This window comes from Rhinatrema bivittatum, chromosome 6 (assembly GCF_901001135.1).
Source record: "Rhinatrema bivittatum chromosome 6, aRhiBiv1.1, whole genome shotgun sequence".
Lineage (NCBI taxonomy): Eukaryota > Metazoa > Chordata > Amphibia > Gymnophiona > Rhinatrematidae > Rhinatrema > Rhinatrema bivittatum.
Genome location: NC_042620.1, coordinates 339,097,532 through 339,169,620, shown reverse-complemented (window position 1 = coordinate 339,169,620; position 72,089 = coordinate 339,097,532).

The following is a 72,089-nucleotide window of genomic DNA, read 5'->3' as shown; positions in this document are numbered from 1 at the left end:
TCCCAGACCATAAACGTCAGGGCCCATGTGGGCTGTCGTCAGAATCCAATCCCTCTTCCCCCACCCACTCCACCCACCACTGGAAATACTGGAAGAAATGTTTCCAAATTAATAAGGAGCTGCTCGGCAAGTGATAACGGCATGTGTCTTTTTTTTGTTTCTTTAGCAACAGAGAGCAGGATGTCACAATGCAGGAATATTGTGGGTAGACACTAGACAGCAGTTCTAGCAAGAATAAACTCAATTTTCCTTTGGGAGTTTGAAAGACTTCAATCATTGTATATTCTACTGACATATAGTCTTACACCAGTTCTATTAAGTGAGTATTCTGGGGTTCTGATTTTTCTAAGCTTTTCTCATACAGAATGAGAGCAATGTTTTAGTAAATCATGCACAAAACTTAGTAAACCATGCTTTCTATATGGAAAAAGTAAGCATTGTGAAGATCAAAGCTTTGGAGAAAGACATTGCTAGGTTCACTAGCCTCTATAACATGCCATTTAAGGCAGGCCTTCTTTCTGGCTTCTGCAATGCCTCACTAGTAGCCCATAGCGTTACATGGGTAACCCTGCAGGATCTACGTATGGGCACACCCATTAAATTCTGGTGTACAGGGAGCTATGGGACCATTTTTACCTTTAATGTAATCCTGAATTATTTCTTCTACAGTATCTATCTCTCTCTTTCTATCTCTGATATTCTACCTTTTATAACTGATCAATCACTTCAAAGAAGATTACATTCAGGTACTGTAGGACTTGTTAGAATGAAAGGGTGTTTTAATAATAAGGAAGACAATAAGACCATTTCTGTGAGTATAATGCTATTTACCCATGTAAATGGGTAAAGGGTAAGCGATATCTATAGATCTGGGCTTTGTGATTAGTGCCTACCTTGCATGCAGGTAAAAGTATTCTTCTATGTCAGCAACATGGGTGCTTTTACCTGCATGTATTTGGAGGCATTCCCGGGGCGGGCTTTGTTTGGGAAAGGCACTTACCTGGGGAGTTTTGAATAATCAAAATTAACCATGTATTTTTATTTTGAAAAATCTGCCCACAAAAAAGCAGGTGCTAATTTGTACAGCTTATTTTCCATGGAGACAATAATCAGAGCAAAATTACCCATGCAGGTTTGCTTTGATTATTTCAAGAAACCTATGGGTACAAATTTCTCAAAACGCATAGTACTTGATAATGAGTGGTAATATAATTGGTACGTAGGCTATTTATTGCTCTTATAGCAGTGTTGTTATTGCATTTGGAGCAAATGCTAGTTCCTTAATTCGGAAGAATCAGTACTATTCAATTCACTACAATTCACTTAGGGGTAGATTTTCAAAGGTTTACGCGCGTAACCCTTTAAAACCTACCCATGCACACCCGGAGCCTATTTTGCATAGGCTCGGCGGCGCGCGCAAGCCCTGGGACGCGCGTATGTCTCGGGGCTTTGAAAAGGGGCGGTCCGGGGGCGGGGCTGAGGGGGTGGGGCAGCAGTCCGGGGGCGGGTCCCAAGTCCTCTGGCACAGCGGATGTGCCGGGGGTTGGCGCGCCGGCAGCTGGCCGGCGCACGCAAGTTACACCTGCCAGAGGCAGGCATAACTCCTGCTATAAAGGTAGGGGGTTTTAGATAGGGCAGGGGGATGGGTTAGATAGGGGAAGGGAGGGGAAGGTGGGGGGGAGCAAAAGAAAAATTCCCTCCGAGGCCGCTCTGTATGTACAATGCTATTTAAAGGGGTAAATAGCATTATACCCACAGAAATGGTCATTGTCTTCCTTATTATTAAAACACCCTTTCATTGTAACTAGTCCTACAGTACCTGAATGTAATCTACTTTGAAGTGATTGATCAGTCATAAAAGGTGGCCTTCCCCGTTCCCTCCGATTTCGGAGCGGCCTCGGAGGGAACGGGGAAAGCCATCGGGCCTCCCCTAGGGCTCGACGCGCGCAAGGTGCACAAGTGTGCACCCCCTTGCGCGCGCCGACCCTGGATTTTATAACATGCGTGCAGCAGCGTGTGCATGTTATAAAATCGGGTGTACATTTGTGTGCGTATAAGATTAAAAATCAGCCCCTTATTCTAGAAAAAATGGCAAAACGAGGAAGGGAATGTTCTCTGGGATTAACCTCGAGCAATACAGTTTTACCGCTCCTCCTTTCTCACGTTGCCACCATCCACGGAACGGTCAGTGGCTGCAGCTGGTAGCCTTTCTCCTCCAGCAGTCTATATCCTTCCACTTGAATATACCTTTGATACCTTTCCCAGCTGTTTTTCCTACATAGTTCCCTCTCTTTTGCACTTGTTTACAGATTTTACCACAATGCCTTATCAGAAGAGTGTAAGGGTTAATTCTAGGGTTTGTAGGTTTTTTTTTTAAATTATAGTGTGTTGTTGTTTCCTGTTACCAAAATGGTCCCATTTTAAGGGCAAAGGCCCCCTGGTAGCAATTCCTCCAAGAGAACAGCTAATGGCTATGGGCTATGTCCAAATTAAAGTAATTTAAAAGAAACATTTCACAGCAGATCACAACTTCCATTTTTCTCCTTTTATTGTGAAAGATCTCAAAACAGAACCAGTGGCAGCCCCTAAAGCTGTTCTGAATCTCCAATCACTTACAATCAGTTATAAAAAACATACATTTCACTGAATACATATCAAAACCAGCCATCATCATGATGCCATGTCTTTAAGCATTTCCTTGCATCATATTCTAATGTTCAGTTGCTATGCCCCTAACCAATCATGGGGTGAGTCTACCATTCCCAGCCCAATCATCTATTTCCCAATTTACATCATAATGCCATAGCACACCCCACTACCAATCACCTTAGATCTTAAGGCCTTGTATCTCTTATCAACCATTTTAGGCCTCAAGGTCACGTATCCCTTATGCTCCATTTTGTAGATGGCATCATCTAGCCATGGATGTAGGCCAATACTGTAGTAGATTTGGACATATGTCTCAGACTATTAAAATTCATTTTTTTTAAAACTAGTCAGCAAATGACTCAGGGCAAAAGGATGGGCAGGATGTAATGGAATAATAATAATTAACTAATGAATCAGAGCTGTAAGGGAAACTGTGAGGCTTACGCCCTTGATTTAACTGTTTTTACTGAAATCACAGTACAAACACGTTCAACAGACACTGTATTGACCTACATCCATGGCTAGGAAACTTCTAACCACTACGGTGTCATTGATGTTTTAAAACAGCATTTTCTTGCAAAAAAATATATTCTATCCATTTTCCTCTTTGACCCTATAATTTTCTGGTGCTGCATCATTGCAGGTTGCTTCTATTTAATCTGCCTCTCTGCAGGTCTTCTTAGGTCTTCTGACTATATTTCAACAGAGCTTTTTGATTTTCTTCCTGCATTTATCATCTGTAGGTAATATTTACTGTGAGCCAACATCATTGTCCAGGCCCAGCAAGGCTTAAATAAACACGCTTTCTTAACATGTCCAGGTGATTACTGAGATTTAGAGGTTCTGTTTTTCAGGTTTACTAGGGGTAACTTGGAAGAATGTGTAATGACTGATGCTAGTGTTTTTTCAACCTCTACTTCTCATCCCCACCTAAAGTTTGATCTGGTAGCAGTGAAAGTAGTCGCATAATTTAAATGCGTTTCTGAGTAAACTTATATGCCTCTGCTATAGTTGACAATCAGAATAAGAGATAATCATTTGATGAGTTGGTCAGCCTCTAGCAACAAAAAGATGTAATGATGATAATCTGTAGAAATAGTTTCTTCAAATTGAAAAGAAGGTATCACCCATTTCTAAATATGTATATCATAAATAATGGTTATTAAAACTGTAATGAAAGAAGACAATTTAGGATGATAATAGAGTGTTGGCTTATTTAAGTTAAATTATATAAACCTTTTCACTTCAGCTTGGAAGCTGGTGATAGCTCAAGCTGTGCATATTGATATTAAAAATGATACCCCTTTAACTTCCAACAAGGGTCTTAACTGAAAATCCTTGATGCAGCAAGCGAAAAACAAACTCTGACCTAAACAAGAGCTGAGATGAAGGACTGTAGTATGAGCTCCCACTGGTTGGAATTAATTAGATTACTCATTTACTTCTGCAGTGTCTGACGTTAGAGATCAAGGTTTACCTTACATATGAGTTATTTGTTTATATCTACTTTTAGCCTCTGGCTATGCCCTGTATGTGTGCAAGAAGTAGTGTGTTTGAATCTAATGGAAATAAATAATAGGAATAATAAGGCACTACAATAGCTTCATTACTTTCTATTACTTTGTCCACCAAACCAATTTTGCAATCTGCCATCTAAATGGCAATTGAGAAAGATGGCAGACAGTGAACACATTTGTTTATTGAAATCTTTTAACAAAAAAAAAAGAAAAATTAGATTGGAAAACTCTGTTATCAGGTTGGGCTAGACAGGGTAGCAGGATACTTATTACGAATTTCAAAGTCAAACACATTTTTGCAAGGTTAGCCAGGTATTTACGAATACTAGTCAGGACTGAAGTGCATATTTTTTGTCCATGATTCTATCTCCATCTTGATGTTAAACCTGTGCAGTTTGCTGACTAGCAATTCAGACTCAAGTACCAAAGTGACAAGGAGAGAGAGAGAGAAGCAATCTAACAGTCTCTATATATCCCACTTCAAGAGGGGCACTTTTAATTTAGGGTGGGTTTTTTTTTTTTGGGGGGGGGAGGGCAGTGTTACAAGGGTCTACAGACCCTTGTGCCTTAAACAGACCAATGAAACATCACCATCCGCAAAACCCTTCCTGCGTTGAAAGGGTCCCTCTTACAGTGGGATATATAGAGAGTGTCAGATTGTCTCTTTAAAAAAGGCTCTCTCTCTCTCTCCCCCCCTCCCCCCTTCCTCCTTCCCTCCTCACCCCCCCAAAATCTCCAGACTTGCACCTCACCAGGACCGGTAATAAAGTTTGCAGGTAACATGGGCATGGTCAGCCTTGCAAAATTCGGGAGGCTTCCACGTGTATGTCTTGGCCCCGTTTCTACCTCCTGATTATCTACGTGCAGCCCACATACGCGTGTATGGGACCATTTTTGCGTGAGCAATGCTTTCAAAATCTACCTGTTACCCAATAAGTCTTGATTCTTTTGATGGAACTGCATATTTCATGGCAGTGGATGAGTGTGGGGGGGGGGGAAGTGGAATAGGAATTTGATTCAAACATCAACCAACACAGACCCTGACTTCCATGGTCTGGGGGGTACTGATGCACAGATATAAGTGAAAAAGCACAGGACCGCGTCTAAAGCCAAGTCCATAACCTAAAGATATCAGCTCATCACTGTTATGATGCTGGACATATGGCGAGCATAGAAGCTAGTGTTGGGGTAAGTTATTGAGACGTTATTAGCTCAGTTACTACGTCATATTTAAACAGCATGTTAATAAAGCTGCAAACTTGTGATTGAAAATAATATTGCTGCTAGCATGTTATTTCAAACTTAGTTGATCATGTCTTGAAAGTACTAGTGGAAAGCAGAGATAGGTAAGGATGTGCAACTGTTTTGAAGTGAAGAGAAAATCACAACAACACGCTTGTCTGTCGTTTCATTTTGTTTTCCGCAAAGAAAATGAAAGAAAAAAATCTACAAAATTTATTTCCCTTTAACTTTCATTTTGGAAAGTCAATGCCCCCCTACCCCCACACCCAAGGGCTGCCAAAACAGCAAAATTAACACATATATATATATATATATATTCCACGTGCCCTCAGAGGTCTACAACATAGGGATGAGCGATCCCTAGCCTGCCCTGCCAGGTCTCTGTTCAAAAATGGTGCCAGCTGGCCCTGAGCCTGGTGTCACTTTCTTGTACTGCTGGGTGGCGCCATTTTTGAACTGGCAGAGGAGGAGCAATTCCTGCCCTTTTGAATTTCACAGATGCCTCTCCCCCCCCCAAAAAAAAAAATGGGAGTAAGAGCCCTGGGGAGTGGGCTTATTGGAAAGGCCTAGGGAAGGAATCATTTATTTATTTATTTATTTAACAGTTTTATATACCGAAATTCTTGTAATGGTTTACAAATCAGTTCGGTTTACATTGAACAGAAACAGTGCTTCGGTAAATGAAAGCAATTACATGGAACATTAACAGAGCTTCAAATGTGAACAATTACAAAGAACTAATAATAAAATATCTTATTAACCAACAAACAAGCAGAAATAACCAACCAACAAGAAATAACAAACAAGATATAACAAGATATAACAAGATATAACAAGAAATAACCAACAAGAAATAACAAACAAGAAATAACCAACAAACAAGCAGAATAACATTTAACATTTGTACAGAAAAAATTTAGCTTTTATTCTTTCAAAGGTCTTATTTTTCTTCTCATGTTTATTTCTGTTTAGAGAATGAAACAAATTATAATAAGTATTGCATTAACCAAAACACAAATTTAAGAAATCAGAAAGGAAAAAAACCAAATCAAAACAGTCCAATTTTCCTTGCATGCCCCTAAAAGTAAGAGGCCCGGAGGTTATGACTTCCACATGTCTTACATGAGTAATAATGACTTTTTTTTTCTATAGGCACAGGATGGGGACAAGTGTTTTTCTGAGTAATTCTCAAGGACCTATGCCTAAGGTCTTTCAGCAAACACTTATTTGCTACTCTACATAATATGCAGGCGATGTTCACATTTAACAAGGTAACCCTGTTTTTATATATGAACATTTCTGTCTCCCTTATCTAACCACTGCATCAGGCTGAAATATTCTTGCCAGTGGTTTTAGGGAAATTCTGTCTTGCTAATAAGTGCCATGCATTGCCTTTATGCTTCAGAACTCTTGTTTACAGTAAACATATTATCAGCATATTTTCGGAATATATCATCTGTGCTCACTCGGGACAGCTGATTAGGATGGATGGAACCAAATCAACTCGCCAACTTCATCTCTCCCTAGAAAAGCACAGCGGCGGCCTGACCGTGGTGCGATGGGGGGAATGCAACTGTTTGCATGGGATCCCTAAAATGAGCTGATGAAGAAGTGCACACGCTGCCCAAGAAATAAAGCAGCCAGACATAACTTTTGCCCAGGCAGTAATTGGAAGATGGAAAATAGGGTAGCCAGGTACTTTCTTAAATGCCATGATGGAAATGAAAGGTTCTTCCCCCCCATTTGTGGGAGCTGAGAGTGTCCCTGACGGAGGAAGAGGTGACAACAGAATGGCTGTTAATACCAGGAATTGTTTGGCTTGTACCATCTGTAAGCAAAGCTCCTTTATGGCTTTAATGAAGAAGCTGTATTACAGCTTTTCCATAAACGAAAAGTTAATTCGAGGTTAAGATACTAAGGGGTAGATTTTGAAAGGGTTACGTGCGTAAGATATGCGCGTAACCCCAGAAAAGCTGCCCCAAGCTGCCCCTGCACGCGTCGAGCTTATCTTGCACAGGCTCGGCAGCGCGCGCAAGCCTCGGGATGCGCGTAAGTCCCAGGGCTTCGAAAAAGGGGCGGGAAGGGGGCAGGTCTGGGGGCGTGGCAGCAGGCCAGTGGCGGGTCTGGGGGTCAGGGGTGGTCCGGGGGCATGGTGGAGGTTTGGGGGTGGTCCGGGGGACGGTCCCGAGTCCTCCGGCCCAGTGGCCTGTGCCAGGGGATGGCACGCCGGCGCGCACAAGTTGCGCCTGCCTTGGGCAGGCGTAACTTCTGAAACAAAGGTAGGGGGGATCTAGTTAGGGCTAGGGGGTGGGTTAGATAGGGAAAGGGAGGGGAACGTGGGGGAACGGAGGCAGCCTGCGTGGCTTGGTGCATGCAAGTTGCACAATTGTGCACCCCCTTGTGCGCGCCGACCCTGGATTTTATAACATGCGCGCGGCAGCGCGCGCATGTAATAAAATCGGGCGTAGATTTGTTTGCGCCGGGTTGCGTGAACGAATCTCGCAGGTTTTAAAATCTGCCCCTAACATTTTAAAGTTATTGCTATGGTTAGCACTCAATTTCAGAAAAATTCCTTTTGTTTTTGAGCGCTCCCAAACCACGTTTAAAATGAATGCACATCTCTATCAAGAATTAGACACTATTAAAGTGCAGGCATGTATTCAACAAACTTTTTTATCTGGCCATGAAGAAAGAATAAAAATGCTGGACGCTAAAGACCTGTGTATCCACAATTTTAAAACAGCTAGTATTCTGGATTGAATGAATATGCAAAGATGCATAGATTCCTGGGAAATAGATCTCGATGTTTAAATTTGTGCCTTTTGAATTTCCCGCATACTTCATATACTTCAAATATTATTATTGAAGTATATGAAGGAAATTCTAGGTCTTGCTGATGAGCCCCATCCTAGTGTCCTTAAACCTTGCTCTGTATTGAATATTGCCTCTAGGAATGATGTTGCTGTTACTATTTCTGATCAGACATGTTCTTTCAATTTAACTAATTTCCTTGAACAGTCCAATGACTTAGTCAGTGATCGCGCTGCTCTCCTGATCTCTTGCTGCACTGAGTGATAAGACATTGGTTATGAGATTATTTTTCTTGAAAAAGGATGCTATCTTTACATGGCAAAAAAAACAGCATAATTCCAGATGTTTCTAGGCAGATACAGATTAGACGTAAGTCTTTTCTTTGGTATAGAAATACTGTTGTGAGTTTAGGTGGGGAATTTTTTCTTTATAATCCTGCTAAGTGGGTAATTAAAATTGATAGTAATAAGTATCTCTTTTTTGAGCTCGACCAATTGAAGAAGTTGGTGGCTGGTAGTCTAGTACAGAATGCCACTTCTATTCAAGAGCCTATTTAATTTAGCAGATTTGTGATAATTATTGGTATTTTTCAGACATTTCAAAAATGTTTTACGGGCCTCGTATTGTGGACTTGTATAAGGGTAGTTTAATGCTTTCTTAAATCCCTTTGTATAATGTATAATTATTTTTTCCCTTTTTTGCTGGGAGCTTTACTTTGCTTGCTTCTGAATATTTCGTAATTTATAAATTAAAAAAATTATTACGAGCATTGTAAGCACCTAATCACTAGGAACTGCTACCGCACTCAGTTATAATTAATATGGTAATTAGATATCTGAGCCTTAAAAATCTATGGTAAGAATTTTGGGAGCCGTTTTTGTGAAACAGAATCACAAGGCAAGCATTTGAGTAATTTGATTGTATTTGGCAGGGGTGCAACAAGTTTCTCCTCCAGATAAATGATATGATGTACCAAGACCTTTGCTTGACGTGAAGTTGCTGGATGTGCTGCAGCTCGGCCCTGGCACAGGACCAGGTTCATATTGCTAATGGCAGAACACTTTAATCAAATCTGCCTAAATAAAGACATTTTCTTCATCTGTCAGCAGATGTTAAGTATAACAGGTGGGCAAGGAGAGCAGCTGTTCCATTGTTTGTGAGCTCCAGCTACTTATAATTTATTGTAGACTCCGGGAAAAAAAAAATATGAAAGTGAATTATTATTTGCTGCAAGATGAAACTTCGGTAGCAATGGAAATCAATTAGCATACAAGATGATGTATTAGACTGGAGGAGCCTACTGTCAGTAGACAATAAAGGTGTTCCAAGTGTCTGCAGGCAGGTCACCAAATGGAGCTTTGGAAAAAAGAAAAAGAGAAAATCCCGGAGACAGAGGAGGCCTCTGGAAATTGTCTTGCACTCAGGGAGCTACAGGAAATTACAGAAAGTCGTATATTGATATATTAGTGCCTCGGGTGGAAGCTCTTCCACCACCGACGAATTAAAGAGCGGTACATAGCAAGTTACGTCTACCATTTATCAAGCCTAAGGAACACATATTTTAACCTGAACAGTCTCAAAACATCAATATGTACATTCGAAAGTCATTTTCCAAATCCAAAGATAGATATTCATTTCACAAAGAACATGTCGCTTTCAAATTTCAACAAGGGATTCCCAGTGGTTTGGTAGCCGTTATCTTCTCGTGCTTAGCATGTCTGATTGTAAATGTAAATATACTCCCCTGGGTATTGCTGTTGCATCCCAAGGCCTGTGAATGCGGCCTTTGCCTAGCCCCGGGAACGAAGCTCTGAGCCCAAGCCCGCCACGTGCCAGCATGCGGTGCTGCCACCGAGCTGGCCCCTACTGGTCAAATTGTCTTTTCACCGACAAATGCACGGGTTTAAATTAGGCTCATTGCAGCAAACTCAAAAAGGGGTTGAATTACAGCACCTGCTTGAAATTTGTTAGCAGTAGCACCAGTAGTCAAGGATTCGATAGGTACATCTTTCATCTTCGTTCATAATTAAATTACTTTTGAAAAACATACAGAAAATCCTCTCTAAAAGCTTAAACCTAAGTAGAGTCCTTCACTTTATTTTAAACTGATTTTCACCCACAAATTCCCAGATGAGTCCAGGGATGACAATCAGTTGAAACCAATCCCCCCTCCCCCTCATACCCACACACAATTTCAGTCTTATTAAAGAGCAGCTCCAGAGCTCCGGATGCATTTCAAAGCCTCCCTTCGCTTCTGGAAATCAATGCGGGCCAAAGTGCGTTCCGCGTTTCAAGTCCTGCCTGCCAGCAGCAAAAGCCTTCTCCCTTCAGTGCCACTGAGGTGGGATTTCAAATCGCGCTCCATCCACCCCCCCCCCCCCCACCACCCCAACCAGCCACGGCGCCCGCTGTCTGATGCGGAGGTGTTCCAAGCCCCACTCCCCTCCCCCCAAGAAGCCAGGGTTGCCAACTTTTCCATGGTACAGGACCGGACATTTGGGTGGGGGAGTGGGAGCCTGGCTGGCTGGCTGCAGGTGACCCCCTCCCCCCTTTTTCACTTTCATATCAAACGATGATTTTTTTTCTAGGCAGTGTGCCTGCCTGTGTTTGGGGCTTGGTTCAACTCTTCTCTTCCTCTGAGACTTCTGGGAGGACAGCTCGAAATAGCAACAAGTATGGCAATCTACGGGAGAGGCAGAGGAGGAGGAGAGTCATACCAAGCCCCGGAAACAGGCAGGCGATTGGAGCACTACCGGGCTGCCTTCACTGATTGGTCCCTGGCCTTGCCTGACCGGGTTTTGCAGTGTCCGGTTGCCCTTGTAACCGGACACCGTACAACAGGCCGCGAAACTGGGCTGTCCGGTCAAAAACCGAGCAGTTGGTCACCCTTACAAGCAGCCAAAGTACCTGGTTCTGCCGCTACGGCATGTGTCGTGGGCCCAGGAACTTCCCAGCAGGCTCTCTGGCCCTGCCACCGCCAAAGCAGGTGCGGTTCTGCAGCGCGCAGGAGCCACAGCAAGGCAATGACGGTGAAGGAGGAAGGAGGAGGAGCCTGGCATCACCACTGATAAGGATGAATGGTGTTTCATTGGGGGTAGATGGTGAGGAACGATTCTTAGTGGGGGTAAGGGCATAAAAAGGACATTCTGAGCAGGAGCTGGGGGTAGAAGGGTGATTCTAATGATTGGGTGGGTGTCCACCAATATTTACCCAGCAAAATGAGTAATTTTTTTCCACTTTCTCCTGATAAATTCCAGGGAAAAATAAAAAAACAAAAATGAAGGTCCCTAAACATAAAGAAATAAGATTTGAAATTGATGAGAATGAAGATCATAGCAGGATATGGGCTAATGTCTGATTTTTGCTATGTTTTGGGTGATTTTAGACTCCAAACCCACCCATCAACATCACAGCTACTTTTTAAAATATATCCCAGCTGTGGGTGAAGATTGGGACACTATGGAATGATAGTCACTTATTCTGGGGAAAAGGGAATTCAGAAGGAATTCAGGGTGGGGCCCATGACGGTATTCATTAAGGGGGTGATTGTCCTAGGAAGGATAACTTTATAACATGTGTGAACACCCCTGTAGAAGCATAAATCTGCCCAACAAACATGTTCACTTTGAAAAATTCACTGCGTGTATTTTAAACATAGCTGCATAGGTTTTGACTTATCCAGCTAAATGGCGACAAATATCCAGCTAAGTAGCACTGTGGGGACATGTCTAGCTAAACAGAGCTGTCTAAGACTTATCTGGCTAAGCAAGATAGCGGAATAAGTAAAAGAAAAATGCTATTTGGATGGATAGGTAAGATAAAGGATACCTAGCATTTGCAAACATCTGAAAAAATGGCAGACATCTGCTCTGCTTGTGTATTTGTGCTCCGAATGTTAATCATTTACATGAGGACATTTAACTCACGTATTTTCCTTAGCACTTGTCAGCTTTTATACAGGTAAATTGTCAAATATCATTTCATGCGCATGTGAATGAAATTACCAGTTTAACCAATTGGTGGAGTTACCACCCAACATAAGAACATAAGAACTTGCCATGCTGGGTCAGACCAAGGGTCCATCAAGCCCAGCATCCTGTTTCCAACAGAGGCCAAGCCAGGCCACAAGAACCTGGCAATTATCCAAACACTAAGAAGATCCCATGCTACTGATGCAATTAATAGCAGTGGCTATTCCCTAAGTAAATTTGATTAATAGCCGTTAATGGACTTCTCCTCCAAGAAATTATCCAAACCTTTTTTGAACCCAACTACACTAAATGCTCTAACCACATCCTCTGGCAACAAATTCAGAGCTTTATTGTACGTTGAGTGAAAAAGAATTTTCTTCGATTAGTCTTAAATGTGCTACTTGCTAACTTCATGGAATGCCCCCTAGTCCTTCTATTATTTGAAAGTGTACATAACCGATTCACATCTACTCGTTCAAGACCTCTCATGATCTTAAAGACCTCTATCATATACCCCCTCAGCCATCTCTTCTCCAAGCTGAACAGCCCTAACCTCTTTAGTCTTTCCTCATAGGGGAGCTGTTCCATCCCCTTTATCATTTTGGTTGCCCTTCTCTGTATCTTCTCCATCACAACTATATCTTTTTTGAGATGCAGCGACCAGAATTGTGCACAGTATTCAAGGTGCGGTCTCACCATGGAGTGATACAGAGGCTTTATGACATTTTCCGTTTTATTAACCATTCCCTTCCTAATAATTCCTAACATTCTGTTTGCTTTTTTGACTGCTGCAGCACACTGAGCCGATGATTTTAAAGTATTATCCACTATGATGCCTAGATCTATTTCCTGGGTGGTAGCTCCTAAAAAGAACCTAACATCGTGTAACTACAGCAAGGGTTATTTTTCCCTATATGCAACACCTTGCTCTTGTCCACATAAAATTTCATCTGCCATTTAGATGCCCATTCTTACAGTCTTGCAAGGTCCTCCTGTAATGTATCACAATCCGCTTGTGATTTAACTACTCTGAATAATTTTGTGTCATCTGCAAATTTGATAACATCACTTGTCCTATTCTTTTCCAGATCATTTATATATATATTGAAAAGCACCAGTCCAAGTACAGATCCCTGAGGCAGTCCACTGTTTACCTTTTTCCAGTGAGAAAATTGACCATTTAATCCTACTCTCTGTTTCCTGTCTTTTAACCAGTTGGTAATCCATGAAAGGACATCGCCTCCTATCCCATGACTTTTTAGTTTTCCTAGAAGCCTCTCATGAGTGACTTTGTCAAACGCCTTCTGAAAATCCAAATACACTACATCTACTGGTTCACCTTTATCCACATGTTTATTAACCCCTTCAAAAAATGAAGCAGATTTGTTAGGCAAGACTTCCCTTGGGTAAATCCATGTTGACTGTGTTCCATTACCATGTCTTTCTATATGCTCTACGATTTTGATCTGGGCGTCATAGTGGATAACACATTGAAATCATCAGTTCAGTATGCTGCGGCAGTCAAGAAAGCAAACAGAATGTTGGGAATTATTAGAAAGGTAATGCTTAATAAAATGTAAAATGTCATAATGCCTCTGTATCGTTCCATGGTGAGACCACACCTTGAATATTGTGTACAATTCTGGTCGCCACATCTCAAAAAAGATATAATTGCAATGGAGAAGGTACAGAGAAGGGCGACCAAAATGATAAGAGGAATGGAACAGCTCCCCTATGAGGAACGGCTGAAGAGGTTAGGGCTTTTCAGCTTGGAGAAGAGACGGCTGAGGGGGGGATATGATAGAGATGTTTAAAATCATGAGAGGTCTAGAATGGGTTAATGTGAAACAGTTATTTACTCTTTCGGATAATAGAAAGACTAGGGGGCACTCCATGAAGTTAGCATGTGGCACATTTAAAACTAATCGGAGAAAGTTCTTTTTCACTCAATGCACAATTAAACTCTGGAATTTGTTGCCAGAGGATGTGGTTAGTGCAGTTAGTGTAGCTGTATTTAAAAAAGGATTGGATATGTTCTTGGAGGAGAAGTCCATTACCTGCTATTAAGTTCACTTAGAGAATAGCCACTGCCATTAGCAATGGTTACATGGAACAGACTTAGTTTTTGGGTACTTGCCAGGTTCTTATGGCCTGGATTGGCCACTGTTGGAAACAGGATGCTGGGCTTGATGGACCCTTGGTCTGACCCAATATGGCATGTTCTTATGTTCTTAAGTGTGCACACTTTGCATGCCCAGTATAAAGCCTTCTTTTCTTATTGGGCACAGAAAAAAAGTTTAGTGCATTCCATGTTTAGTGGCATATGCAGTAACATGCATAGTAATGGCCTTACTTGCATGCTAAATAGAGCTTGCTATGCAAAACGTCTTTAATGTGCATATTTTTACCATATGCATGATAATAAAACAGTTTGCATGAATTGTAATGCTTTGGTATCAAAATGTTTTCTACAGAGCTTAGACTGAGCAATGGTAGTGGAAACTGGTAATGTCAGTTAAGAATCTAGGTCATATTTATATTTTATTATTCCATGTCATTGATATTTTTGGGATGCCTTGCTCTCAATAAAAGAATCATTATTCTTGATATAGCACATTTGGTATTAATTTCTGACTTGACCATATTATAATACAGGGGACTTCATTTCAAAATTAAGGTATTTATTTGTGTTTATAAATGATTTGTAGCTGTGAGGACAGACTTTTGCTTTTGTCATTTAAATTAAGATTAGTTCTTTTAATGTAGAAGCAAAAGGTAATCTGAATGCAAATGTCCACATGGATTTATTTAGACTGCTTTTGGATGATTTTGCTTGCCGTTCTTTTGCAAGATTTCTATAATTAATGCGAATAGCTGGGATGGATGTACCATGGTTGCTATGGTGACATATTATGCTGCCAGTTCATTGGTGGGACAGAGGTGCTTGGGGACTGCATGTGGGATTTGAAAAGGATTAAGACTGAATCCTGGGCATCATCTGAAAGGCTCAAATGTCGACTGGTCCTAGGAAAAAAGTTGTTATTGTGGATCTCTGCCTTGGGTGCCTGAAAGGCTGCAGTGGAAGGGGACTTTATTGATGAAAGCTCTGCAGCTTCAGATTATTATACAAGATGTATACCCTGACCCAAAAGAAGTATAATCTGCAGTAAAAGTTGTCATATCATTTTAAATCCATTATGCATACTCGTTATGCTGATTTTAGCTGCTAATTTACGTATTTAGGCCACAACGAACAACTGAGGCATTAGTACTACACTGAAAGTTTGAAATTGGCACTACAAATTATATACTGCAGAGTACTGTGCTTTGCACTGGCAGTACATAAAATTAACCAACTTATCATAGTTAATGTAATTTATCTGAAGCTGACTCCAAAAAAAGAGATACAATACATGGTGTTTGAATGCGAGAATGTTTACCATGTTTAATTATGAGGGGGGAAACCAGACTGCTATGACATTTTGAGTTATTCAAAATATCGCAGTTAATGAATATCTCTTTGCTAGCCACTCAGGCTAGGCTTTTAATGGAGACTTGAAATAGTGAAGCAGGTGTTTGTTTTCTCTTTTTGACATTCATTTGGATCAGATTCTGAGTAGCTTCTGACTCAGCATAACTCAAGTACCTGGAAGTGCATTGTTTAACGAGTCTTGTTCAATTGCAACTACTGGCTTCAATGAAAGGCAGAGAAAGGGCCTGATGTAATAAAAACCTGAATGAAAAACGTGAGCTGGGTTTTAGCTCATTTTTCTTTATTAATGTGGTAAAAGTAAGGACGGTAACTTTCAAACTGGAACGTGCGCGCACGTTTGCCCGCCTACCTTGGCCGTGCACCCAGGTGCACGGCCATTTATAACATCCACGCGCATATGCACGCATTTTATAAAATAGCCTGGCCATGCGCTCATGTGTGCCAAATTTTAAGTGGGTGAGGGAATGTGCTGAAAATCCCATTTCTACTACGTAAATCGGGGAATTTTAAAAGGGGGTGCATGCTGATGCCATTCCCAGTTTAACCAGTTTGTCCCTAGTTCACCCAATTAAGAGAGAGACGTAGGTCTTCCAAAAAGTCCCCACCCCCGAGTTTGATAGCCTTCATTCTCCCTAGTTAGTCCCAACCCTTAAAAATTCTGCAGATCTGCCTGTTTTTCTTTAAATTTGAACTTTCATGGCATCCATAGCAGAAGTAAAATTATGCAGAAGGAGTCCTCATCGTGTGCCAGGTTACACAGAAACATAGTGAAGACAAAGAGAATCGGACAATCAAAAGAAGCCCTTTATTAAAATGCCCGACTCTGGCCGAGTTTCGCTCTTTACATAGAGCTGCCTCAGGGGCAATTAGATTGGCTGGACTTAAAATATGCCTGCAGGGCTGATGTCACAATGTCCCAGTATCATACAAGGACATAAATTTGTGCAGGGGTTGATATTATTATTATTATTATTATTTATTTCTTTTATATACCGACATTCAATCGAGATATCACATCGGTTTCCAGATAACCATTATCCTGTTCTGTCAAGAGAACTGTCAATAGTCTATTTCATCGATTCGATCTCGCTGCGGAATGTACCTAGGTACATTCCGCAGAACAGGATAATACCAACCCCTGCACAAATTTATGTCCATGTATGATACTGGGACATTGTGACATCAGCCCTGCAGGCATATTTTAAGTCCAGCCAATCTAATTGCCCCTGAGGCAGCTCTATGTAAAGAGCGAAACTCGGCCAGAGTCGGGCATTTTAATAAAGGGCTTCTTTTGATCGTCCGATTCTCTTTGTCTTCACTGTAACACAGCCAACTGGATTGGCTTCCGCTTTTTTTTTTGGGTCCTACACAGAAACATAGAAATGATGGCAGAGAAGGACCAACTGATCCACTCAGTCTGCCCAGCAAGCTTATGCCAGTATCTGCTGCACTGTGCAGGTTACCCTCATGCTTATCAGTTTCCCAGACTGTAAAAGTCAGGGCCCTCGGATGCTGTCCAAATCCAATTTTCCCTAAACCCTGCCATGGAATCAGAGAGCAATGATGGAGCTGGCCAAAAGTAGCAGGCTTACAGGCCGATGCAATATATGGACACACTAAAACAGTGTGTCCAAACTTGGCACCCGCATTTTCAACGCGCACAGACTCTTCTCCTGGGCGCTCGATGCTGTATTTAATTAAAAAACAAATGAAAAGAGTGCCCAAAAAGCGCCAGGTGGTCAAAAAAGAGCATCCTTAGCGTTACCTATTTTATAGCATAGGACGTCCATACACATACCTGGGAACTCTCTGGCTTTAGCCTTGAGACTCTGGAAATTTAGACAAATTTCCGGGTCTCCGGTCAGGACAATAAAATCTCTGGGCTGCCGCTATTTCCGCACCTCTCATGGCACACGTGCTGGAGCCACTGTATTTCTGTGCATGCGCACCCTGAAAAGCTTGGGGGAGAGAGAGAGAGGGAAAGAGAGAGAGAGAGAACAAACTATAAGAAGGCAAACAGGATGACTCTATATACACCACAGTAAGAGCACACTTTCAACAGGGTGGGTGGGTCGGGCAGCGTTTCATTGGTCTGCCTGCTGAACTGATGATTAATATTAAATTTTGATACTGATTATATTGATTGAATAATAGTGAATTGAATAATAGTGATGAATTGGTGATTAAAACAATGATTATGAATATATGAATGATAATTAATGATGGTGATAAACATACCGGGAACTCTCCGGATTTTGCCCGGAGACTCCGGAATGCTAACAGAATTACCGGGTCTCCGGGCCAACACCAGAAATCTCCGGGTGCTGCAGCAAAACCAATCTGCTTGGACCCGAAAAGAAGAAAGGAACGTCATTGGTCTTGCGTGGCTGAAAAAGGAGGAGCTCGACAGTGATTTCTACCATCTCCGGACCTTTTAAACTCTTAATTTCGCTTCCTCGTGACACCACCTGCTCCTGCACAGCCTGTTTCCTGTATCCAGCCACCTGCCCGCCCCATCCTGTTTGCCTTGGCCAATCGACATTGCGATTTCCTGCCCGTGCATCAAACGAGGAGTAAAAAACAAGCAGCGCCCACTTCCGCAGCACAGGAGGAGAAGGAAGAGGCTGCTGCTGCTCCAGGAGCCCAGGTTAGAGTCTGCTGTTGCTAGTGTATTTTAAAAGGGGGAGGAGAGAGAATGAATGAGCAGGTCTCTGAGAGAGTGTGTGAGTGTGTATTTGTGTAGGAAGAAGAGATCTGAGTGTATGTAGGAGACTAGGAGAGAGCTGAGTGCAAGTGAGCATAGGTGTGAAAGTGAGTGGGCATGTATGTATGGAAGAGGGAGAGACGTGAGGGAGTGTGTGTGTGTTGGTGGGAGAATGGCAGAAGTAAAGGTGTAAATGGACATGTGAGAATATGAGAATTCAGGTTCAGATTCAGATTCAAAATGGCACCCGTATGACATAGTGAGGGCAAAGGTAGCGCCGGCGCCATTTTGAAGATTGGCAATATGGCCCGTGTGCAGGAGGTCGCTCCCGGACCTCCGCTGGACTTTTGGCAAGTCTTGTGGGGGTCAGGAGGCCCACCCCAAGCTGGCCAAAAGTCCCTGGGGGTCCAGCGGGGGTCCGGGGCGATCTCCAGCAGGCGTGACGTCGGGAGCCAGGAAACAAAATGGCGCCGGCGCTACCTTTGCCCTGTCACATGATAAGGGCAAAGGGCCACCGGCGCCATTTCTCAACGCAGTCATGGCTAGAGAGAGAGGGAGATCGCGTCAGGACCCCCCCACTGGACCCCAGGTAATTTAAAACATTTTGGGGGGGTTCAGGAGGGTGGGGGATTTCTTTTAAAGGTTCGGGGTGGGTTTTAGGGGTTTTTTGGTGTGCCGGTTTTCCCGCCCTCCCCCGATTTACGATTTTTAACGATATTTTAAAAAACAACAACACGACAATAAGATTTCCCTCCCCCCCCAGCCAAAATCGATCGTTAAGACGGTCGATCACACGATTCACACCTCTAGTAGTTACTACCCTTAACAGAATGCATGGGGGTAACCTGTATGTAGTGGTAGTTACTACCCTTAACAGAAGGCATGGGGGTAACCTGTATGGAGTGGTAGTTACTACCCTTAACAGAAAGCATGAGGGTAACCTGCATGGAGTGGTAGTTACTATCCTTAACAGAAAGCATGGGGGTAATTTGTATGGAGTGGCAATTACCACCCTTAACAAAAAGTATGGGAAGGGGGGATAAACTGTATGGAGTGGCAGACACTACTCTTAACAGAAAGCATGAGGATAACCTGCACTGAGCGGCAGTTACTACCTAAAAAACCCTAAAGCAAGCTTGTTGGGTAGACTGAATGAACCATTGGTCTTTATCTGTCCTCTTGTACTATCGGGCCGATACAGTAAAGTGCGCTTCGGCGGAGCGCACTCTTAGCCTGCGTTTGGCCGCGCGTTTTCAACGTGCTATTTTTACCCCTTATACAGTAAGGGGTAATAGCGCGTCAAAAACGCGCGGCCAACCCCCCCGAAACTAATAGCGCCCGCAACATGCAAATGCATGATGATGGGCCTATTAGTTATTCCCATGTGATACAGAAAGTAAAATGTGCAGCCAAGCCGCCCATTTTACTTTCAGAAAACGCCTGCCAAAGGTGGGCTGCTGATGGTGAGGGACCTGGCCTCACCTCAGTCCAAGGGCCAACCAATGTAACAATACCTCTGGGGCAGTACAGCAAAACTAAATTTGGGATTTTTAGCTCATTTTTTCCAAAATATGCTCAAGGCAGCTTACAATATTATTAATATTCAGGTACAATAAGTCCCTGTTTCCAAGGTTTTTGTCTAAGTGGGTAATTAATGCAATGGAAGATAAAGTAACCTGCCCGAGGTCACATGGATTGTCAACGGTATTTGAACACTGGTTTGACTGGTTTCCCAGTCCATTGTTTTTATCATTAGACCCTTCTCAAACCATATATAGAGACCCTCTTGTCTCCATTAGGTGACCATAGATCCCTGCCCTTAGACAGAGAGCAGTAAGGGAGATATCACGATCCGTCTGAGGTGATTGGATCCTTGTTTAGAAGGAAGGGTCAAGTCAGTGAGTGATATGGTCTTTTGAGTTGACTTTGACAGAATGAGCTGTTTTTGTTCTCCCTGTCAATGTTTAGTCCTACCCACCTAACCTAGGATTTTAGAAAAAGAGGGGATTATTTTCAGTGCACTTCCTGACTGTGACAATCTTCCTCAGAATTTGAGAAGATACGTTTGCTGGACTTTGAATGCTTTTGGATTTTTTTTTTGTCTGAGGGTGAGTCCCTGGTTCAGCCCTAGTAAGGGACAGGCTCCTGATCCAGAGGCCAGGTTGCAGAAGAGCTAGCAGGCCCACTCCATCACAGTAAGAGGTTACAGTGATTACTTTCACCATGTGGACATGCTGGGACTGAGAAAAGTGGGTTTTTTTCCCTTCGATGTTGTGAGGAGGCTCAGAACCACCCCTCCACATGGTTGGAGCAGGGCTGTAATAGCCAGGTTCTGTTTCAATTCATACCTCTCCTCAAGAGATGACATTGTCGGAGGAGACAGTCTAGAAGAAGCAGAATCATTTTGGAAATTGCAACTGGATCTCTACTCTGGGGAACACAGGATGCAGCCTGGGGACTTCCAGACTCTACTGGCAGTCAGGTACTCATTTTTGGGGTTTAAGGGATCCTCCCATTGGGATTTCCATGCCAGGCTGGGACTCTTGCCCATTTCAGACACAGGAAGGGATAAGCAACCTCCCAGAGAGTAGTACCTGGGATGCAGAGGTCAGTGGGAGAGTCCACCTTGTAAATACTCAGTTGGAATACAGATGTACTGTGGAAATATTTATCTACATGATTGGTCTTTTATTAATTCAGAAAAATCAAAGTACATTTTAATTTGAACATGCACATGGTGTCCTGTGTGTTCCTGTAGCACTAACACCAGTAAAGTGGATGGCAACACATTGCCAGAGAGGTTTCACTACACTGCCTGGGCCTAGAATTTTATCCTTCTCCCTACAAACAAAGAACCCATTCCTTGGGATACTGAAATTTGAGGACATGACAGAAGAAGCATCCCGCCATCCCCTGACATAATTTTATTTTGTGGAACCTCAAAATACCATCAAAATCCCCTACTACTAAACTCAATATACCATTTTAGTAGCACAGGAATTACAGATTACTAAACCAAGAAATGTTCAGTTATATAAATATGGCCCTAATAACTAAAGGGCATCTTTGAATAACTGAATGTTTTTTTTACCATTTTATGCTTAAAGGAGAAACCTTTCATCATTATCTCTTTATCATACTAATTAATGTGTCTCCACTGTAGAGCTCTGGGACTTTTGTCAGATCCTTCAATTTAGTGCTCTTGTATGAAAGCCCCACATCGTGTTTTGCACATACAATTTTCTCATCAAATTGTTTTTACCATCTCGAATTTGCAAGAAATGATAGCCTTGGTCAAAGCTTTGCTATGTCGATACTGGATGAACCAACAGACTCATAGGTTTCTTTTTACTTCTGTCCCTAATTGTTTTAATAAAATTCTAATTTGGCAATTAATGGTTTGAACGCATTTCAAAGAAGATGATAGAGTACTATTGTTCAATAGATTACATACTATAAAGATAAACACAACAATTTCAAAACAACAGAAACATAAATGCAGAAAGTGTCCATGCAGTGCCATGTCTTTTTCAAAGTTCCAGCTTAGTGTGGAGGTGATCACATTCTTTATCTTCCTGCGGCCTACAACAAAGGAGTTTGCATACCAATAATTTCATTTTCTGTGCAGTACAACTCTCTATATACAGCTTTTTCCTTTTGCTCTGCCAAGATTAAGGGAAATGATTGATGATCCTGAATACTAATATATGTAGTTCCACCTATGCATTTTATGGTCTTCTCAAACAGCTTTATTTATATGTCATTTTAGCTATGTCAGCTTGTTTTTCTATTGACTCCTACAGTCAGGTATGACAGGCAATCAGAGACAAGTGCTTTTTTATTTCTTTTATGCTTACCCGGTGAGATTTCACATTGTGTTTGTTAAATGCTAGGGTCTTCCTGTTATTGAACAATTCTAAGTAAAGCTTTTCTATTGAGGATACATGAAACTATTAACTTGGTGCCACAATTTCGTATTCTGCGCCTATTTATTTCTGTTCAGGCTATCAATGGCATCAGACATTCTTATGCATGTATCCTGGGGACAATGCACTGAACCAGGTGGTTGGTTAGATCTGTCAATTTCCTGAAACTGTTTACTTTAGCCTTAAAAATTGTACTGATATTCATTAGGAAATAGCTTTAAGGAAGAAACTTCATGACTGCCAAAGGAGGAACTGGGCACATGGAGGTTTGTGATGTTGTTTCTCACTCATTAACTCAGGTAGTACCATCTACATAAGACAACTTTATTATGAGCATTGAGAGCAAATGACACCAGCATCTATGACATTTTTGTCACAATGATGTTCCAACATCAAGAATTCTTCTGATGCTAGTGACATCCCAGCAATGTAGGTAAAGTGCAGCAGTAGGTGTAGTGAAAAAGATGGATGACTATTGCGCATCTTCCTGCTGGTTACCATGGCAGTAGTCAAGACATTGGTAAGATTAAAAAAAAAGTAGTAGCAGTTGAGATTTGCAGTGGTATGTAGCAATATAAGAAGAATTCACAAAAAGATATAGTCAGCTAGCTCCTCTAGCATGTACAGAATGCCAGTACCCAATGGGGCAGATTTTAAATACTTGCGCGATCACGTACTTTTGTTCGCGCACCAGGTGCAAACAAAAGTACGCTGGATTTTATAAGATACGCGCGGATCTTATAAAATCCGGGGTCAGCGCGCGCAAGGGGGTGCACATTTGTGCAACCTGCGCGCGCCGAGCCCAGCGCGCGCTGCCTGTTCCCTCCGAGGCCGCTCTAATTTCGGAGCGGCCTCGGAGGGAACTTTCCTTCGCCCTCCCCCCACCTTCCCCTACCTAACCCACCCCCCCGGCCCTATCTAAACCCCCCCTACCTTTGTCGGCAAAGTTACGCCTGCTGAAAGCGATTTAAAGTGCCAAGCAGGCTACTGGCGTTGGAGGCAATGGAGGTAAAGTGCAGCAGTAGGTGTAGTGGAAAAGATGGCATTGCGCCGGTAGCCTGCTTGGAACTTTAAATCGAGATATTTTTCCGTATTACCATCACCGTAGCAGTCGGCTGACAACCCCAGACATCTTGACGTCTATGGGGTAGATTTTCAGACGAGCGCGAACAGCCTACTTTTGTTTGCGCTCCAGGCGCAAACAAAAGTACGCTGGATTTTAGTAGATACGCGCGTATTGGCTAAAATCCTGGATCGGCACGCGCAAGGCTATCGATTTCGTATAGCCTGCGCGCGCCGAGCCGCGCAGCCTACCCCCGTTCCCTCCTAGGCCGCTCCGAAATCGGAGCGGCCTAGAAGGGAACTTTCCTTTGCCCTCCCCTCACCTTCCCCTCCCTTCCCCTACCTAACCCACCCGCCCGGCCCTGTCTAAACCCCCATCCTACCTTTGTCGGGGGATTTACGCCTCCCGGAGGGAGGCGTAAATCCCCGCGCGCCAGCGGGCCTCCTGCGCGCCGGGCCGCGACCTGGGGGCGGGTACGGAGGGCGCGGCCACGCCCCCGGGCCGTAGCCACGCCCCCGTACCCGCCCCCCAAAACGCTGCCGACACGCCCCCGCAACGCCGCGCGCTCCGGCCCCGCCCCTGACACGCCTCCCGACACGCTCACTCCGAAAACCCCGGGACTTACGCGAGTCCCGGGGTTCTGCGCGCGCCAGTGAGCCTATGTAAAATAGGCTCACCGGCGCGCAGGGCCCTGCTCGCGTAAATCCGCCCGGTTTTGGGCGGATTTACGCGAGCAGGGCTCTGAAAATCCGCCCCTATGAGTACTTGGAAATCTCAGCGATAGCAATTAGCATCGCCTCATGTAAACGTTATATCCACTGACTATCTCATCTAAAGCTGGGTCCTTGAAGAAGGGGTTATTTACCCCGAAACCTCGCGATGTCGGACGACAATAACCATCATTACAAGTGGATTTAAAGATAAGTACCAAGAGTACTATATCTAAGGATTAATTCTCCTGGACTCAAACAGCACAATACATAGTTACCTAATGATTTACAAAGCTCCTGAATCATAAGAGCTTATCAGCACGATAACCATTGTTTGGTATCGTATGAAGGTTGACTATTAGATTAATAGAGAAATTGCATCCAGCAAGTCTTATATATATATATCAGTACCCAATATGCTGCATCTTTCATCTCTGTTGGCTGCCTGGATTCCAGAAGAGGTGCCCATTCTCAGTATCTTAGTGCCAATTCCATCTCACTGCATCACATCCTCAAAGTGATGGATTCATAGCTTCTGACCCAAACTGGAAGTATCTTGTCTATTGTGACCATGCCATTGGTGTAATTGAAAGAGATGCCGCTAATAACAATTAGTACTAGTTCCAACTAGAAGGGAAAACATTTTTTGTAGGGAAGGGGAATCCAACTCAAGCAGGAACTGAGTTTAAGATAAATATTACAGATAGCACTTGGCACTGGATTGTTAGCTGGATCAGATAAATTCCCAAGTAAAAGAAAAAAGGCACTGTATAAAGATAGAGGCACAGCAAATAAGGAAGTCCAGAATGGGTGTTTCCTGTTGCCAAGACAAGGTGGTAAACAGAAGATGGCTTCTAGATGAGCAAGTGAGAGAGGGTGGTGAGACCTCTCTGTAACGGCATGGACACAACAAGCAGGCTAATACTCCATGAGGATGCCTCAAAGTCCATATTGGATAGTATATCTGATAGGGATGTGAATTGTTTTTGAACGATTAAAATTATCGTCAGATAATTTTAAAATCGTCCAAAATCGTTAGAGTGCACGATACAATACAAATGCCCACGATTTATCGTCAGGGGCATTTGTATTGTATAGTTAAATAGGGGGTGGGAAAACCGGCACACCAAAAAAACCCTAACACCCACCCCGAACCTTTAAAACAAACCCCCACCCTCCCGAACCCCCCCAAAATGTTTTAAATGACCTGGGGTCCCGGCGCGATGGTCCCGGCGCGATGTCCCACTCTCTGCCCACGGCTGCTGTGAAGAGAAATGGCACCGGTGGCCCTTTGCCCTTATCATGTGACAGGGCAAAGGTAGCGCCGGCGCCATTTTGATTCCTAGCTCCCGACGTCACGCATCCAGGAGATCGCTCCTGGACCCCCGCTGGACCCCCAGGGACTTTTGGCCAGCTTGGGGGGGCCTCCTGACCCCCACAAGACTTGCCAAAAGTCCAGCGGGGGTCCGGGAACGACCTAAACTCGAATCGTTTTGCCGTACCTCGATCGGATATGATATATCCTAAGAAGGGTAAGCGATTACGCTCAAACAGGCATTTTTCCAACTTGGCATACAGATGGTTCTCTCTCAGATGTTGGAAGATGATCTGAACAGGATCTTGATGAGATTCAAGGTCTTTGGAAAAGATCAGGATGTCGTCAAGATATGCGACTACGACAGAGTACAGGAGGTCTCGGAAGATTTCATTCATAAGGCGTTGAAAGACCGCTGGGGCATTGCATAGCCCAAAGGGCATCACAGTATATTTGTATTGACCGTCCCTCGTATTAAATGCGGTTTTCCGTATATCTTCAGGTTGGATGCATACCAGGTTGTACGCACCTCTCAGATCCAACTTGGTGAAGATATGTGCCCCTTCAAGGTGGTCGAACAGCTCACTGATAAGAGGCAGGGGATATCTGTCTTTGTGGGTTATGGCATTGAGCCCCCTGTAATCAATACAAGGGTGTAGACTGCCATCCTTTTTCTTAATGAAGAAGAATCCCGCACCAGCAGGGGAATCAGAAGGATGAATGAACCCCTTTTCTAGGTTCTCTTTAATATACTCAGACATAGCTTGGGTCTTGGGTTGAGACAATGGGTAAGTTCTGCCTTTGGGAGTCATTGTGCCCGGCAGTAGTTCAATAGGGCAATTGAACTTTCGTAATGGAGGCAAGGTATTCGCTTTCTGCATCAAGAAGACATCTTTGAAGTCAGAGTACTGTGGAGGCAAACCAGGTAAGGTAACAGACTTCAGAACAGGAACTACTGGAGATACAGAACGTAAACAGGTCTTCTGGCATTTAGAGACCAACTGCACCAACTGCAGGAAATGCCAATCGAAGTGGAGTGTGTGGGCCTGGAGCCAGGGCAGCCCCAGGATAACTAGATGCATTGATCATTTTAATACATAGAAGGACATCTCCTCTTCATGGAGAGTGCCCACAGTAAGACGAACAGCCACTGTTTGGTGGGAGATGAGCCGTGGAAGATGTTCTCCCTGGATGGAGGTGATATGGTGACTCACCTCTAATGGCTGAAGAGGGATGTTCAGAAGTTTGACGTCATCCATAATGAAGCTGCCACTTGCTCCGGTATCAACAAGAGCAGTAGTGGCGAAGGTGTGGGCCTTGATGGCCAGGGACACGGGAAGCAAGAGTTGAGAGCCAGTAACAGTTGCGCCTAAGCTCGGGACCCCAGCTGGGCTCAGGTGTTGCAGTTTCCCAGACGAACCGGGCAGGACTGCAGACGATGTCCAGAAGTGCCATAGTAAAGGCAAAGACCCTCCTTCCGCTGACGGAGATGTTCGGTCGGAGACAATTGCCCACGGTTCACCTCCATAGGTTCCGCCACGGACGAGGGTGGCGGTGCTGAAGTCTTCACAGGAGGATTGGGAACACACGTGGGGCGTGATGTAGGAGAGCGAGGAGCCTTTACTTCTAGGCGTCTTTGCTGGAGGCGATGATCAATCTTCCCAGCAAGGGAAATCAGGTCCTCTAGAGACATGGGAGTCTCACAGATGGAGAGTTCATCTTTGAGAGCGCAGGAGATTCCATCTAGGAAGATGGCTTGCAGACAATCTTCTTGCCACCCAAGCTCAGTGGCCAGAGTCTTAAACTCTACCATATACTTGGAGAGGGTCCATGATCCTTGACGAAGGTGGAGTAGGTTAGGGCTGGCAACAGCCTGGCGGCCTGGGTCACCAAAGGTCTGCTTGAAGAGAGTGATGAATTCAGATAACTTGGAAAGTATGGGATCAGAGTGTTCCCATAAGGGAGAGGCCCATGCAAGAGCCTTCCCTTCCAGGTGAGACAGGATGAAGGTCACCTTGGTGATTTCCTTCAGGAACAACGAGTGTTGCAGTGCAAATTGCATGAAGCACTGATTAAGGAACCCACGACAGGAGCATGGATCCCCATTGTATCGAGGAGATGCAGGAAGTGCCAACGATGCTTTGGGAAGCATGGAGGCCGATAGGCCCACGGGATTGTCCAAAGCTGTACCTTGTAGCTGGGAACGAAGCTCTTCCACTGAAGAAGCCAGCGATTCCAAAGCTTGGTGATGTTGTTTGACTGTGGCAGCGAAACCCGGTAGGGCCCCCCTGGAGGCGGGAGTCTCTGCCATGGCCTTGGCAACCTGATGTGCTTGCGGGTGGCCTTGTCCTGGAGCAGTGGAGAACGGCTCCCTGGTAGGGACCAGGAAGCACCTGCCACCAGGGGGTGGAGAACCGGAGGAGACAGATGCTAGGATGAGCTTCACCACTAGAAGCCCGAGGTCCCCCTGGGAGGAGCCCGTAGGGACCCGGGCCGCTTGGACTTAGGTGAGCCTCGCAGGGTCTCCTAGAGAGATGGAAGTCAGGTGTGCCCACAGACAGAAAAGGAGCGTGGTCAGGTTCAAGACTGGAGGTCAGATGGAGCAAGGAGGAACAGAACAGCGTAGGTGATGACAAGGCTAGGAACAGAGCCAGAATCTGGAGATGTGGTCAAGCAGGCAGAGTTCAGAATCCGGGAGTCAGTCGAAGGAGTGGTCAACAAAACAGGGGTCAGGTTCCGGAGGACAGATGAAGTCACAGGCAGGCTGAGGTCAGAAGGCAGGCAGCAGTCAGGCAAGCAGGTCAAAGAACGGGCTGAGGTAAGAAGGCAGGCAGGAAGCAGGTAGGTCAAGGAGCAGGTGAAGTCGGAAAGCAGGCAGGTCACAGAATAGGCTGAAGTCAGAAGGCAAGCAGCAGGCAGACAGGTCAAGGAGCAAGCCGAGGTCAGTATCAGTGAGACAGTCTGGAGATACTATCTGGGGAGGCAGACAGACAAACTGGAACAGAAGGACATTGGAATACTAGGATGCAGGAACAAGGCAGGAACAGGACTGGAACAGAAGGATTCTGGAACAAAACTGGAACAAGGTTCAGACGCAGTGACAATCTTGCAAGGAACTAACCCAATTGCCAAGGCAAGGAAGTACAGGCAGAGACTTCCTTATATCGTGGAATCAATCAGGGCACGCCGCGGAGCTAGGACTCGCCCCTGGCTCTACAAGATGCCGGGTGGTCCACGAGCGTAGGGGCATGGCTGACGCGACTGAGGACGCTGAGGTCCGGCATGAGGCCTGGTGCATAGTGGAAGGCCCGGCGACCGTTACTGTGGGATGCCGAGGCCTGGAAGAGCTCGCAGCTACCGCTAGGGAGGCCAACCTAGGACCTGCTGTGGAACCAGAGAGGTGAGCAGGTCCATGCGTGGGCTGGGCACGGACGGGGTGCGTAACATACTCTGATTTGAACTTTCCAACATAAGAACATAAGAATTTTCCATACTGGGTCAAATTGAGGATACATCAAACCCAGTATCTTGTTTCCAAGAGTGGCCTCTCCAGGTCACAGCTGACGAGATCTCAAGACAGTAAATAGATCCTATGCTGCTATCACATAGTGGCTATTTCTTAAGTCTAAGTGGTTAATAGCAGGTTATTGACTTCTTCCAGGAACTTGTCCACACCTTTTTTAATCCAAGGTACACTAATTGCCTTAACACACAACCTCCAGAGCTTAATTGCAGGTTCAGTGAAAAATAATTTTCTCTGATTTGTTTTGAATGTGCTACTTAACATCATCATGAATTTCTTGTGCACTTTCATGGGCAGAACTCAGATAAGAAGGCTTCATTTTGTTTTTTCTAACAGACTGATAGTAATCAGATTCTGTAAATTAATTGAAATTGATGAGACAGTAATTCTAATTCATTACTAATTTTTTTCTAATTTTGAAATAATGCTGATCAGCAGAAAAAGCAACAGAAATGTTACATTCTGTGGCTTTCTTGTCTTACGGAAAATATTCTTTTCCATTATCTTCTTTTGTTGGGTCTTACAAAAGAGTAGTATTCCATTAGTAATAAAATCTTGATTTATACCATTCTGGTACTGCACAAGCAGATGAATGTGAACTCTGTACCCACCTGTATATATTTCCAAGTTGTTCAGTATGTTGGAGAGGAGGCATCATTGATAGCATGCAAAGAACAAGTCTGCAGGATGGATACTCATAAGCATAACTTTTTATTTCCATCCTTGTAGCATATACAAACAATTGCAGAGGCAGATTATCACCAGAACTAAACCAGTTAGTGAACATTCTGTAGTGTATTTTAAGCAGAAAAGCACAGCAAGATTTAAAAAAAAAAAAAATGTATATAGATCATAAAATATAACTATACCTAGGGAATTAAACAGATATATTCTTTAATGGAGCAGTAGGCCAACGTTACCAGTTATGGTTGAGAAATGCTACATCAAACATGAATTAGGGTTTTCCATGATCCCTTTTTTTTTTCCATCTGGGTTTCATTTAATTTTTTTGTGTTTAATTTTGGTTTGGATTTTGTTTTCTCAACTAGTTTATACGATTTGCAAATAGCATTCACCAAAACGAGTTGGGCGATGCTAGATGCAAATAGCATGTGCTAAAATGATTTGCGGGATGTTAGTTGTAAATAGCATGCACTGTTTGCAAACAGCTTGTGCTATTACACAAAAGAAAATGAAACAAACAAAAAAAAAAAACCTCTACATTTTTAGGTTACTGTTTTGTTTTCATTTCAGAAACTAAAGAAAATAACATGAGAAATATCATTGATATTTTTATGAAGTTTCAAACAAAGCACATCCCTCACATGAATGTGACATTAACAGATCTGACATTTAGTTAGCGAAAGTCTGAAGCCGAGCTAAAATGTTCAACTGGCAAGATTTATTAAGGTGAATTTTAAAAGCCCGGCGCACACCAGGAAATATGCAAATATGTCGGGGCGACATGCAGGGCTGATGCAAGGGGGTTAGGCACTCTAGGCACCTTCTGCCTTGTGCTTACCCTCCCTCTCATCTTATCGCCCCCCCCCCCCCCCCGGGTCGTGCCGCCACCCCCGCCCCTGGTCACGCCAGACCCCCCCATCAGGGGGCGTGAGCCATGTGGGGACGTGAACAACGGCTCTGCAGCCGCAAAGAGGAGTGGAGATTGCCAAATTTCCACTTCTCTTTTTTTTAGCCGCCTCCTGTGGCCCCCACATGGTTCATGCCCCCTAATGGTCGGTGCCCTAAGCCCGGGCCTAGTTTGCCTAGTGCTTCCGCCGGCCCTACCAGCGCCCGCCGAGCAGATTTTAGAAGGCACCCATGTCCGCAAGGACCACCTGCTTATGCAAACAAACGAAAAATTCCAAAAAAGGGGTGGGGTATGCACGCGGCATGGGGGGTTCTGGATTTCAAATTCAAATTTGCACATAAATACATAAATGCACAGGCACATATCAGGGTCCTATCCCTTCCCTGGGCAAACTGGGAATGAACTGGGAAAACTAGTACTAGCGGTAGAAGCGGCATTTGTAAGCACAGGCGTGCACCCACTTAAAATTGTGCGCACATGAGCGCGGTCAGTCTATTTTATAATATGTGCGAATATATTCGCATTTGTTATAAAATGACCACGTCCCTGGTGGCGAGCTAATGATCCTGCGCATATGTGTACCCTCAACGCCTGTTTAAAAGTTACTGTCCCTTTCTTTAATTCCACATGTTCCTCTTCCAACAGAATATTAGGAATTATTAGGAAGGGAATGGTGAATAAAACGGAAAATGTTCGGGGGGCAGGGATAGTGGCTCCAGGCACAAGTTCATTTGCTGCTGTGCTTGGGATCGTGTGCCGGCAGGCACAAAAGGTAAATTAAAATTTTTGTGGGGGGGGTTAGGGTAGGGCTAAGCGGAGGAAAGTTTAGGGGAAAGGGTGGGAACGTCAGGTTAGGGGGAAGGGAACGGGGGAAGGCAGTGCAGCTCAGCGTGCTCAAGGTGCACAACTGTGCACCCCCTTGTGCGTGCCGAACCGATTTTATAACTTGCGCGCTTGTTATAAAATTGGGCATACATGTGCGCGCCCAGGTAGCACGCGTACAGGTAGGCCGCACGCTTCTTTTTAAATCTACCCCATAGTTTTTGGGTAATTGCCAGGTTCTTATGGCCTGGATTGGCCATTGTTGGAAACAGGAGGCTTGGCTTGATGGACCCTTGGTCTGACCCAGTATGGCATTTTCTTATGTTCTTATTCATGGTTTATTATCTTTTATTGTATTTATTATTGGAATTTTCTTTTTTTTTTTTACAACAAATTCTTTAAAAAAGATGTTACAGGCCACCTATAATATAGAAATGTGTCTAGTTTATAAACATATCTTTGGTTGGTTACAAAACCCATGTCCTTGAAAACAGTTAATTGAAATTGATTGTCAGCTGTTAGAATAATCTTGAATAATTAGACCTATTCAAGACATGACAGCTACTGATGAGATAAAAATGCTGCATTTAAACATTCTATAGTTGTGTATTCAGCTGTGTTTTGAACAAAGTGTTAAGCAATTACTTGATAATATTATTTAAAATAGGTATTACAATTGCAGTGGTAGCTTAATATTACCACTGACATAGCACATTTTTATTAGCTATTAATGGGTTGGGATTTTGAGAAACTATAATGCAAATTGGGATATGACTGAGAGATAGTAAAGTGGTCTTCCATCTCTATACTGAATGTGTGCATAAGTAGTTTGCATATCTCTAGGGTATATTTATAGGGGTAGATTTTTAAAAAAGATTGCGCTCATTGTCCGGTTTCCCCAGTTCACTCCCATTCCATTCCAATTAAGGAGCAGATTGGGAGGGAACTTCCCTACCCCCTACCCTAACCTCCCTTCCACTTCCCCTATCCTACCCTCCCCCTATCACTATCCTAGGCCCCCCATTTTTTAAACTTACTTTCTGCTCCTGCATAGGAGCTGTAGCAAGTTGCGCACACCGGCACAGCGGCAAATGGCCGCTGTACCGGGCGCATCTAGCCCCGCCCCGCCCCACGGACCACGTTCTGCTGAGGCCTGGCTCTTGTAGACGTAACATGCACAAGGCCCAGCCGCGCGCGAACCCCTGTGTTTTATGAACGCGGGCCATTAAAAATCGGGAGGATAGTGCATAATATATTGATATTTATTTATTTATCTATTTATTTGTTTAAAATATTTATTAATTGCCTAGCTACAATTCTAAGTGGTATACAAGTTTAACATTCATAATTATAGTACATAAAACAAGAGAATGGGCCTTTTCCATCTCTGGCCCTATTATATGGAATTCCTTAACTAGTTGCTTAAGAATTTTCAATAAGAAAAAAGAATTTAAGAAAGCTATAAAACACCATCTATTTAAACAAGCTTTCAAAGATCTTATTTGATTTTATCTTTGTCCAAATATGATGGTCTTCGATATAGAGATTATTATGTTGTGTACATTTGTAGTACTCGATTGATGAAGAATTTGTCTAATTATTTTATTTTTTGTATTGTTTTAATTATTTAGAATTTAATAATGTATTATAATTAGTACTCTTATTATGCTTGTTCTGCTGTAAACCACCCCGAACTTTGGAGGGTGTGGTTAATAAATGTTTTAAAATAAATAAATTATTCACACAAATAAAACAAACATAAATGATAGCATCATTTCCCTACTTCTTAAAGAATTGTTAGCCAACAAATGTATAAATAATCTGTAAAGATAGCATATAATTTCCTGCTTCTTTAAAATATATATATAAATATAGTGGGATAAATTAATTCATAAATTTATTTTTTTATACATACAAATGTCCCTCTAACATTTTCAAAGACTTGTAGAATTGTTTGTGAAAAACATTTTTAGGTTTTTTGGAGTTTTGTTGACAAATGTCGCAGCTCTTTCCATCAATACTAAGGGGTAGATTTTAAAAGAAGCATGCGCGGGGTACAATTGTGCGCACTACCCGGCGCGCACAAATGTACACCCGATTTTATAGCATGAGTGCGCTGCCGCGCGCATGTTATAAAATCCAGGGTCAGCGCGTGCAAGGGCGTAACCTTTTGAAAATCTACTCTTAAGTGAACAGAACTCCTTGAGTACATATTATAGATTCCTCTTCATACAAACCAGGGAGGAAAGAGAAAATGCATAGATTATGGATGCAGGCAGGTAGATGTAAATCAGGTCTCCAAGACTGATCTACTGGACAATGCTTTATTTGGGCCTTTGAGGCCACAGTAAGTTTGAATTTGTGCCTAAAGGAACCCACTCCACCAAGAAATGATAGATTAACATTGATAGGGTCATAACTTTTGCATATAACCACAGGTTAGCTATAGAAGTTTGCAGACTGCGCAGCTGCACAGGATACCACGTGTGAGAGGGAACCTCTCTCCTGCACCCTTCCTTAAGTTGTGTTGCCACAGCCCACAGGCAAAGAATGGCCATCATCCCTCCTCCTCCTCCCCTGTGTGATTCATGTGTCCAAATCCCCTTCGATCAGGCCCAGCCCTGGCTGGCAGGATAGTCACACAATTGGCTCATTACTTCTAACCTTTCTGCCACCAGCATTGCAAGGCTCTCTAATAGTAATCATGAGGTAGGGAGGAGAGTCAAACTGGCAGCAGAAGGGATAGCTCAGAAGCACCAAGCCATCAGCATAGCTCTCCTGCTGGTTGAATCATGGAGAGAAGAAGAGAGGAAGAGGGTGGAAAGTAATAGAGTCCTTTGGAGGCAAGAGAAGCAGCTTTGAAACACTGAGGAAAGGGGAGAGTGGAGACTCAGGAATTTGGTAGGGGGAGAACTGGGACTGGAGGACTGAAAGGGGGCAATAGAGATTTGGGGTTGGAGGGAGGTGATGGGCAAGCAATTGGGCTGAATGGTGAGGAGAGATTAAGAGATGGTGTGAAGGACTGGGAAGGAGACGAGAGGAGAAAGTGAAAAGGGATGGTGTAGGAGGTGTGTGAGGATGGAAATGAGGGGTGAAAGGGGGATAAAGAAATGAGAGGAACTGAGCAGCAGACAAAGCGCAGTGGTTGGTCAGATCAGAGGCAGAGGAAAGTAGATGGAAGAGACAATTACAGGGAAGGGGGTTCTAGGGAGTGGATGAAAAGCAAGAGGGAAGCTTGGGAAAGAGTCAGACTGCTGAGAAAAAGAGGTTATACAGGCCAGAAATAAAAGTGTGAGATGCAAAGCTGGAACATAGGTAAAAGATGAAAGAAGGGAGGTAGGGCTGTCGAGGGAAAATGATTTTGTTCCATGTTTTCAGTTTGAGTGTTATTTTAATTTGTATTTTAATCTTTGTGTTAGCTTGAAATGAAATAAACATTTAGAGGTTCAAATTCAAATTCAAAAGTTATTTTCAGGGTCATTTATCATTTTGCGTTAGAGCCTTAGAGCGAACGTTAAGACCCTAACGCACGCGATAACGCTGTAACGCGAGTTTTAACGCCAGAAATACTGACACCTTTTTTTCTGTCCATTGTCCACTGTAGTTGTGCATTACCGGGAAAAGATTTTTGTCACACATGCTTTTGGGGCAGGGGAGAGAGAGAGAATCTGTCACTCTACTATTTATACCACTGTAGGAGGGGGTACTTTTAACTTGGAGTGGAGGGGGGTAGGTTTGAGGGGGGTAGTTTTACATATATTCTCTGTAGAGAGTGCATTGTACAAATCAACTCCTCTTGTAACTTTCATCAACTGCAATGACAGAAAATCTTCAGTGATGTGTACTTTGCTGTTTGCACCTCCTACTGTGTATGTAAAGCTACTCCCTCAAACCTACCCCACCCTCCAAACCTCCCACTCCAAGTTAAAAGTGTCCCCTCTTACAGTAGTATAAATAGTAGAGTGACATATTGTTTGCTACAGAGTCTCTCTCTCTCTCTCTCAGCATTTTGATAAATGTAGGGGTTAGATGGATAACTCACAAGTTATCCATGTAAATGTCCAGTTTTGCCATATTCAGCCATTTATCTGGCTAAATTACAGTTGGTTAAGTAGTTATCCAGCTATAATTTAGCATATAATATAGCATTCCAGGGGCATTCCTGGGAGAGGTTTAATTATCCCGTAAACATAGCCAAATATCAAGTATATCTGGCTATGTTTGTCAGATAAATTTAGATCTCCTCCAGAGGTGGCTTAAAATTACCTGGCCTTGAGTGGCCAAATAACTCTATCCAGTTAAGTAGCACTGTCTTTCATCCCCCCCCAACCACTCCCCCCCCCCCAACATTGTGTTCATGGTCCGATTGTAAACCTACCCACACATATATATAAATGTTCCTTTCAGGCACAGTGCCCCTCAGCCTAAAATAAATCCAGATCCTTCTCCCCCTCCACCCCATAGCAACCTTTCCCCTGGAAAGGATCCACTGGAAACCCTCCGGACTTTCAGCCATCTCCCCCTCCCCTACAGTCAAAGAAAGCAGATACCTGCCCTGCCAGGGACTTCTCCATCCCACCACCCCTGATGGCAAGAATCCATCCCTGCCAGGAGCGAGAGTCATCACTCACCTGCTCCTGGAGGCTCCAGCACTGTTTCTGAGTGAGTTTTGACCCTCGCTCCCGGCAGGGATGCATAACTTTGAAACCTAACTGGCTATATTCAAACATAATTAGTTAGGTTTTAAAGTTAACTGATTGGGGTAGATTTTAAAAGGGTTACACGCATAAGTTATGCACGTAACCCTTTCAAACCCCCCCTGCTCGCGCCGAGCCTATTTTGCATAGGCTCAGCAGCGTGCGCAAGCCCCGAGACGCGCGTAAGTCCCGGGGCTTTTGCTAGGGGGACGTGTTGGGGGTGGTCGTGGGGGCGGTGCGATGTTCGGGGCATTCCAGGGGGCATGTCGGGGGCGTGGTGCCGGTCCGGGGGTGTTTCAGGGGTGTGGCCGAGGCCTCTGAAATTGCTCCCAGGCCAGGGAATCGCACGGCGGCAGCCGATCGGCACGCGCGAGTTACGCCTGCTGGAGCAGGTGTAACTTTCACGATAAAGGTAGGGGGTTATAGATAGGGCTGGGGGGGTGGGTTAGGTAGGGGAAGGTGGGGGGAGGCCGAAGGAAAGTTCCCTCCGAGGCCACTCCGATTTCAGAGCGGCCTCGGAGGGAACGGGCAGCGCGTGCACAAATACGTAGCCGCGTATAAAATAAAATCCGGCGTACTTTTGTTTGCGACTGGTGAACAAAAAAACGTGTGGGCGTACATTTATAAAATCTACCCCATTACGTTTATCCCACAATATACAGGGCAAGTTATCTAGCTAACCTTAGCCGGATAACTTGTCCACTAAATGGCCTACTGAATATTGGCCTCTAAATTAAAAAAAATGAAAATAAAACAGAGGCCATTATTTAAAAAAGCCTCCAATGGATAACTTATTTGGCTAAAATTAGCCAGATAATTTATCCCAGATAATCAGCTGAAAACATCCCACTGAATATCCACAAATAAAGGTTTTTTAAAATGTGTTTTATTTATTTATACAATCTTAGATTCTGCATCTTCCAAAAGAATGTCTGTCCAACAGGAATTACAAAATTATACAATCATAATAAAACAAATAATAAACATAAAACAAACATGCATATGATATAATAATATAGGGGCGGATTTTCAGAGCCCTGCTCGCGTAAATCCGCCCAAAACCGGACGGATTTACGCGAGCAGGGCCCTGCGCGCCGGGAAGCCTATTTTACATAGGCCTCCCGGCGCGCGCAGAGCCCCGGGACTCGCGTAAGTCCCGGGGTTCTCCGAGGGGGGCGTGTCGGGGGCGGGCCCGGTCGTCGCGGCGTTTCGGGGGCGTGTCGGCAGCGTTTTGGGGGCGGGTACGGGGGCGTGGCTACAGCCCGGGGCGGTCCGGGGGCATGGTCGCGCCCTCCGTACCCGCCCCCAGGTCGCGGCCCGGCGCGCAGGAGGCCCGCTGGCGCGCGGGGATCCCCCGACAAAGGTAAGGGGGGGGGTTTAGACAGGGCCGGGCGGGTGGGTTAGGTAGGGGAAGGGAGGGGAAGGTGAGGGGAGGGCAAAGGAAAGTTCCCTCCGAGGCCGCTCCGATTTCGGAGCGGCCTTGGAGGGAACGGGGGTAGGCTGCGCGGCTCGGCGCGCGCCGGCTATACAAAATCCATAGCCTTGCGCACGCCGATCCAGGTTTTTAGCAGATACGCGCGGCTCCGCGCGTATCTACTAAAATCCAGCGTACTTTTGTTTGCGCCTGGAGCGCAAACAAAAGTAGGCTATTCGCGCGCCTTTTAAAATCCGCCCCATAGTATTTATCTAGCTAACTTTAGCCAAATAACTAAACTAACTGGCCATCTCTTGAAAATCACAGGTAGGTTTAAAGTTATCTGAGTAAAAGTAGCTAGATAATTTCAAAAGAATAGAGGCTGAATATGGCCTGTAAGAAAATGTATTGAACATAGGCCTAGAGGCCCTAATCCCAGTATCCGTCAATATTAAAAAAAAAAAAGTGTCCTGAGAGCCAAGCCCCTTACACAACCCCCCAAACTCCTCCAACTATTTAGAAAAAATGAAAGAAAGATGGGTTGGTGTCAGAATCACCGCTCCTCCTCCTTCTCTGGTTAGTTAAAAAGTCCTTTATTCTCCCTCCCGCCCTGCATCCCAACACCAATCTTCCCATCCACCCAGTACCTTACTGAACCCTGATATGTCCTGGAAGTGCATGTACACAGCAATTCTGGCTGCTTCCATTGCTCTGACAGGAACGCTGGAAACAGAAGCTGCCAGCATTACTGTCAAAAATCCTTCTGTTACCAATGCTGATAAGAACATAAGAACATAAGAAATTGCCTTGCTGGGTCCATCAAGCCTAGCATCCTGTTTCCAACAGATGCCAAACCATGCCACAAGAGCCTGGCAAGTACCCAAACACTAAGAAAATCCCATGCTACTGATGCAATTAATAGCAGTGGCTATTCCCTAAATAAATTTGATTAAAAGCAGTTAATGGACTTCTCCTCCAAGAACTTATCCAAACCTTTTTTGAACCCAGCTACACTAACTGCACTAACCACATCCTCTGGTAACAAATTCTAGAGCTTAATTGTGCGTTGAGTGAAAGAGTTTTCTCCGATTAGTCTTAAATGTGCTACTTGCTAACTTCATGGAATGCCCTCTGATCCTTCTATTATTCGAAAGTGTAAATAACTGATTCACATCTACTCGTTCATGACCTCTCATGATCTTAAAGACCTCTATCATATCCCCCTTCAGCCGTCTCTTCTCCGAGCTGATCAGCCCTAACCTCTTCAGCCTTTCCTCATAGATTAGCTGTTCCATTCCCTTTATCATTCTGGTCGCCCTTCTCTGTACCTTCTCCATCACAACTATATCTTTCTTGAGATGCGGTGACCAGAATTGTACACAGTATTCAAGGTGTGGTCTCACCATGGAGTGATATAGAGGCATTATGACATTTTCCATTTTATTAACCATTCCCTTCCTAATAATTCCTAACATTCTGTTTGCGTTTTTGACTGCTTCAGCACAGTGAGCCAATGATTTCAAAGTATTATCCACTATGATATCTAGATCTTTTTCCGGGTGGTAGCGCATAATATGGAACCTAACATCGTGTAACTACAGCAAGGGTTATTTTCCCCAATATACACCTTGCACTTGTCCACATTAAATTTCATCTGCTATTTGGATGCCCAATCTTCCAGTCTTGCAAGGTCCTCCTGTAATGTATCACAATCCGCTTGTGATTTAACTACTCTGAATAATTTTGTATCATCCGCAAATTTGACAACCTCACTCATCGTATTCCTTTCCAGATCATTTATAAATATATTGAATAGCATCGGTCCAAGTACAGATCCCTGAAGCACTCCACTGTTTACCCTTTTCCACTGAGAAAATTGACCATTTAATCCTACTCTATTTCCTGTCTTTTAACCAGTTTGTAATCCACGAAAGGACATTGCCTCCTATCCCACAACTTTTTAGTTTTCTTAGAAGCCTCTCATGAGGGACTTTGTCAAATGCCTTCTGAAAATCCAAATACACTACATCTACTGGTTCACCTTTATCCACATGTTTATTAACCCCTTCAAAAAAATGAAGCTGTTTGTTAGGCAAGACTTCCCTTGGATAAATCCATGTTGACTGTGTTCCATTAAACCATGTCTTTCTATGTCATTTTGATCTTAAGAATAGTTTCCACTATATTTCCCAGCACTGATGTCAGGCTCACTGGTCTATTGTTTCCCCCTGGAGCTCTTTTTAAATATTGGTGTTACATTGGCCACCCTCCAGTCTTCAGGTACAATGGATGATTTTAATGATAGGTTACAAATTTTAACTAATAGATCTGAAATTTCATTTTTTAGTTCCTTCAGAACCCTAGGATGCATACCATCCAGTCCAGGTGATTTGCTACTGTTTAGTTTGTCAATCTGGCCTACTATATCTTCCAGATTCACAGTGATTTGGTTCAGTTCATCTGACCCTTGAAATCCATCTCTGGAACTGGTATCTCCCCTACATCCTCATTAGTAAACACAGAAGCAAAGAATTCATTTAGACTTTCTACAATGGCCTTATCTTCCCTAAGAGCCCCTTTAACCCCTCGATCATCTAACGGTCCAACCAACTCCCTCACAGGTTTCTTGCTTCGGATATACTTTAAAAAGTTTTTATTATGAGTTTTTGCCTCTTCGGCCAACTTCATTTTAAATTCTGTCCGCCTGTTTTTCAATGTTTTACTCTTAACTTGACAATGCTTATACTTCATCTTATTTTCTTCAGATGGATCCTTCTTCCAATTTTTGAAGGATGTTTTTTTTGGCTAAAATAGCCTCTTTCACCTCACCTTTTAACCATGCTGGTAATCGTTTTGCCTTCCTTCCACCTTTCTTAATGTGTGGAATGCACCTGGAATGCATGTCTAGGATTGTATTTTTAAACAATGTCCATGCCTGTTGAACACTTTTAACCTTTGCAGCTGCACCCTTCAGTTTTTTTTCTAACTATTTTCCTCATTTTATCAAAGTTTCCCTTTTGAAAGTTTAGTGTTAGAGCTGCAGATTTACTTATTGTCCCAGTTATTAGTTTAAATTTGATCATGTTATGAATGATCACTGTTGCCAAGTGGCCCCACCACCATTACCTCTCTCACCAAATCCTGCATTCCACTAAGAATTAAATCTAAAATAGTTCCCTCTCTTGTTGGTTCCTGAACCAATTGCTCCATGAAGCAAACATTTATTACATCCAGGAACTTTATGTCTCTAGCAAGTCCTCTAGCTTACCCTTCCCCACCATGGAGTGCCTGGGACATGCCCATTTTTATTCAGCTAATTTTTAAGTGATAATTAGTTATCCAGTTAAAAGTTAAGCCGGATACAAACCAAGATTTTGAAAATTTGGTATTTAATAATTTGAGAGTTATCCAACTAAATTCCTTTGAGTATTGACCTCAAAGGACCCCATTACTCGTCTCTGGCATTGAAACAGTAAAAACACCTCCCCAGGGCTTTCCCATAAAACTACCCTTCCCCCTCAATGAGATCTTTAACCACCTTCCCGAGGTCTGAAAAGTAGAAAGAGGCAGGTGCAATCCCCAGTCAAGTCTGTGCCTATCAGGTCCTGGCTGAAAAATAGCACGAGTCAACCCTGAGGAAGGCGCCATTTTGTTGAACTGCCAGATATGATATGGCTGCACTACAAAATGGTGCAATTCTCAGGGCCGGCTGGTGCCATTTTCAACTTGGGTTCACTCCTGCCCATTTCATTTTTGCAGACCCCAGGAAGAGGGTGCGAGACCTCTGGGGTGGGAGGGGGTGGGCTAATTTTGCTGTTTTGGTGGCTGTCAGGGGATTTTTTTTTGTTGACTTTCTGAAAGAAAAATCAATGAAAAAAAAAAGAATTCTGGAGGATGTTGCCATTAAATGTGCATGAATAGAGGCTCTACATATATACTTTTATGTACATAGAGAGCAGACAGCTTTTCTAAAAGCCTATTGCCATGGGTTAAACACTGTTTTACCTAAGGAAATTAATTTGAAAATTATGCTGTCTATGCACCGTTTAGTCAAGTAATATATTTCAAATTTGGTTCAGCATTCTTTTCATATACAAATTAGGATTGTGACCTTTGTTTATGAATAAATTCCTAGCTAAAGCAAGGTTAGAAATAAAGTTATGGTTGAAATATCAATCTAAAGTAGCACTGAAATATCTATAAAGAAGGTTGCTAATTGAATTTAAATTCCTTCAGAGACTTTCATAAAAAATGCTTACAGCGCTCATTTATGAGTGCTTCATGTTTTTCAAATTAATTTTCGGAGAATACATTTAAAAATTCTGATCAATTCTTTCCTTTGTTTGAAGAACACTTTTAATTTTTAATGACACTTAACGAAGGCTTTATAGATTATAGGATTTTGGGGAGAAATCAGGACAGTATGCAATATTCTGGAAATGGGTAATAGCAATGTTACAATTTAATGACAAAGAAATAAAAGTGACTACAGGTTTCTGTTCTTTGAAAGTTTCACTAAGCTGAGGGAAAAATACTTCAGGAGACACAAAGCTGTGGTACTTGGCCCTGTCGCTTTGTGATTCTCACGGGATTTTTCCTCGTAGATAAATACCGTTAGGAAAAATACTATGGTGGTAAATACCCCACTAAACAACACACAATGGTGGCCCTGGGACTGGGGGCTGGCATTGCTTAAAAGAGCTGATGGCCCCCATTAAGGTTCCCCCCAAGAGAAAGTTGCCCAAAACCCTGGGGGTCTTCATGGAGGCCCCCTGTCTTCCCTGCCACGCCTGAAGGGAAATTGGTGCCAAGCCCCATCCCCCAAGACTTTACCTCTCCCATTCATTACAAACATCTGGCCTCTGCAGGTCAGGATCTCCCCCCCCCCCCCCCAACTTACAACATTTGTCCTGGTGGTTCAGTGAAGTCCTGGAGCACCACTTAGGCTCCAATCCCAGGAGCAGACTTTTCCCAAAATGGCGCTACGTGCCCACTGCCCCTTCATGTGTAAATGGCCTAATGCAACTTATTGAATGAGCCCCTTAGATACCATTACTATTTCAAAATAGAGAATTTAAAATTCAGATTTTTGTAGCCTTTAATTGCTCAAACACTAGATATATCCACTGAGGTAATGTACAAAGTGATTTGCATGTATTAAATCCAATTTTATATGCATGCGTATGTTTTAACAATTACACTGAGAGGATTTGAATGCATAAAAATACATACAAAGATGATTTATAAGTGCACTAAAAAGAGATGATCTGAAGTAGGACATAATTTATGCACATACTTTTGATTTTCTATAGTTTAGGCCTGATTTTAAAAAGCATTTACACACTAAAATGGTCATTCATTAAAACGCGAAGGGCCTAACACATGAGATACCTACCACATCGTGACGTTAAGATTTAAATGAGGGAAAGGGGCGGGGTTAGGGCAGGGTTTGGGTGGTGTTAATAAAATTTTGATGCCGGTACCGCTGCAGGTAATAATATTTTACACATTATCACCGGCAGTAGCGCCGGAAATAACAACACCTTTTGCTGTGGTGCTATAGAAGCGATAGTTCTTGATACCGACATGACTGTGAGATTGAAATCTAAGACTGATTTACTTTTCGATCATGCACTACGAAGTTAGCATGGGGCACATTTAAAACTAATCGGAGAAAGTTCTTTTTTATTCAACGCACAATTAAACTCTGGAATTTGTTGCCAGAGGATGTGGTTAGTGCAGTTAGTGTAGCTGTGTTTAAAAAAGGATTGGATAAGTTCTTGGAGGAGAAGTCCATTACCTGCTATTAAGTTCACTTAGGGGTGGATTTTAAAACAATACGCGCACCGGCGCGAACAAAAGTATACCAGATTTTATAAGATACGCGCGTAGCCACGTGGGTGCGTAGCCACGTGGATGCACATTTGTACAACCTGCGCGCGCCGAGCCCAGCGCGGCCTGCCTGTTCCCTCCAAGGCCGCTCCGATTTCGGAGCGGCCTCGGAGGGAACTTTTCTTCGCCCTCCCCCCACCTTCCCCTCCCTTCCCCTACCTAACCCACCCCCCCGGCCCTATCTAAACCCCCCCTTTACCTTTGTCGGCAAAGTTACGCCTGCTTTCAGCAGGCGTAACTTTGCGCGCGTCGTCGGCAGCCCCGCTCCGTCCTCCGGTCCCGGGCCCACCCCTAAATGCCGCGGCATGCCCCCGAAACGCCGCATCGTTTCGGGAACGCCCCCGGACACGCCCCCTCCCTCCCCGTTTCGAAAGCCCCGGGACTTACGTGCAACCTCCAATATGACTGGCAGCTTTTTTTGTACTCATCCAAGAGGTTATGGCAGAAACCTCTCGAGACTGCCAGTCTTTTATTAAGATCTGATTAAAGCCTGGAACGATCTCTATGACCAGAGAAGCCCCAGCAGCTATAAGCGTGGAGTTTCTAACTGAGCCTCTACACTTCAACACATGCCTTGGTGCGAGCATGCTCGTCCCCCATGGTTCACTGTCAGCTAATGCTGGCTAGGATCACAAAGGTCAGGGATTTTCTGGACTATGATAAATATGAGTGGGTGACACCAGAGATCCTAGCCCATTTCATGGGTCTTGCAACCCCTCGTTTCACCCGTTAACTGCTCCAGGAGATCAGGAACATCATAACATCCGATCAGCGCTCCTTCCTCAAGGGGGTTCTGTAGACCAGATGTCCCCACCAGACTCAGAGCCCTGTGAGTCTGAATGTTTATCAGTTGCACACCCCATGAACCCCCTCAGCCTCCCCTCCCAGACAACCCATCCAGGTTGTCTGATTTCATCCTGGCACATGTCTGCACCATGCCGAGGTGCACGATCTATTCACTCATGCTATACACCATGCATTTCCTCGCCCTCATCTCCCATCCAGATACCATCTGGTGGAATGTTCTTCTACCATCTGAGGGCGAGAAGCGACGGTGGGCATCTTTCTATTCCCAGCATATTCCAAGGCTCACCGGGGATCTGAGCTGGAAAGTTTTCGATGGTGCCCTCAGTACTGGTGAGTTTTTAGCCCGTTTCACAGACTCCTCACCATCCTGTTTCTTTTGTGGGATATCAGAGTCTGTCTTTCACATTTACTTCTTTTGTGCCAGACTGCAGCTCCATTTATTTTCCTCAAAAACCTTATTCTGCAGTTCTGGCTTTATTTCTCTCCCCACATGTTTATTTTTAGACGCACCATGTCCTGGACCTCAGCTCCTAGAGCAAGGGACCTCCTCATCAACCTCCTCCTGGGCCTTGCACAAAAGGCCATCCGCAAGACCAGGAGGCAACAACTGGATGGGGAGATTCCCATGGACTGTGAGGTCCTGTTCCGGGCATTGGTGCACTCTCGGCATTGAGTGGAGCACTATTTCCCTGTCTCTACTGGCTCAGTTGACACCTTCACCAGCCAGTGGACACTAAATAATGTGCTGGGCTCACCCCCTGGATTATGCTTTACACTTGAACATTTGATTTACCCTGGTACACTGTATTTCAGTTTTGAGTTACAGGCACTTTAACTGGTTTATGTTGAATTTTAGTTTAGATTGGTCTTTTTTCTTGGTTCTCCTTTAAGGGATCCAAGGTTGTATGTACTGCTCTGTTACCACCACCAGGTGGTATTGGACTGTGGCTGATCTAATATAGGCCTGGTTTTACCCTATTGCATGCATAGAATTGTAGTCCTGCTTTCCCTTAGAAAAGCTAAACTAAGTCCATGTATGATTGTAGTGAGGGTAAAATCAGGACTGGGTCAGCCTGTGCTGAAAAACTGGAGCCAGATGGCAAACTTACTGACTATATGTATTTTCATTATTAAACTAAACATCATTTAGGGCAGCGGTTCCCAACCCTGTCCTGGGGACCCCCCCAGCCACTTGGGTTTTCAGGATATCCACAATGAATATGCATGAGAGAAAATGTGCATGTTATAGAGGCAGTGAATGCAGATTTTCTCTCATGCATATTCATTGTGGATATCCTGAAAACCCGACTCGCTGGGGGTCCTCAGGACAGGGTGGGGAACCACTACTTTGGTTTATTATCTTAATAGTTACAGTATATAGCATTTCCCTATAGACACTCGCTCCTTTTTCTTCCCAGTGTGTGTCTCTCTCTCTCTCTTCCCTCCCATCTATGCCTGACGGCATCTCTCTTCCTTCTCTTCCAACTACTGCTGCCCAGCATTTCCCCTCCCCCTCCTCCTCCTCCTCCTCACCTCTTGCAGATGTTTTGTAGCACTGTGGCTGTTCCACGGAGAGACTGGTCTCTACGTTCACAAGCAACAGTTTACCAATATTTCTAATATGTGAGCGGGCAGAAAATGTGAACACAGCAGCTCCATCACTGCTCGCTACATTAATGGTGGGGGTGGAAGGGAAATAGAACCAAGAGCTAAGAGAAACAGATAAGTATGAGAGAAAAAATGTGTGAGGCTTGCTGGGCAGACTGGATGGGCCGTTTGGTCTTCTTCTGCCGTCATTTCTATGTTTCTATGTTTCTTGATTTTTATCCATTTTCCATAATACATGAAACTCCTCAAGCTTCTTATTTGTCCTATTTGTGTGTCGAGCAGATTACAAGCTCTTTGGAGCAGGTGATGTCTCTTACGTGCTGCATATGCCTAGTAGTGCTAAGGAAATAATCAGTAATTTTTGTAATAGTACATATAATTTGAATGTCTTTTAGGATTTTACATTTTGATATTTTCCTTTTTCTCCCAACAAAGGTCACAAATTGCCTAAGTAATCTCACTGACCACACTCACATCACTAATGCTTTTTCTTTTCTTTCATAAGAAGTTTTAATTCTAAATGTAGACTTAGAAAGAGGCACCTTAAGCTGATGAAACTGATATGGATATGAATCGTTTGAAGAGAAAAGCAACATCATAAACAAGTTACAAAGGGAAAGACAAAATGAAAGCAGGATTTCTTTTCCCTCTAAAAATACTCTAGGCGGATATTAGTACATGCTTCTTTGATTACAATGCCACAGAATATTAAAGATGACATTACCAGACACAAAGTAATTTATCCAAAACATTATGAGGAAAAACAAATTTTGATAAACAGTGAACTGCTAAAGCCCAGTACATCTGATACTAAAATATATTGCACAGATTCTTGATGCTGATAATCTAATAACATTGGGTTTGCTTGAAAAGTTTAGCTTTCAATATACATCACCTTTGTTGATTCATTTGTACTAAATTGTATTTACTGAGTCATTTATGAGAGAGATAGAGAAGGAGAGAGGCCAACATGTAAGTTTACTCTCTTTATACCACTGTAAGAGGGAGCACTTGTAATTCTGGGTGAAGTTTGGGGGTGAGGTAGGTTTTGGAGGGCAGTTTTACATACACAGTCAGAGGTACGAACAACAACGTTGACGTCAGTGAAGATTTTCTGTCATTTGGAGTAAAAGAAGAGTTGTTTTGTGCAATGCACTCTCTACCTAGCTTGATTGCAGCAAGGTAGAGTGTGCATTGAACTGGAACAAGTAAACCAACTGCTTGGGTCGCCCCTCAGTGAACCCTGTCCCTCACTTTCTCTATTGTTTGTGCTGGTTTTCGATATATACCCCAAATAAGCATCACACGAAGATACTGTATATTCCAGCAACTGAATTTTTATTTCTGGGGTAGCTAGCAATAAAAATATTTACAAGATGGTAGAGAATTGTAAAAACTAGAGTTAATCAGAGTTCACAGGCTTTCACTGATACAGATCTAAAGATCTCAGTTAAACAATTATCAACAAGTTGAAGAAACCCCAAGATGATTATTCTAATCGCTAAACAATACACTACAAAACTCCTTACTCTTGCTCCTTTAGAAAAATGTTGGTCCTGTCTAGTCTTTCACCAGTTCCATATTGACAATAACTCACTCCACTGTCAATTAGGATACATCAACTTCCTCATGATGATGATGATGCAAGCCAGGGAAGTAGAGGTTTTTCTTGACCTTGATTCTGATGCAGTAGTGACCACTGCATCAGAATAATCCTTATCCTTCAAATGATGCCTTTCAAAAGCCAGGTCACAAGAAAGGTGATCTGTCTCTCCAAACAAACGGGACCTTGGCAAAGAAGATTCGGAAGGTTCCAAATGCGAAGCGGACTGTCCAATATGAGATTGACAAGATCTGCAAACCAAGGACATCTCGGCCATTCTGGAGCTACCAGAATCACCTCCGATGGATGAGATTCTATGTGCCGAAGAATCTTGCCGATGGAGAGGCCAGGGAGGAAACACATAAAGCAGAATGTTCATTGGTCAGGGAAGAACCAAGGCATCTACTCCTTCTGCCTCTGGCTCCTGATGTCGACTGAAGAAGCGTGGAGCTTTTGAGTTCTGGAACGTTGCCATCAGGTCCATGCTCAACATGGATCATTTTTTGCATATGAGATGAAACGCCTGCTTAGACATTTCCCACTCCCTGGGATCTAGATGATGGCAACTGAAAAAATCTGCTTAAATGTTGTTGAGCCCAGTGATGTGAGACGGTGCAATGCGAAGGAGATGTTGCTCCACCCCAAGTCATTAAGAGCTGAGCCTTGAATGCCACCGGAAGGCTCTTGGTTCCCCCTTGGTGGTAGATATATGCCACGGTCATCGCATTGTCAGAACGGATTCTGACTGACTTCCCTTGAAGAAGTGGAAGAAAGGCCTGTAAGGCTAATCTCACCGCTCTGGTCTCTAAACAATTGGTCAACCAACAAGATTCCTCTGGAGACCACTGGGCCTGAATAGACTTGTCAAGACAAACTTCCCCCCAGCCAGATAGGCTGGCATCCGTAGTGACTACTGTCCACACTGGAGCCACTAAGTCTACTCCATGATGCAAATTCTGCAAAAGGAGCCACCAACTGAGACTGGAACGAGCAGAGTCTGTAAGAGGAAGGGGAAGATGAAAATGTTCCGACACCGGATTCCAGCGGGAGAGCAATGCTGACTGAAGCATTCTCAAATGAGCAAAGGCCCATGGAACTAGGTCCAAAGTGGAAGCCATGGAGCCTAGAACCTGTAGATAATTCCAGACTCTGGGAGGAGACATGGACAACAAGACTCAAATCTGACCCTGTATTTTGAAGATTCGTTCTTCTATGAGAAAGACTTTCCCCAATTGGATGTTGAACAGGGCTCCCAGAAAATCCAAGGACTGGGATGGCACTAAGTGGCTCTTCGCTGGATTGACAACCCAGCCCAATGACTGCAGTAGATGAAGAACTCGAGACACAGATGAGCGACAGAGATTTTCCGACTTTGCTCAAATGAGCTAATCGTCTAGGTAGGGATGAACAAAAAATCCCTCTCCAGAGCTGTGTGGCTACTACAACCATTATTTTGGTAAAGGTCCTGGGAGCCATGGCGAGACCAAATGGGAGAGGGCAAAATTAGAAATGGTCCCCCAGTATCGAGAATCAAAGAAACTACTGATGATTGGAACAAATTCCTATGTGAAGATACGCCTTGGTCAGGTCCAGGGAGGCTAGGAACTCACCTTTCTGGACGGATGCCAAGACAGCTCTTAAGGTTTCCATGTGAAGCCGTGGGATTCGTAGATATCGACTGAATCTTTTTAGGTCCAGAATGGGACAAAATGTGCTGTCTTTTTTTGGAACGATGAAGTAGATGGAATAACGGCCCTTTTGTCACTCTGATGGAGGTAAGAACATAAGAACATGCCATACTGGGTCAGACCAAGGGTCCATCAAGCCCAGCATCCTGTTTCCAACAGTGGCTAATCCAGGCCATACAAAACCTGGCAATTACCCAAAAACTAAGTCTATTTCATGTTACCGTTGCTTATTTTCTAAGTCAACTTCTCCTCCAGGAACTTATTCGATCCTTTTTTAAACACAGCTATACGAACTAACCACATAAGAACATAAGAACATAAGAAAATGCCATACTGGGTCAGACCAAGGGTCCATCAAGCCCAGCATCCTGTTTCCAACAGTAGCCAATCCAGGCCATAAGAACCTGGCAAGTACCCAAAAACTAAGTCTATTCCATGTAACCATTGCTAATGGCAGTGGCTATTCTCTAAGTGAACTTAATAGCAGGTAATGGACTTCTCCTCCAAGAACTTATCCAATCCTTTTTTAAACACAGCTATACTAACTGCACGAACCACATTCTCTGGCAACAAATTCCAGAGTTTAATTGTGCGTTGAGTAAAAAAGAACTTTCTCCGATTAGTTTTAAATGTGCCCCATGCTAACTTCATGGAGTGTCCCCTAGTCTTTCTACTATCCGAAAGAGTAAATAACCGATTCACATCTACCCGTTCTAGACCTCTCATGATTTTAAACACCTCTATCATATCCCCCCTCAGTCGTCTCTTCTCCAAGCTGAAAAGTCCTAACCTCTTTAGTCCTCACATCTACCCGTTCTAGACCTCTCATGATTTTAAACACCTCTATCATATCTCCCCTAAACTGTCCCTTCTCCAAGCTGAAAACTCCTAATCTCTTTAGTCTTTCCTCATAGGAGAGCTGTTCCATTCCCCTTATCATTTTGGTCGCCCTTCTCTGTATCTTCTCCATTGCAATTTTATCTTTTTTGAGATGCGGTGACCAGAATTGTACACAGTATTCAAGTTGGGGTCTCACCATGGAGCAATACAGAGGCATTAGGACATTTTCCATTTTCTTCACCATTCCCTTCCTAATAATTCCCAACATTCTGTTAGATTTTTTGACTGCCGCAGCACACTGAACCGACGATTTCAATGTTCATTATGATGCCTAGATCTCTTTTTTGAGTGGTATTGCATCCGTCGCTGCTCGACGCCCTCACTTCTCCCTCTTTACTTCTGTGGCAACTCCCTCCTGGTCTGATGGACGGATAGCAGCCACGGCGTCTTCTTGCCATCTGCCTCCAGCATCCCCGGACCAGCTCGACTTTACTTATCCGCTAGGGATGTGAATCGTTTTTTGACAATTTAAAAAAATCGTCCTATATTTTTTAAATCGTCAAAAATTGTTAGAGTGCGCGATACAATAGAAATTTTCCCGATTTATCGTGAAAAATCGATACTCCCATTAGTGTTCAGTTAGTATCAGAAGAAAATCAAAATTACTTAACTTGAGTGGATCACCTTTCCTCGAGTTCCCTCCATGGGAGACAAAAAGGTTGGAGGGGCTTCTTTCATGCAACAACCAAGATGTTAACCAAAGCCGTGCGCCGCAGGCGGGCAATTTTTATGCCTCCTTCGACGTTGCACGCTGGTGATGTCACTCAGGGGGTGTGTCCTCGGCCCACCTCATCGGTGTTCCGGGCTTTCTCTGGCCCCGACAGGCCTTCGGTCTCCTGCACAGACACCCTCTCAGGACACTCACACCTCTCGCCTTCCTGGTCTCCTGAGGAAAGGACTTTAGGAGGCAATTTTTATGCCTCCGACGACATCGCACACTGGTGATGTCACTCGGGGGGGGGGGGGAGCCCTTGGCCCACCTCGTCGACTTTATGGGCTTTCTCCTGCCCCGACAGGCCTCCAGTCTCCTCCACAGACACCCTCTTGAGACACTGACACCTCTCTCCTTCCCTGTCTCCTGCAATGCACATTTTAAATAGCTGGGAAGTATGCATGTACCTACCTATGCGTGTGTCAAGAATAAGGAAACAGAAAAGGGGCATTCCCAAGACTTGCATGTGTAACCCCGAATTTTGCAAAGGTTGATCATGGCGCATTGCCATGTTACTTACATAACTTCACTGCTGATCCTGATGAGGAGCAAGGTTCACAGAACGAGGAACGAGAGGGGTCCCAAACATGAGGAGAGAAGGAGGGAGAGAGAGAGATAAAGTCAACTATATATCTCCCACTGTAAGAAGAGCACTTTCAATTCAGGGTGTGTTTTTTTTTTTTTGGGGGGGGGGGGGGGGCGGTGTTACATTGGGCACAAGCATCTGTAGACCCTTGTCACACTGCCCCCCCACCCCCGCAAAAAACCTACACTGAGTTGAAAGTGCCTCTCTTACAGTAGGAGATTTGCGGGCGGATTTTAAAACCCCTGCTCGCGTAAATCCGCCCGGATTTACGCGAGCAGGGCTTTGCGCGCCGGCGCGCCGAGTCCTGGGACGCGCATAGGTCCCGGTGTTTTTTGAAGGGGGCGTGTCGGGGGCGTGGGACCGGATGACACGGCGTTTTGGGGGCGGGGCACAGCATTTCGGGGGCGGGACCGGGGGCATGGCGCCGGCCCGGGGACGTGGTCCAGGTCTCCGGACCAGCCCCTGGGTTGGAAGACGGCGCGCCAGCAGTCCGCTGGCGCGCGTAGATTTACGTCTGCTTCTTGCAGGCGTAAATCTAGGGACAAAGGTAAGGGGGGGGGTTTAGATACGGCCGGGGGGGGGGGTGTGTTAGGTAGGGGAAGGGAGGGGAAGGTGAGGGGAGGGAACGGAGGCAGGCTGCGCGGCTCGGCGCGCGCAGGCTGCCCAAAATCGGCAGCTTTGCGCGAGCCGAACCAGGATTTTAGAGGATTCGCGCGGCTATGCGCGTATCTTATAAAATCCAGCGTACTTTTGTTTGCGCTTGCTGCGCAAAAAAAAGTACACGATCACGCTTTTTAAAAAAATTTACCCCATAGAGTGTCTCTCTTTAACATCACTTTGCGATTTACTCTGCACACATAAGCACGTAAGGGATATTTTAAGTGATATGCGTGTACTTGCACACATGATATAAAATTTAATTCACACTTTTAAAATTTACCTGAAAACCTGTATAATGTTCTATTTGATTAGACTGATAGAAAAGGTTTTTGCCTCTAAAGGTCAAAAACATGAGAAAACTCTATATATCAGGCTACATGATTCTATTTTTTCCAACAACAAATCAAGACACTCTGAAAGGATCTAGGGGCCTATGCAAAACAACTTATGCTAGAAAGGTTTTACAGTATGGTTCAATAAAATGTTTGTGTGCATGTTAAAATGAAACTACATACTATTCAAAATATTGCACCGAAGGCACAGTAAAACTTGCATTCATTACTGTGATCTTGGTGCTAACAGGGATGTTAACTCAGATAAATGAAACTTTTATGCTAGTTGGCAAGAGATGACATGCTAACCAGTAGGGATGTGAATCGTTTTTTGACGATTTAAAATATCGTCCGATATATTTTAAATCGTCAACAATCGTTAGGGCCACGATACAATACCAATTCCCCCGATTTATCGTTAAAAAATCGTAAATCGGGGGAAGGGGGAGGGCAGGAAAACCGGCACACTAAGGAGGTCGTTCAGCGGCGGTCCGGAACCCCCGCTGAACGACCTCCTGCAGTCGATCTCCTGCCGGCGCCATTTTCCGTACGGAAAACGATTCGCGGCAAAAAATCGCTTCCTGAACCCCGCTGGACTCCCAGAAACTTTTGGCCAGCTTGGGGGGGCCTCCTGACCCCCCCAAGACTTGCCAAAAGTCCAGCGGGGGTCCGGAACGACCTCCTGCGTCGAATCGTTTTTGTCTATGGCCGCTGCCATTTTGCGGCGGCCATTTTGCAAAATGGCGCCGGCTGAAGACAAAAGGATTCAATTGAGGGGGCCGTTCCGGACCGCCGCCGTTCTGGACCACAGCTGGATCCCCAGGTAATTTAAAGCATTTGGGGGGGGGGGGGTTCGGGAGGGTGGGGGATTTAATTTAAAGGGTCGGGGGTGGGTTTTAGGGGGTTGGCTCACGATTTTAACGATTTTTCACGATATTTTTAAAACCCAAACGGCAACAATACGATTCCCTCCCCCTCCCAGCCGAAATCGATCGTTAAGACGATCGAGGACACGATTCACATCTCTACTAACCAGCATGAATTGAAAGAGCAGCGTTGCAGGGAGATTTCCTGCCCCCCACCCCCCAACTCCTGCAAATTACTTCCTTCCCCCACCTCCTTTCCCAAATGTCAGTAGTTCCACTCCCAAGTAGGTAGCAGATATCCCCCAAATAAGCAGCCACCACCACCAGTAGGCAGCCCCTCCAATAGTCAATAGACCCCTGATAGGCCGCAGGCTCCCGCTTCTAATGAAACACAACTCATCTGATTTTTCCCTAAAATTGTGGTAACCCCCTATTAAATGGCAAGCTTCTTAAGCCCTGCCACCACTCTGTGGCAACCCCAACCCCCTCCCCTTCCCCCAGTTTGGCCACCAGATGTCACTGTCCCTGATTTGGAAACATTATTAAGAGCCATCCATTCCCCTCAGTCCTTCCCATCTGGAGGGTTGTGGTTGGATGCCTCAACAGTATTTAGCCCAGCCATTTTAGAGCACTTTGGGATTAGTTTGAGGAAATTTTGTAACAGTAAGCATGTTTATGTTTTACACTTTGTTGAGGTCTTCCAGCTTCACCTAGATGGAGTTTCATTTGGAAGTCACACCTCATTATGCACTACCTGCCATTTTCTAAGATGGTGCCAGCAGTCCATTGCTCCTACCATGTGACAGGGGCCAACTAATGACACCGGTAGCTCCTGTCACATGGTAAGGGCAAAGCACCACCGGTGCCATTTTGATTAGTGGCAGCCGACGGCCTAAGAGCGGAAGATTGCTCCTGGGTCCCCCGCTGGACCACCAAGGCTTTCAGTAAGTCTTGGGGGAGATTGGGATGTTGGGGGGGGGGGGGGTTGTAATTAAGTAAATTTGAAAGGTTGGGTTGGGTTTGGGTTTTTTTTAAATAAATGTGTCCCTCCCCCCCACACTAACCTGAAAAACAAATTTTTCCCGAATTTCGTAAAAAATCCTTTTCGGGATTCAGGTCTCCTGAACCATGATGAATTAGGCAATTTCGTTGAAATTGCCTAATTCATTCTAAACAAATTCACATCCCTAGTGCTTAGGTAGCATGATGCCATTTGACTTTTTCCCTACAAGATGTCCACACAGAAACATCATTGGGTGGACATGTTGGGGGTCTCCCAATCTTGATTCAAGATCAAGATTGGGAGACCCCATCTGGATTTCCAATCATGGGACCAGGACAGCTGGGCGTCCAAGGAGAAGATGACCTAAAGTAGGATTTTTGCCATGAAGTTGGGGACCTCTCCAATAGGATTCCTGAATAGCTGCTGGGAGAACTTTGTGCATTAAATATGACCACGGGGCTCTACTCAGAGGTCTGAATAAAGGACACCTATCTACAGAGGAAAATCATTTATGTACCAACAGTCAGGTAAAACTTCTCTTATGGACTAATGGACTTAGAATAATGTTTACTGATTGGAAATTATTAAATTAACCCCCAGACCCTGGTCCTGTCTGATTTATTACAGCCTCTCGCCTCATGGGAATTAACTAGATTATTTAATCACAATGTGTAGCAAGACACCATGATCCGCCCCACAAGCAAGAGTTTACTCCCATAAAAAGGATCACCTCAGGATTAAGAGTTGAGCATGGGAAGTAATTTTGCTAGCTGGAGTAGCCCTTGTGTGCCCTTGGGGTTAAAACTCAACTGGTTACATGTCTTTTCATGGGCAGGGTGAAGATCAGAGTCCTTCTACCCACACCACTTCACCATACATGATGAATTTCCCCTAACAGTATCATTTGGTTAGTTTAGCAGAGTGGGTAGGAAAGTTCTGACATTCCTTCTGCATGGGATGAGCCAGAACCTCCAGAATGGGAAGCCTTTATTCTGGAGGCTGAGTAGAGGGATCAGGGGATCAGAACTTTATGGGAAGGGGGGGGGGGAGTGAGAGGAGGGTCAAAGAGACCAGTCTTTGTAGGGGGCTTAGGCACATCTGCTGCCTATTAGGAGAAGTTGTGTGTGTATGTGTGTATGAGTGTGTAGGATCTAATGGCTATCAAAGCAGAGCTGCCTAAAAGGGGAGCTATGTTTTGGGGAGAATGCCTGCTGTCTGCCAGGGGGCTACTTGGTGTTATGGATGAAGGCAGGAAGTGATCTGCAGGGTTAGAGGAGAGGAAATCTCTCCAGCTTACCAACTTTCACTTTGGGCCAGCTAGCACAGGGGATTTCTTTCCAGAACAGGCTCAGCAAAACGTTTCCATCTGATCCAAGGCAGAAATAAAGTTTTTAACCTTTACCAGACTCTTGTAGATATTTGGTGTGTATAGCATGCCACACTATTTCTTATTGGTCCCGTAAAGCCTCATTTGCATAATATGCTACATCATTTACCTGCAAGGATGCGCTAATTTTAACACAATCTTACTAAGCTCTTGAAGGGCCATCTTCATTTGCACATTAAAAGGTGACTTTTAAAAGCCCAAGGTGCACATTAATTAAAGGATGCGTGAATATGTTGGGCTTGCGTGCATGGAGTGGATTTTAAATGCCGCCCAGACACGGGAATAAATGCTGCAGCGCGCACATCTCAGAAGTTTTGAAAAAGGGACGGGGCGTGGCCATGGTCTGGGAGGGGCATGGGTCTTTCGGGCATGAAGCTGAGATGAGCAGGTAAATACTTACATAATCCGGTGCACACCGAGGCCATTTGCCTCGTAACTTTACTTCTATGGATGCCATGGAAATTATAAAGATAAATAGATTTATAAAGATAAATTGTGTTCACACTCCCCAGTTATCTCCAACCCGTAAACTTGGGTGGTTTGGAGGACCTACCTCTTAACTGGGTGAACTGGGAACAAGCTGGTAAAACTGGAGATAATTTTGGGGCACACCCTTTTATAATCCCCTGGTTTAGACAGTAATAGCAACATTTGCATGCACTTGCACGCGCCCACTTAAAATCTGGCGCACATGTGCGTGTGGCCAGGCCATTTTGCAGCATGCGTGCAAGTTATGAAACAGCTGTGTACCTACCAGAGCACGTGCTGATGAATGTGTGCACATGTGTATCTGCGTGCCAGTTTGAAAGTTACTGTCCAAGGCCTTATAACATAGCAGATATACTTCTAGCATGTATATAAGGACTGTTACAAGCATGTTTCATGTTATTTCATAGGCTTCATTACATGTCATTGAAACAAGAGGACCAACATTTGTCTTTGGTCACTTTAAGAGTCATTCCTGTGATTCCTTCTCATTGCTTGACAGTAACAGCACATTTCTTGAAAGATAAGAAACCAAAATGTACAAGTAATCTAGGATGAATGGCACTTATTTCAAATAACAAATAATAAGTTGGCTAAGAAAATAAGCCTTACCTTTCAAAGTAGAATTATTCCAGGTTAATATTAGGAGGGCAAACCAACGAAAGTTGTAGCTTATGTGCTCAAATGTGTCCATTCAGCCAACCTATTACGCTAGCAAATGACCGTAGTGTCTAAACAATCCTTAAACTCCAATTAATCCAGTTCTGTAAAAAATAAAATTCCATACATTAGAGGAGAACCAGTTGGTTAATTTAAGAATGAAAATATCTTTTTACATTTGCCAAAAGTCGGCCTATCAGGGTCGGGTGCATGATTCCAGCCTGACGGCTTAGTGGCGATGCTGCGTGCGCGCATCCTGCCACGGGAGAGATCTAGGCTTGATTCCCAAGCCGGCTTCTACCTCTCCGTTCAGTCGGAACTGGGAATGCCATGGAGGCAGCGCTTAAAGGGGAGGCAGCCCCAGACCTTGTGCAGCTGTTTCACCTCATGTTCAAACTCAGGTTCCTGCCCTGCAATTTTTCCCATTAGGGCTGATGAGATGGGGGGGGGAGGGGAAGACCCAGGGGTCCTAATGTTGCTGACTATATTTAAGCTGCATAAGAAATTGATCTACATTTCTTTTTTATTTTATTTTTATTATCATTATCTCATGCACATGCGTTAAAACCTGGGAAACAATGAATTTTAATAATAATCAATCACAAAGAAGCAATCACAATGCACTTAATTTAATACCTTCTTAAGGCTTCTCTTTTTCCAGCTGAACCAGCTTCCAAGTTCAAGGTCCTTGTTATTATGTAACTTTTTGCTTCTCTGCTCTTGTCTCTTACCACAAAATTTGCTCCTTATGTTATGTTACGTTATACTGATCTACCCCTGTTCGATGTAAACCGACCTGATATGGTATTCAACCTTGAAGGTCGGTATAGAAAAATGTTAAATAAATAAATAAATCAATAGGCAAAAAATAAGAATTATAATTCCTTCCAAGTGCCCATAATAAAAAAGGAGCTAACATCAACAAAAGCAGAAACAGGGAAATGATTATCATTATAAATGTGATCGCTCAAAAAAGCTTTTCTAAATCCCCAGTACCCCAGAAAGGCATTCATAGAAACACATTAACTCACGGATGATTTATCCAAAATAAATGACTTTAAATGAACCGGGTCCAAGTAGATAAACTTGTTCCCTAGTAAACAACAGCACAATAGCACATTTACATGGGAGCTTTAAAGAAGAAATTCCCAATGTCAACGAGCACTGTTTAAGATTAAGAAAAAGCTCCTTTCTCATTTGAGTCTCTCCAGCAAGATCGAACACCTGAATCTTTCGACCACAAAATAATTCATCTTTATGTTTAAAGGATTGCTTGAGAACCAAGTCCTTTTTAGACCCAGAGGCAAACATTTGTAATGAGCGTGACTCTAGTTGTATTATAATACTGTGAGAGCTTTGTAAAATAACTGATCAATCAGCACTATCAAAAGGGACTAACGCGTACGTAGCACCTTCCTTCACCTAGGGACACGGCTTTCATACCGGTGCGCGGGCACACACATTGGCACACAACCAGGGAAGCAGCAATTTTATAACTTGCATGCACATACAGGGCCACATCGTGAAATAGCCTGGATGCAAGCACATGTGCTCCTAATTTAAATAAGCGCGGAAAGCCTGCTTCTACCCACGTACATTGGGGGATTTTAAAGGGGGCATGCGCCCCCATCACTTCCAGTTCATGCACTTTGCCCGTTTCACAGCTGGCTCCTCCAAACCCCTCTGGTTGAATAGATTGCACTCCTCCCAGTTACCCCAGACCCTAACCCCCCCCCCCCCCCCCCTCCGGTATGGCTAGTTTTTTTATTTTTTTAAACTTACACTTCACCCCTAGCAAAGGTAAACTTACGCGTCAGGGTATTTGGGCACGCGCATATCTTTTGGCCACGCCCTGTCCAGACCATGCCCACGCCCCCCTTTTCGCAAACTTCTGAGATGTAATTCCAGCAGGAGGTACGCGGGCATCTTGGCAGCTTTTAAAATTTGGGGGGCAAGCACGAGCCTGACTTGTGCAGGTTTTTCCTGATTTTAGCGCACGGCGGGCTTTTAAAATCCATCTCTTAGATTCTTCTTCCTATCAGGAACACTCGGATAGCTTAAACTCCTTAACTTGGGAAACCTGCAGAACTCCAGTCATATACTTCTTAATAGCGTTCAAACGCTGAAAGTAAGCTAACCTCAGGAAACTTCGATAGGCATAAATTTATAGATCTGATCATATTTTCCAGCAAGTCATACCTGTTGCGAAGAATAAAATAATTTTGGACATTAGCTACAGCCACTGATTGCAACGTGGAAACTGTAAAATAAAGTCAGCAGCCGAATTTCAAGAGACCCCACTTCTCTGACCCAAAGCGGCCAATTTGGACGAAGTCCCCGAAAGAAAGATCACACAGTTGAGAAATTGTTTGTGTTAGGGAGGCATCAGCGCATGTAACCACCCTCAAGATATCCCAGAGAGTGATGTTGGCTGCTACAGACATAGTCTTTTCTCTTCTCCTATCCTACTCAGGACCTGAGGTAAGGAAACCGCTTCTGGGTCAAAAGGGATTGGAAGTGCGGCCTGTCCCTGACCCTATCAGGGTCACATTCACTAGCAGAGGAAGGAAAATGAACACAGCCTTGCTCACCAGACAAAAGGGCGGGGGAAACTTGTTGTTGCCAGATCAATGTGACGATTAAAAGTTAAAACATTAGGTTCCCCCCACTATTGTTTAAAGAGTGACAGCCTCATCCAGGGGACCCCAAGATCTTCAGACCTATGGGGGTAGATATTTGAGAATGTGGTAAAAAATATATAAATAATTACCTGCTCGGAGGGGTCCTGCTGGGCTGCTCTGACCTAGTAATTTGGCCCAATATTTTATTTATTAAAAAGAGGCCCGAAGTAGTAGGCAGGACTATGCAAGGCCAAGGGGCAATGGCTGCATGTCTTTGTGTTTGTTGGGTTTTTTTTCAAGTGGTCCGAGGGAGAGAGAGAGCAGAGAGGCTTCGGCAGCTCTATGCCGTGATAAAAATGAAAGTGGCATCTGCCACGTCGAAGAGGGCAGGTGGGTCAGGAGGCAGCGTGAGCGTCGGGGAGCCAGAGTGGGCAGCTGATGAATGTTTTGACCGCTCTGAGCCTTCCCCGATGCGGCCGAGGACAATTGCTGTTGGCTGTGAGTGCCGCGGGAGTGTTTCTCGCTGGCACAGAAGAGAGAAAAAAAAACCCATCACCAGCACGGGAGGGGCCGGAGCGGCACCGAAGTGAAAGCCGTGGCCACTGGGGTCAACATAGGAAAAATTAAAAATAAATAAATAAAGATTGCACCGTTGTGCAGCCTTAGGGAATCTGCCGCTGCACGCAAAGCAATGGGAGAAAGTATAAATGCCACTGGGAGCCCCGGGAAAGCTCCTGGTCTGCTAGTGAAGTGTAGGACCCACTGATGTCATCAATGACATCAGCACAATGGCTGAGGGTTATTTTTATATTAAAAATAAAAGATTTTTGGAAATGTTTTATTTTAAAACCAATACAATTTTGGTGGCAAGCCTGGGGTAGAGATTGCCACATTAGTTTAGACCCCCGGGAAGCACCAGGGCAAACCCAGTGCGAATTAATGAACATAATCTTTCCTAATTAACAACCATTTCAATTTTGCCAAAGTTGTCATGGAAGGGAAGTCATTAAGATGACCAACACCTGAATTTGGGCACTGCAGCAGTTATTTTAAGAGTTATACGACCCATTATGCATAGGGGCTCCTAGGAACCTAAAAGTAGTATAAAATATCTCATAACTATTCTTGGTGGGTTTAGAACATAAGAAATTGCCATGCTGGGTCAGACCAAGGGTCCAACAAGCCCAGCATCCTGTTTCCAACAGAGGCCAAACCAGGCCACAAGAACCTGGCAAGTACCCAAACACTAAGAAGATCCCATGCTACTGATGCAATTAATAGCAGTGGCCATTCCCTAAGTCAGCTTGATTAATAGCAGTTAATTGCTTCTCCAAGAACTTATCCAAACCTTTTTTGAACCCAGCTACACTAACTACACTAACCACATCCTCTGGCATCAAATTCCAGAGCTTTATTATGCATTGAGTGAAAAATAATTTTCTCCAATTAGTCTTAAATGTGCCACATGCTAACTTCATGGAATGCCTCCTAGTCCTTCTATTATCTGAATGTGTAAATAACCAATTCACATCTACTCTTTTAAGACCTCTCATGATTTTAAAGACCTCTATCATATCCCCCTCAGCATCTCTTCTTCAAGCTGAACAGCTCTAACCTCTTTAGTCTTTCCTCATAGGGGAGCTGTTCCATCCCCCTTATCATTTTGGTTGCCCTTCTCTGTACCTTCTCCATCACAACTATATCTTTTTTGAGATGCGGTGACCAGAATTGTACACAATACTCAAGGTGTGGTCTCACCATGGAGCGATACAGAGGCATTATGACATTTTTCGTTTTATTCACCATTCCTAACATTCTATTTGCTTTTTTGACTGCTGCAGCACACTGAGCCGACGATTTCAAAGTATTATCCACTTGGATGCCTAGATCTCTTTCTTGGGTGGTAGCTCCAAATATGGAACCTAAGATTGTGTAACTACGGCAAGGGTTATTTTTCCCAATATACAACACCTCGCACTTGTCCACATTAAATTTCAGCTGACATTTGGATGCCCAATTTTCCAGTCTTGCAAGGTCCTCCTGCAATTTATCACAATCCGCTTGTGATTTAACTACTCTGAATAATTTTTTATCATCTGCAGCAGAGTAGGAGATACAAGTGTTGAGGGATCCTTAGTTTGGCTAGAAGTGTTTCACATTTTGAATTATTTGATTAAATAGCTTTTGGGTGGGGGAGGGGAGGCTCTGGTGGATGTTTGCATCTGTATTTGACAGTGTTGTGTCTTTGAAGATTGTGAAAGTGCTTTAAAACATTTAGTTGTTTTAATTTGAGTTTCTGTAGTGGTAGTTTTTTTTATTTTTATGGCTTATACCCGTTTCTTTAAAGTAAATGGGACTAAAATAAAAAATAAGGTCCTTTGGTGAAAAAAATAGCTCCTAGCTAACATTTTGAAGCTGTCATATTGGACATACCATAGCAACTCTGTGATACAGAAGGTAAACAGGTTGAAGGAACTATATTATATTGTAGCCAAAGTACAAAGCTGATTTCTAATTTATTCATATTTATGAAAATTTTGATGATTTCAAAATGTACCAGTACATTTTTACCAAGATTTAAGAAGGTTATATGGCATATATAAATCAGCTAGGAACCATTTTCTGTGACATCATTGGAAAATGACTTCACAGGAGATGTGCAGTTAGAGCTCAAATTGTGGGGCCTAGTTTTACGTAAAATCACTAGGGCTTAGCTAGAAATGTGTGTGTTTGAGTGAGATGTTAATGCTAAAATAATCTTTAAAAATCTAAGGAAATAGGACTAGTTAAAGTTAAATAATAGCCAGTCTGCGGGTTTTCTTTGGCTTTATTAGAGAACTGAAAGCAGAAAATGGATAATTATTTAAAGGTCACTACCAACACTAACAAAAGTATAGATATTTAAGTTCTCTAAAGAACATTGATTTAATATTTTTAGCTGTCCATCCTGTACATAAAATGACGAAAGGATACCCATGAAAGCTGGCCTATCCTGTGTTTAAAGGATAAGGAATTAATGAATATAATCCAACTATGATTTAATTTCAGTTGCAACAATATAATGAATTCTGAGCAACAAGATATCCATGGGTATATAAACATTTGAACTTAATAGAGCCTGGAAAACTATTAGTCCTCTCTAGAGATTTCCACAAACAATATTTCTGTGATCTGCATACAAGATTTCCCCATCAGCTTAAAATAGACTGAAAGATGTTGAGTTTGAAAAAAAAAAGTGTTATGATAGTGTGAGATTTACAGACTTTGTTTGTGGCATGTGTGAGTATTTGAATGCTCAGATATCCTACTCACTGTTTGAGCAGCTTTAATGTTGCTGGATAACAAATCATTACAGATTACTTAAATAGATATCACAGCTCTTTCCCAGTATTTTAGACAGATAATTTAATTATTCTTTCTTTTGCTGAGTTAGAAGTGTTAATTCAAGGTTTTATTTTTATTTGAACTTTAAATGAACATTAGTAAGTGTAGAACATTTCAGAATAGAGCATACGTTTTTTTTAGTTTTTTTAAAGCTAGTTAAGTATGTCTAGAGAGGTCTATGGGGTTAAGAGGTAAGAGAGAGATCTACAGGCTGCACCCTCTAGCTACAAACCCCAGAATCGGACTCCAGCAGGGCCTAGTACCAAACTCGCCAGCAACAAATACTAGCCCCATCCCCTAGCATCAGCTACAGAGAAGTAAAATGCACACCAACAATAGAGAAAATAGTAGGGGTGTGAATCGTGTGATCGATCGTCTTAACGATTGATTTTGGCTGGGGGGGGGAGGGAAATCTTATCGTTGTGTTTTGTTTTTTTTTTAAATCATTAAAAATCGTAAATCGGGGGAGGGCGGGAAAACCGGCACACCAAAGAAACCCTAAAACCCACCCCGAACCTTTAGAACAAATCCCCCACCCTCCCGAACCCCCCCAAAATGTTTTAAATTACCTGGGGTCCAGTGGGAGGGGGGGTCCCGACGTGATCTCCCTCTCTCTGGCCACGACTGCGTTGAGAGAAATGGCGCCGGTGGCCCTTTGCCCTTATCAACCGACATGATGAGAACGAGTTCTTGAATGCCGGTATAAAAAAACCTTAAATAAAATAAATAAATAAATAAATCATGTGACAGGGCAAAGGTAGCGCCGGCGCCATTTTGGTTCCTGGGTCCCGACGTCACGCGTGCAGGAGATCGCCCCCGGACCCCTGCTGGACCCCCAGGGACTTTTGTCCAGCTTGGGGGGGGGGCCTCCTGACCTCCACAAGACTTGCCAAAAGTCCAGCTGGGGTCCGGGAGCGACCTCCTGCGCGCGACCGTCGCCTGTATGACATAATGAGGGCAAAGGTAGTGCCGGCGCCATTTTGAAGATTGGCAATACGGCCCGCGTGCAGGAGGTCGCTCCCGGACCCCAGCTGGACTTTTGGCAAGTCTTGTGGGAGTCAGGAGGCCCCCCCCAAGCTGGACAAAAGTCCCTGGGGGTCCAGCGGGGGTCCGGGGGCGATCTCCTGCACACGTGACGTCGGGACCCAAGAACCAAAATGGTGCCGGCGCTACCTTTGCCCTGTCACATGATAAGGGCAAAGGGCCATCGGCACCATTTCTCTCAACGCAGTCGTGGCCAGAGAGAGGGAGATCGCGTCGGGACCTCCCCACTGGACCCCAGGTAATTTAAAACATTTTGGGGGGGGGGGGGTTCGGGAGGGTGGGGGATTTGTTCTAAATGTTTCAGGGTGGGTTTTAGGGTTTTTTTGGTGTGCCGGTTTTCCCGCGCCCTATTTAACGATACAATACAAATGCCCCTGACGATAAATCGGGGGCATTTGTATTGTTACTAGGTGAGCCTCCCATAGGGATACAAATACCTGTCTAGGAGTAGACACTATAGCAAGTCTCTCTCTCTCTCTCTCTCTCTCTCTCTCTCCCTCTCCAGGATACTGAAACGGGCTGTATGGGAATATCGTGAACCGCGATACTCCTTTACCGGCCTGTAGCGCACAACATATCGCAAATGAAAGGGTTGTAGCTATTGGCCGCATTAGGAGCCGCCCTACCACTGCAGCCGTTTTGCCGCACACGATAACTTTACATAAACTCCGCCCCAACTCCACCCCCTGAACACTAAATTAAGAATTTGCATTCGCAAATCGCAAATCGCGTTAACGGCTGTTAGCGCGATTTGCGAATTTATCTCCTGCGGTAACTCCTTAGAAAATGACCCCCTTAGTAAGAAACATTGCCCTTGGAGTTGTTGAATAAAAGTAATTTAAAAAATATTGACAGTAATATGATTAGATTAATACAAAATTACAAATTGCTAAACTAATAAAATACAATAATCAGTAAAATAAGAATTCAATTTAAATAAAATAAAATAAAAACAAAACAAATCAAATAATAAAATTAAACTCCTTAAGATATTTATTTATTTTATTTTTATTTATTTAAAAGCTTTTTTATACCGGTATTAGTGGGTCCATCATACCGGTATAAAAAAGATATACTTAGCAAAGGGGAGAGTAGCAAAATAAATTAACAAGAAGGGATTAACCTGGCTGGATGAAAGCCTGCTTGAATAACCATGTCTTCAATTTTGTTTTTTTAATGAGAGTATGTTTGACTCTAACCGAATATCAAGTGGGAGTGAATTCCAAAGTTTTGGCCCAGCCAATGAGAGGGCTCTTTCTCTGACTGCATTTAAGTGGGCTGATTTGGTGACAGGATTGATAGCAGTGCTTTACCTAGAGATCTTAAGTTGTGTTATGGTATATGTATATGAAGGGACTCATTTAGCCATTCTATGTTTTCTCCGTATACTGTTTTATGGATTAATGTCAAACATTTATACTGAATTCGGAAATGGATTGGCAGCCAATGAACATCTATGAGGATGGAGGTGATATGGTCATATTTTCTGGTTTTGATCAATAGACATGCCGCTGTATTTTGCAGAAGTTTCAAGGGATGAATTGATGAAGTAGGAAGGCCCAATAGGAGGGCATACAATAGTCAGTTTGGACAATAGAAGGGCCACTGTGAAGCAGGGGTTTCCATTTTTTTAATATCTGTTTATAAAAAAACATCTTTAATTGTGGCTTTAATTAAAGCCTTCAGATTGAGTTCGCTGTCCAAAGTACAACCAAGGACCTTGTCTTCCTGACTAATATTGTAAGAAGGGGGGCTCAGGCTAATGTCCTTTAAAATCTTTTCCGTGACTTTATTGCAGATGAGGAGAATTTCAGTTTTGGAATTGTTTAATGAAAGAGACATCTGAGTGAGTAGTTGCGTTATAGATTTAAAGTAAATTTCCCAAAGTTTCAAGGTGGTCTGTAGTGAATCTTTAATAGGTAGGAGAATTTGGATGTCATCTGCATATATTAAAGTGAATTAGTCCTAGACCTGCTAAGAATCTACATAAAGGGACCATGTAGATGTTAAAAAGTGTGGGGGATAGGGATGAACCCTGTAGAACCCCCAAAGAAAGATTAACTGTTTCGGATTCAGCTGGGCCTAGTTTGACTTTTAAAGGATCTGTTAGTAAGGTAAGATTTAAACCAAGTAAGGGTCAAGTCTGTTAGGCCAATTTCATGGAGTCGTGAAATCATGGACTCATGATTAATGGTGTCAAAAGCCGCCGATATGTCAAGTAAAATTAGTAAATAAGAATTTCATTGATCAAGGCCTCTTAACATGATGTTTGAAAGAGTAGGGTTTCGGTGTTGTGAAATTTCTGAAAACTGAATTGCGAAGGGTAGAGTAAATGGTTGTTATCTAGATGATCCATAAGTTGCCAGTTTACTACCTTTTCTAGTAGTTTTGCTAGGAAGGGAAGCGTTGAAATTGGCCAAAGATTTGCAAGATTATCTGGTTCTAAATGAGATTTCTTTAAGATAGGCTTGACTACTGCAAATTTTAAGGAATCCGGAAAAATGCCTTCTTCCAGGGAAATGTTTATTATATCTGCTAAGGGTCAGGCTACAATATCAGGAACGGACTGAAATGATTTTATTGGAATAGCATCATGTGGATGAATCGTAGGATTCATCTTTTTGAGAATATTAACAATTTCCAATGATGAGACTGTGTCAAAGATAGTTCAACTAATGGAGGGACTGGAAGGGAGTGTTATGGCTTGGTTTGGAGAGGCAGCTAGGTTATTTAAGATGTTCAATATGAATATGAATATTTAATATTTAATAATGTTAAATATTTAATAATATTATTTAAATAATATTTAATAATATTAAATAATAAATAATATTTAATAATGTTAAATATGAATATGTTAAAGATGAAGATCCCCGCTCCTAATCTGACCAATCTTTCTACTACGAAAGAACGTTCATTCATCATTGCTGGATCCACAATATGGAACCCCATGCCCTCTGAATTACGCCAGGAACTTTGCCACAAAAAATTTAAACAAAACCTAAAAACCTGGTTATTCAAAAAAGCCTACTATTAATGAACTGAGTCCTATTCTATTCACTCTAGTTTATTTCCACAGACACTCATATATTGATATTTATTCTCTTAATACAAAGTTATACATGGTTTTGTATTCTTTCAGTTATTATGTTATATTGTAAAGCGCTATGCTGAATTAATGTTTGAATGTAAACCGAGGTGATGTTACTTACGTGCCCCGGTATATAAAAATCCGTAAATAAATAAATAAAATAAATAATGTTATGAATGTTATCAATAAAAAAGGTGGAAAATTCATTTGTTTTGTTTTTTAGGTTATCAGATGACGTCAAGAGAGATTTAGACTTGGTAAGCTCTGAAACATAAGCAAATAAGTTTTTGGGATTCAATTGAAATTTATGAATTTTGTCTGAATAAAAATCACATTTCACTAAATTGATTGAGGATCTATATTTGTGAAGGGGTGCTCTTTAGTGTGCAAGTGAAGTGAAGTTAGGGTGTTTATGCCAAATTCTTTCTAAACGACGCAGTCCCTGTTTAAGGGATTTTAACTGCATTGAGAACCAAGGGGCTTTGTGTTTCACAAAAGGAAAAACAGCGGTGGAAGTGGTAGAGAAATCCAGATTGGCAAGAGCTTTAGGCAAACTAGTGATATGATCCTCCGTCTTGGAAGGTCTTTTAAATTAAATTTCTGTTTTTGAGGGGAAAGGCTTCACAGATGGGGTATTGAATAATAATGTGGACATGTTAAGGTGATGATCTGTCCAGGGTACTGGTAAACTGGTAGGAGAATCTTTAGTATCAATAGCGTCGTTGATGAACACAAGATCCAAGGAGTGGCTGGCTTTGGGGGTCATTTATCAAAATGCGATAAGGCGTTTTCGCTTGTGTTAAGGGCTTATCGCATGCGAAAAGCCCTGTTAACACATGCGATAGGCCCTTACCGCATGCGAAAATGTGTTTAATGCATGTGATAGTACCATTTCGTATGGTGCGATGCAAATTCTGAAAATAGGAGGAGTTAGGGGCGGAGAGTGGGCTGGGTTAGCCTGTCTGCGAAGAGCTATCGCACAGCTGTAATGCCAATTTTAACAACACCTTTTTGAATTGTGTTAGCTGCTGTGATGTAAGGTTTCATTGCCTTTTGTGATGTCTCCCATAAGGCCTATTTGAAGTGAATTGGAGAGAGAGAGAGAGAGAGGCCATAATGTCATCCCCTTAGGTAGGTATTTGTATCCCTATGGTAGGCCCACCTAGTAACTTGAGGTGGGGTTTAGGAATGAGTGTAGGGGGTTAGGGGCCACTTTGACATTCTACGTGACACGTACGAACAGAACAGTGGTCTCTTGTGAAGATCTGATGGCCTTTGGAGTGAGGAAACTCACTCCAAGATGAGATTTGGGCAATGTTCTCTCCACCTAGCTTGATGTTACCCAGGTAGAGAGTCCACCAGTACTAAGAGATACTTTTACTCCTCTACACTGAGGCAGAGATATATATGCTACAAATCATATAGAAACATAGAAACATAGAAATGACGGCAGAAGAAGACCAAATGGCCCATCTAGTCTGCCCAGCAAGCTTCACACATATTTTCTCTCATACTTATCTGTTTCTCTTAGCTCTTGGTTCTATTTCCCTTCCATCCCCACCTTTAATGTAGAGAGCAGTGATGGAGCTGCATCCAAGTGAAATATCTAGCTTGATTAGTTTGGGGTAGTAGCCGCCGCAATAAGCAAGCTGCACCCATGCTTATTTGTTTTACCCAGACTATGTTATTAGCCCTTATTGGTTGTTTTTCTTCTCCCCTGCCGTTGAAGCAGGGAGCTATGCTGGATATGCGTGACGTATAAGTCTTCTCCCATGCCGTTGAAGCAGAGAGCCATGCTGGATGTGCATCGAAAGTGAAGTATCAGGCCCATTTGGTTTGGGGTAGTAACTGCCGTAACAAGCCAGCTACTCCCCGCTTTGTGAGTGCGAACCCTCTTTTCTTCTCCCCTGCCGTTGAATCAGAGAACTATGCTGTATATGCATTGAAAGTGAAGTATCGGCTTATTTGATTTGGGGTAGTAACCGCCGTAACAAGCCAGCTACTCCCCTCTTTGTGAGTGTGAATCCTTTTTTCCACATTTCCTCTTGCAGAAATCAATATATAAACAATATATATTGATCAATATATAAACAATCAATATATAAACAATCAATATATATAAACAATATATAAACAATATATAAACAAATATATAAATATATATAAACAATATATAAACAATCAATATATCAATATATAAACAATCAATATATAAACAATATATATAAACAGAAATCAATATATAAAGGTTGTCTCACTGGCATGGAAGTAGTAGGGAGAGCAGCAATCTTCCCTTTCCTCTTCCTTCCCATATCACACTCACTCTTCTCCATGGGTGTGTCCTATTAGCACATGGCTTTGGCAGCATGCCTGATTTTAAAGGTCTGGCTCCTGCGGATGATGTGGTCAAGTCCTCTCCTCAACACGGGATCACCTGCAGCTGTGGTAGGGAGCCTCGTGACAAAGGGACAGCGCAGAAGTATCTCCGCCAGCAGCCCTGCAACAGACTGCTGCACCTGATTTTAAAGGCCTGGCTCCTGTGGCTGACATCGGCAGCTCCCCTCCTCCTCATGAGATCACCAGCAACCATGATAGGGAGCCTCAGGCACAATGGGACAGTGCAGCATTATCTCCTCCAGAAGCCCTCCGATCTACATTTTTGTCAGTATTTTGGCTTTGTATTTTATATTTTGGACTTCCTCTATATTTGTATCTGCTGAACTTTTGATTCCTTTAAGTAAAAACCTATTTTTCTGTTTGAGTGTGATTCTCCTGTAAATGGGGTAAATAAAAATAAAATAAATACCTACCCAGTTGTTGCTGAGGCCATGGGAGCCTGGGGAGCTCCTGGCAGCCAGAGAGAGTCCAGAAGTACTTCGTTGAGTTTTTAAATAGATAAATGCTGCTCAGTGCAGCTGGTGCCACTGCAGTGCTGGGAATGTTGCCTAAGCCAGCACACAGTATCAGGGCTGTAATCAAACCCCTGGCATGATTACAGGGCAGGCCAACAGGTCCTCACAGACTTGGGACAATGATGTCAGTGAGAGGCGGCCTACACAGTGCCTGTAGGAAAATTAAAGTTTAAAAGGTAATTAAAACCTGTCAGAAATTGGGGTTTGGTGACGTGGTCATCGGGTAAGATCATATAAATATGGATTTAACCCTTGGTCTGGGGAAAATGTTTATTGTGTAAGCTAAATATATAATTAGCTGTAAAAATGTTAAAATAGATAATATGGTCAAGAAAAGACAAAGGACTACTGTTACATTTATTTAGAAGCTAACCTGAAAGTTTGGTGTGATTTTAAACTTTACAAGTAGAGTTTTCTTACTGGTTTCATTTTCCAGCTCTCAGAGAAAAAAAAAGAAAACTATTTGCTATCCCACAGACAATGCCAAGGTAATGCCATAGGAATGCTAGCCCACCACAGGGTCTATGCAAGGCAGCTGGCTGATTAATAATACCAAGCTGAGGCAAAGCACAGAAAGATTTGAGAAGTAATTTGCCTTTAAAGAATGTTTTGAACATACTAAAAATTCATTTGAAAGCTGTGTTCCTTAGTCAAAGTATTTTTAAAAGGTTTCTCGGTGGATAAGAAGGTTTGTTAAAGTAGATGAGAACTATTTCTTGAAGATACTTCAGAGGAGTAAAGATATCTTCTGAGGACTTTTTCTCTGAATACACATGGAGACAGCAGAGAGAGGCTGTGTTAGAAGCTGCAAGAAGAGCCGTGCAGACTGAGGCAGATCTGTGTTTCAGAGACAGAGAGAAACCTATGTGGCTGGAGGCTGCAGGGAGAGCTACTGTGTTGGAATCTGAAGCAGGGCTATGTGTTGCAGTCTGAGGCAGAGAAAGCCCGTGCAGTCTGAGAGAGGACTGTGTGCTATAGGCTGCCTACAGAGCAGTTGAGACAGTGTATGAAAGTGTGCTCATTGTAATTCTAATCTTTTTCTGAGGTAAGAAATTAATTAAAATTAGGGATAACTTCCTATAGCTGGTCCGTGGAATTTTTGCCAGCTTTGATAGATAAGTGGATTTGAGAAAAGTGTATGACTGATGGTTTGATTCTGAGCTGATTTAATTGAATTATATACTTCCTCATAAAGAAACATTTTCATTAAGTCCTACAGACTTCAGATTGTGTACACTCGACCGGTAGAGAAAGGTGCTACAGTGTTTAATCACAGGACCTGTAAATAAAGGTACCTCTGTATTGTTTCCTTAGAGGAAAAAAAATCTTTCACATAATTTGGAATATAGAAGTCTTACAACTTGTTCCTGTCTTTATTGGCAAGTAAGGGGTAGATTTTATAAAAGTACGCCCACACGTACTTTTGTTCGTGCACCAGGCGCAAACAAAAGTATGCCGAGCCGCGCACCCTGCCTCCGTTCCCTCCACCCCCTCGCACCTTCCCCTCCCTTCCCCTCCCTAACCCACCCCCCAGCCCTATCTAAACCCCCCCCCCCACACCTTTGTTTTAAAAGTTACGCGATTCCCCGGCCCGGGAGCTGTTTCGGAGGCCTCGGCCACACCTCTGAAACGCCCCCGGGCCAGAACCCGCCCCCGAATGACATGCCGCTGCGACACGCCCCCCCCCCCCCCCCCCCCGACATGCCCCTCCAGGAAAGCCTCGGGACTTACGCGCGTCCCGGGGATTGTGCATGCCACCGAGCCTATGCAAGATAGGCTCGGTGCACGCAGGGGGGGGGTTTGGGATAGGTTTTTGGGGGTTACACGCGTAACCCTTTGAAAATCTACCCCTAAGTGTGGAAGTGAGAGAGTGAGTGATTAAATATTTTCTTTACTCTGTGAGTTCTCTCAAAGCAAACATCCTTAGACAGGATTGAAATCATTATTTTTCAATTTCTATTAGCAAGAACTCCAGTATCATTTATATACACACATGCTAGCAACATTATAGACTGCAGAAGATTGGCGGTGTGAGGCAGTCAGTCTTTATTATTGATTTGGTTTGAGATGGCGTAGTAGATGAACCACTGTATCCTGAGACCGTGATCCAGCGTGGTAGATCAGGTCCAGTGTGCACCATCAAGCAGCGTGAGCTATTCCTCGATCACAAGCCACCAAAGCTTCACATCATTCCTGGGTCAGTGCTCTCTATGCAGCGTTCCAAGCAGCACTTTGAAATATTATTACCCAGCAAAGATAAATGGGCACCAACAAACTCTGACACAATTTTGGTAAAATGCAGTAGTGCAACACACATGGACACATAAGAGGTCAACGTCATTGTGTTAAAAGTAGGGATGTGCATTCGTCCAGGACAAATTAGGCAATTTCAACAAAAT